Source organism: Salvia splendens, chromosome 8 (assembly GCF_004379255.2).
Source record: "Salvia splendens isolate huo1 chromosome 8, SspV2, whole genome shotgun sequence".
NCBI lineage: Eukaryota > Viridiplantae > Streptophyta > Magnoliopsida > Lamiales > Lamiaceae > Salvia > Salvia splendens.
In genome coordinates, this window is record NC_056039.1 from 16,185,844 (window position 1) to 16,257,932 (window position 72,089).

At 38.3% G+C, this 72,089-nt stretch overlaps 2 protein-coding genes, 1 long non-coding RNA gene and 1 other non-coding gene across 4 annotated transcripts in view; 2 read left to right on the plus strand and 2 right to left on the minus strand.

Annotated features, from left to right (window-relative positions):
* Positions 1–742, minus strand: part of LOC121745202 — a 3,909-nt gene extending 3,167 nt beyond the window's left edge. The window contains exons 1-2 of the long non-coding RNA XR_006038789.1: positions 402–742; positions 208–293 (exon numbers count right to left, since the gene is read on the minus strand). This is a non-coding gene — a long non-coding RNA (uncharacterized LOC121745202). The remainder of the gene's footprint in view (positions 1–207; positions 294–401) is intronic.
* Positions 743–43,087: 42,345 nt separating this feature from the next.
* On the plus strand, positions 43,088–43,159 carry TRNAH-GUG. The gene has a single exon. It is a non-coding gene; the product is annotated as a tRNA-His (tRNA).
* A 2,161-nt stretch (positions 43,160–45,320) lies between these two features.
* Positions 45,321–48,300, minus strand: LOC121743126. Its single transcript, XM_042136316.1, has 7 exons — positions 47,946–48,300; positions 47,782–47,872; positions 46,703–47,563; positions 46,477–46,539; positions 46,193–46,386; positions 45,685–45,788; positions 45,321–45,554 (listed from the first exon to the last, which is right to left on the minus strand). The coding sequence occupies exons 1-7, from the start codon at positions 48,000–48,002 to the stop codon at positions 45,443–45,445; spliced, it is 1,482 nt and encodes a 493-aa protein (XP_041992250.1). The 5' UTR covers positions 48,003–48,300; the 3' UTR covers positions 45,321–45,442.
* Positions 48,301–65,490: 17,190 nt separating this feature from the next.
* On the plus strand, positions 65,491–69,714 carry LOC121743041 (chalcone isomerase-like protein 2). Its single transcript, XM_042136219.1, has 5 exons — positions 65,491–65,636; positions 65,738–65,824; positions 67,591–67,746; positions 68,825–69,054; positions 69,359–69,714. Coding segments are annotated over exons 1-5 (636 nt in total). The 5' UTR covers positions 65,491–65,635; the 3' UTR covers positions 69,521–69,714.
* The last annotated feature ends 2,375 nt before the right edge of the window (positions 69,715–72,089 follow it).

The following is a 72,089-nucleotide window of genomic DNA, read 5'->3' on the forward strand; positions in this document are numbered from 1 at the left end:
CTAAACCAATGAAAAAGAACTAGACAGGAGAATTCACCGTTTAATATATTTGCACATCTGTTCAATAGCAGTTGATTAAGTTCTCTAATTTTGTCACTAGATAGTCACAGATTCGTTTTTTTCCATCTTTGTAGCGATTAAGTTGAATATTTAAACATGCAAAGAACACAACAACTGAGTACATGTCTGCGGTGAAGATATCTTTACCTTTTCATTTAGAAATTTGAACAGCTGCATGAATCCCTTCGATTTCTCAACCGTTTTCTCAATGTTTTGGGGCATTTGTCAAAAATCTGACGAGGAGAGAATTTTTGCCTCAGATCTTTTAGGGTTTTGACCAATTTTTGAGAATCCTGTAGAAAATTAATGAGAAAGAGAATTTTGAAAGGGATTCCGATTACCTTTTCGCTGTTGAAGGTCGTCGCTTATTGCGCGTTCCCACCGTAAGCTCCACTGACATTGCATCGGCGCTTTCCGGAGAAATGGTGGAGGGAGACGTCCACTCCGGCAGCGGATTCGTGAGGGCGGATCAGATAGATCTGAAGAGCCTCGACGAGCAGCTCCACCGGCATCTCATCCACCCAGAGAGAGATGACGAGGCTGAACAAGAAATGAGAAGTGGGCAGCGGCGACGTCTGGAATACGGCGGCGGCTTCTCGGCGTGGAGGTAGCCACCGTAAATGAAGAAAGATTGAGATGGTGGGTGAGGAGAGAGATTGAACTGGAGAAGTCACCCACCACTTTTTATTTTTGAGTGAACTACATAAAATGAGCTTGACGTTTCCATTTGTTTCACTCCAGACCCTTGACTAAAAAAAATATCGTCACATGCCTCTGACCTTTAGCATAATCACAAATGAGGTTTTTTCAGACTAAAAGGCCCTTCAGCTCTAAAAGGGCATTATTGTCATAACACCATGCATCTGCAGTGGCGGCCCTGCATGCTGCCTGCCAACCTGCGTGATTTGACGGGCCGCACGTCAGCTGTGGCAGTTATGATGGTGCTACAGCGGCGGTTCAGACGACCATTCTACACGAATACGCCACGTATCGAGGACTCCCTGCGTGAATTATCAAATAAGTTTCAAAAATTTCACATGCCTTATTTTCGGCCTTCTCTCCTCTACCCCGCCTAAAATTCTACCAAAAAGACCTTGTTATCCCACCCCGCCTAAAATTCTAACCATTGCGAAACATTGTTTTCACTCAACATTGCGAAACATTGTTTTCACTCTTCATTCTATCTGAACCCCCTCTGTGAAAAACTATCTTGCATGAATGACGCCTAAACGGAAGCGCGGTGGATCCTCAGGCGCATCGTCGTCACGCCGTAAAAGGAAACCAACACCCCCGCCATCGCCACCACACTGCCGACCACCACCGAGACATGCACCAGTGGTCATAGATGTGGAAGAAGAAACCTGGGATATCCGAGATCCTGAACTAGATTTTTCGTCCCAGAGGATGAATATAGTAAGTTAACTTTTAATCCTCGGTTTGTGATTTAGGATTTTTGATCATCCAGATATTGATTTTGTGATTCATGCTCCAAAAATTGATTTCGTTGTGAATTTTTTTTACTGTTTTGGTTTGATTTTTTATTGTGCGTTTATTGTCCTCCTTAATAGGGGAAGCACCTGGAAAGTTTTCAGTTGCTTTCCATCATGGAGGTTCATTCTTCTCTACGAAAGATGCGAAAAAGCATGTTGGTGGGCATTTGACATACTTCGATTTCTGTAACATAGACAAATTCCAGCTCATAGACCTCTCGAGCATGGTATTAAAGCTAAAGTATGATAGGAAGATGATATGTGAGTTCTATTACTCTGATCTAAAGTACAGTCATGACTACGCAGGGGTTTTAATCGGAGGCTCGTTGTTGCCCATTGTTGAGGAAACACATCTGAAGGATTTCCTCAAAGTGGCGTCTACAATGACAAAGTTAGTTCACATCTACGTTGTGGAGATAACCCGGGCTAAAGCCATACTGAAAAAAATGAAGGATGAAGCGCAAGAGCTTTTTAGTTTCAGGGCGTCTAAACCCCCAGGAGTCATTATTGAAGAGATTGAAGAAGCCACACCGAATGTGCCAAGGCAAAAGCCTAGACCAAAGAGGAGGCAACAGTGTGAGTTTAAAGGGCAACGGCATGAGCCTTTAATGATTGGCTGGTATGATAGGGATGTAGAGTTCGAGGAATATCTTACGAAAAGTTTAGAAGATGATCGTGCTCAGAGGAAGAGGGACGCGGAGGTAGGCAGGCAAAATTTGGCGAAAGCATTTGAAGCCGTATCCCCTGAAGCTCCAGTCTGTGAGATTGGAGAAGTATCAATACCTGACGTGGAATTTATAGCAGAAATATGTGTAGTAGACTATGTTGGAGAAGCAGAAGCTGGAGGTGGAGACTCCCATGCACACGTACAAGAGGTAATGACTTGTGTGATTTACATATTGATTTAGTACCTCATTTGTGATTTAGTTCTCGTTTGTAATTTAGTCCTGCATTTGTGATATTGCACTTTGCAGGATGTAGTTAGATCTTCATTAGTTGACGATTCCAATCCGATTGTCGATGTCGCTGAACCTGCGACTGAGTCTGAATCTGTAGTTCACCAACCAGATTCGGTCGGGCCAGGAGCATTTGCAGATGAAGATGTGTACCGACCGGTATTGGACGGTGGTAGTCAGCCACAGCCAGACATACGGGTAGACAATGATTTCTTTCCAATCATTGAGGACATTACCCATGAATTGTTCATGGCCACCGCTGACACCACCCAAGTGTAAGAGTCAGCTCCAGCTTGTGAAGAACCCGTACCAGTGGTAGGAGATGAACCCCATCAGGTGGCGGAAGATGTTTATTGTCCGTCGTTCGATTATGTTCCCGATGGATGTCATCTTCATAATGAGGGAAGTAATGACGATGATGATGGTGATGAGGTCGGCCATTTTATCTCGTTGGCCAACATGTATCGTGATGAACAAATGTTTAGCTCATACTACGATTCGTTATGTCAGCAACAACACCCGGAGGGGGTGGGACAACAAGGGAGTGCAGAGCCAGACACCGAAGCACAAGGGTCTGGCCAGCAGCCCGGTGAAGGCAGCGGTGGGTCCAACAAAAAGCGAAAGTTCTCCCCTGTTGTTGAGAAAGGGAACTTGTCATATACAAACCCCTTATACGAGCCAGATGCAGTTGATGAGCTACAAGATTTCCAAGATCTAGAGGATTTGGAAGGCTTGCGTAAAAAGGGTATCAAGTACACCCCCTTCAAGCTGACAAATGAGCTGCCAAATTGGAAGCCTGGTGATTTCTTTAAGGATCGAGATTTCTTCTATCAGGTCTTTCGCCAGTACGCGATAATAACCAGACGCCGTGTACATGTAGCCAAGAATGATGGCAAAAGGCTTCGTGCCATTTGTAAGGGAAAGTCATGTGAGTGGTATGTTTATGCAAGGAAGATCGAAGCCCACAACAATATTGATTTTGTGGTAGTGAATATGCAGAGAGACCATGCTCACACATGTTCTCAAGTGTTGGATCAGAGATGGCTGACGTCCAAGTGGCTAGCCGAGCGTTACATGGAGAAAATCAAAGCGAATCCCCACATTGATGAGGAGTTCAGACTCAAAGTTTGTAGGATGAAGGCGTACCGCGCAAGAGACAATGCATTAGAAGGTACTTTTGGCAAGGCAGGACTACAGTATCAGAGACTATTCGACTACAAAGCTGAATTGGAACGGACACACGCTGACTCTAGTGTTCATATACACTACGAGAACTTCAGGGATCCTGAAGTTGTGGGTCCGAGATTCTTGAGATTTTATAGTTGTCTCGGGCCGTTGAAAAAAGGTTGGATATGTTTTTGCCATCCGATTATATTCTTGGATGCCTGTTTCTTGCGAGGTATGTACAGAGGCCAACTTATGACGGCCATGGGAATTGATCCAAACAACGGTTGGTGGCCTATTGCGTAGGCGGTGACGGAGGCTGAGAGCTACGAACAGTGGAAATGGTTCCTCGGCTATCTGGCAGATGACCTCCACATACAGGAGAATGCCCCAAGATTTGTCTTCATGTCTGATCAGCAAAAGGTACGAGTAATGTGATTTCAGTAAAATGTGTATACTTCAACTGTGATTTTTGAAGTAATAATACTATAGTTGTGATTTGGCCTATAGAGTAGTAGTTTGAGTGTGATTATAGATTTTCTATCTGTGTTATGGCTTATACTTGTACTAATTTGTGGGAAACCACATTTGGTAGGGTCTTGCAAAAGCCATCCTCGAGGATTTCCCACAGAGCGAGCATCGCTTATGTGGGGGGATGGATGAATTGAGGTGAGAGAATAGAACATAGTTTCATATCCTTAAAATGTAGAGGGAATTACACCGATTAATTCGAACATCAACTTTAATTTGAAATGAAATCCCAAAAACAAACCTCGACCCAGCCAAACAAGCATAAACCCTACTTCGAATACAACCAAATTCCGCTGCAAATACGACCCAATAAAAATCCCCAAGCGACGGACGAATTTCAGTGCGAGAGAATAATTTACATAATTTGGGATCTTACAACAGATTATACGGTAGAGTTCAAACGACGAATGAATTGAATGTTGAATTACAGTGAGAGAAGGAAGTGAAGTGAGAAAAGGAAGAAGAGAAATTAATTAAAACACTCTAACTATAGAGGTATGAACACGACAGTATGTGGAACATCAAATTTGAGTTGACAAAGGTGTAGCCTATTGTCTGCAAAAGTGCAACATCAGAGCAGAGTAGGCCTGCAACAGGCCGCAAATTGACTGAAATGCCCTTCAAGGCATAAGGGCGTTTTAGTCCGAAAAATGGCTACAAATATCTGATTTGTGATTATGTTAAAGGTCAGAGGCATGTGGCGATATTTGTTTTAGTCAGGGGTCTGGAATGAAACAAATGGAAACGTCAGGGTCATTTTATGTAGTTCACTCTTTATTTTTTCTTTATTTACTTAATTAAAAAGAGTTTAGTTGGCAATATGAGGGGTAAATACAAAACTTATACAAAATGTATCACATTTGTTTCATATTAGTACAAAAAGTTTAAAGTTGGCATAAATCGTACAAAAGTTTCTTTCGTGTTTCAATTTAGTACATTCCGTTATATGTGTTTAAACGGTGTTAACTTTTTACATATATGACGTACAACCCACGAAACAATGATAAAAAAATTTTGTACCAATATGAAACAATCAAAAAACTTTTTGTACCAACATGAAACAATGATGAAACATTTTGTACTTCACATAGACAAATAGTTAACGCCGTTTAAACACATATAACAGAATGTACTAAATTGAAACACGAATAAAATTTTTTGTATGATTTATGTCAACTTCAAACTTTTTGTACTAATATGAAACAAATGTGATATATTTTGGATGAGTTATGTATTTACCCCGCAATATGATACTACTACTATATTGACACATATTATTTCTACTTTTAAAATGGACTTTCAGATTTTATTTCTTTACTTTTATTATTCCATATAAAACAAGTAAAAATTTGTTGATTTTTTCTTTACTTTTATTATTTTTTTATGCTTCAATCCTTTATAATCTTTAGTCGCACATTTTTCTATCCGTACTATATCTTATTGTAACTAACCCATACTCTTTCATCCTTATTTACACATCTCTTATTTGCCATTTGTTTTATTTTATTTTACTCCACTCATATTATAAACTAAATTGTATAAAATTCGTTTGTCGAACGTGAAATGTTTCATTTAGAATGAGTTAGGTGTTTATAATATTGTGAATACTTATTGTAATTAACACATTTTTAAATTTTACTTTACTTTATAATTTATCTTCATTATTTGAAAATTTTATGTCTCGTGCATAGCACGGGTGTTAACACTAGTTAAATTAATTTCTCAAAGAGTTATTCTAGTTTGAAACTTAATTTATTGTTCATGGAATAAAATTCCATCTGTGCAGATTTCTGAATAATAAATTCATTTCCAAACACCTCTTGGGGATAAAATCATACAACAATGGGCACGCGAATTCTATGAAATAATATTCTAATATTTTCATGCGAAAAACTCTCACATATTGATAAGTCAAAGTGATGTCTAATTAAATAAATAATATTAATATTATTTGCACAGATTAAGAAATACCTTCTTCGTCCCGCTTTAGGAGTCCCGGTTGAGTCGGGCATATGTTTTAAGAAAGTGTTTGAGTGTGTAATAAATAAATGTTGTAGTAGATATTAGGACTCACTTTTGGCACATGTCTTAAGATAGTATTTGAGTGTGTAATAAATAAATGTTGTAGTGGATATTGGGACCCACTTTTAACACTGTTTAAATTGAATTGTAAGCATTTTTTATTAGTTTACCCCAACCGGGACTCCTAAAGCTGGAAGCACGATTTTGATCAGCCGTGACTCCTAAAGCAGGACGGAGGGAGTACTAAAATTTCTGAAGTATATTCTTTCAGCAGATAGCAATAAAGAATATATTTCGGGTTGATCCTTTCAATGCTTTACCACCCAGTGTTACTAATCTCTTCTTAGGTAAGAGATATCACAAACACTGCAACCATACCAATAGGTAGCCAAGTTCTATTTAGGTTGTGAACTCGTTTTTATTTTTACTGGATCCGGTCAAGTCCCCTACTGAGAATCTATGATAACTCATCAGATTCCTTACTTTAACCTTTTTAGTAAGAAGTCTTAGACTTGTTTATACATAATTTGATAAATAAATCATTATATAATATTATTTATATGCCACATAGGCTGGGTTGATCACCATGGTTTCCTTTGTCAGATCTGGGGTCATTTGTGGTGGTGGGCTAGCTTCTCCGGTGAGAAATGCTTCAAGCCCGTAGCCACACACTTGTTGCTTCTACATCAGAAAACTCCCATCTGTGAGTTTCACATAAATGGGAGGAAGTTTTGAAAATATAGGTAATGTGGATAAAGGAATGGAGTTGGCATTTGAAACGTTTGATTCTGCCATTTCTTGCAAGGCTACAAGATTAAAAACAAAAGGCTAAGAGAAATAGGATCAAAGAGATCCTGCTCCTCTGATACTATGAATGGAAACTAAGTGAAACATGAAGAAGAAAGTTGGAAGAGATATGTAGCTCAAAATAGCAAATCTGATTTTTACTGTTTCATTCAATGCAGATGACAAAGACAACACAAGCAAATATAGCTAGGCTAGGAAAGATCTAAAATCATTTCCTAATCACTGTACTACAAGCTAATCATCCACTTTTATAATCTAAACATAATAGAATTGCAAATTACTCTTTTTTATGAATCCTTGTAATGGCACGACTCTCCAAGACCTTTTGTGGTCCTTCAATTCACATGCTCCTTTGCCAACAAAATCAGCAATGCCAGCTTGTGTAGTTTGTCCACATTCAACCAAGTCTCGTGCTCCACATGGTGCAGTACTACCACTATCCAGCTTGGCTTTGTATGCAACCTTAGTTTCAAGTGTCTTGTGTTCCCAAGGTTCTCTAACACGTCCCAATCAGACTATGTCGCACCCCTACATAGGCTCCCGCAAACTAGCTCCTCTTCGCCGAGCTCGGATCGACCGCCACTTCACAAGTATTGACCACCCGCGGTGTGCTTCGTCCGTTTTGAGCTCGAGCCCCATGTTGGACTAGGTGCCACTCCGCCACTTATCGATATCAGACACTATTCCAAGTATTGACATACTAGAAGGTCCTCTCGCATCATAGCCGCCCTCAGAGGGTTGTCGACATTCGTTTTGCTTTTCCAACGCAGTTTTTCATTGCAGAAATTTTTTATATCCTTGTCTATTTGATCGAAATGACTACGAAGCACCTTCAGACTAATGGGGACGTTTCTCTAGGGCGCACGTTGTTGTAGTTTGATGTCACCCTTGTTAATTATGGAGCCTAATTTATCTCCTACCATATTTAGGATTTGTTTCCTTGAAGTATTTTTTCCTTGTGATATATGTTTCCTAGTTTGACTAGAATTAGGGCGCTCTAGTTGCTTATAAATAGAGGTGCTCCCTTATTATTAAATTATGCTTATTCTGAAATTATATAGTGAAATCCATGGCTTGGCATCGCCCCCAGACGTAGATACACATTGTATCGAACTGGGTAAACAATTTCTGGTGTTCATTCTCTTTCATATTCGTGATTGCCTGTGTTTATTTCCCAACAACTAGTATCAAGAGACTAGGGTTTAAGAGGCAGAAATCACGAAGGGGATCGACGAGAAAATTGCTGTAGAGAAGTTTGACGGATCTGATTTCAGATTTTGGAAGATGCAGATTGAGGATTACCAGTACGGTAAAGATCTCTGGAAGCCTTTAAAAACCAAATCCGAAAAGATGGAACAGGAGGAGTGGGAGCTGCTGGACAGAAAAGCGATGAGCGCGATTAGGCTATCGTTGTCCAAGGATGTGGCTTATCACACGACTGCAGCAAAGTCGACAAAGGAGATGATGAAGATCTTGGAGGACATGTATCAGAAACCATCAACGGCAAACAAGGTACATCCGATTAGACGATTGTTTAATTTTAGAATGCAAGAGGGAAAGCTGGTGCAACAACATCTCAACGAGTTCAACATGATTACTTCGCAACTGAACTCGGTTGATATAAAATTCGATGATGAAATTCGTGCCCTGATTTTGCTATCGTCTCTGCCTGAGAGTTGGGCTGGCACCAGTGTTGTTAGGGTCGCGGGGCGCCCCGGGGCGATGAGGGGGGACCCCGGGTCGCGAGGCGATGGGGCGACGGGGCGAGAGACCCACGAATCGGGGCGCCAGAATAGCCGAATGAAAATTATATTTGTGTCTCTTTTATAAGTTTGTTGCTTGAATGTTTATCACATCAAATAAATCTACATGCATCATCACTCCATATTAAAAAGAGAATATTAGACGAAAAAATATAAATTTTTAAACAACATAACTAAATAACTAAATTTTATTATAAAAAATCATCAAAGTTCCAAAAAAATGCAAAATATAAAATAATTAAGTAAATAGTATGTGTAGGATTTTATGATCTTATCATTCAAGATAATTTGGATTTAAATTTTTTTATTTTTTGTTTGATGTATTAGATCAGGGCAATTTTTATAAAGAGGATATAATTTGTGTGTCAAGTTATATCTATGATGAGCCTCAAATTAACTATAGTATTAAAATATTTAGTTATCTTTTATTTAATCATTTCATTTTAATAGAATTAAAAAATTGAAGAGAAGAAGTAACCTATGACTTATTTCATTTTAATAGAATTAAAATTTGATAAGGCCACGTGCATTGCTCACTACTATTCAACTAAGTGGCGAATTTATTTTATGATAATGCCACGTGCAATAGCTCACTTCCCAAAGCATACCTACCCATCTTCTCCCCTTCCATTAACACAAATTCTGCAATTCCCAATTTAAACCTAAAAATGGAGCACCCATTTTCCCGACGACCACCACGAATCGGGGCGACCCAAACGACTCAGGCGCTCCACGGCGACCCAGACAACCCAGGCGCGCCCCACCGTCGCTCCACGGATCTCGCACGACCCCGCCGCATCGGAGCAATGTCGGTCTCGACCCTTGCGACCCGCGACCCAAGCGCGCTCGGGACGCGATTTTAACAACACTGGCTGGCACAGTGACAACAGTTACTGTTGCAGAGACAAACCTAATAGTTGACAGAGTAAGAGATCTGATGATTGGTGAGGAAGTTCGCCGGAGAGAATCAGGATCTTCTACTTCGGGATCAACACTGAATACAGAACAGAGAGGCAGATCGAAGGGAAAGCAAAATCGTGGAAGATCAAATTCCAGAGGAAGGAGCCAATCCAAGAAGGATTTGGATAAAGTTAAATGCTGGAATTGTGATGAGTTTGGGCATTTTAGAAATCAGTGTGAGGCACCGAAGAAGTATAAGAATAAGGATCAGAAGAACAAGAAGACAGCAAACGCTACCATGTCTAATGACGATGGCGAGGCGTTGGTCTTGAGTGTCAGTAGTCCGATGGAATCGTGGGTATTGGATTCTGGAGCGTCGTTCCACTCCTGCAGCAATGTGGAGATAATGGAAGACTACGTTTCTGGCGATTTTGGGAAGGTACATCTGGCTGATGACGAGCCCTTAAATATCGTGGGAAAGGGAAACGTGAAGGTAGTGACGTCCAATGGATCCGTGATAAAACTGAATGGAGTCAGACACATTCCTGGATTGCAGAGATGTTTGATTTCGATTGGGCAGCTTGATGCAGAAGGGTACACCGTGACGTTTGGCTGCAACAATTGGAAGATTACCAAGGGAGCTATGATAGTAGCTCGAGGTAAGAAGGAGGGTACGTTGTATACCGCAACTAACTCCAAAGATTGCATTTATATTGCAAGTGAGGCAAATAATGCAGATTTGTGGCACTGTCGTCTTGGCCACATGAGCGAGAAAGGGATGAAGATAATGTGCTCAAGAGGTTTACTGCCTGGCTTAAAAACTGTTGAAGTTGGCCTGTGCGAGGATTGCATGTTTGGGAAACAGAAAAGGGTAAGTTTCTCAAGAGGAAGCAGAAAATTGAAGACACAGAAGTTGGAGATGGTCCACACTGATCTATAGGGACCAACACCTGTGAAGTCCCTAGGAGGCTCTGAATATTATATGACTTTCATCGACGACTCTACTCGAAAGCTATGGGTTTATTTTCTGAAAAGTAAATCCGATGATTTTGACGTTTTTAGGAAGTGGAAAGCCCTTGTTGAAACTGAAATCGGGCTGAAGGTGAAGTGTCTAAGATCCGATAATGGAGGAGAATATGAACTTGCAAAGTTCAAGGAGTACTGCGCCAAGAATGGAATCCGCATGGAGAAAACTGTGAAAGAAACTCCACAGCAGAATGGAATCGCAGAGCGCATGAACAGAACGTTGAACGAGCGAGCAAGATGCATGAGATTGAAAAGTGGATTGCCAAAGAGTTTTTGGGCATATGCAGTCAACACAGCTGCATTCCTAATTAATAGAGGTCCATCAGTTCCCTTGGAGTTTCGGATACCCGAGGAGGTTTGGATAGGAAAAGAGGTAAATCTATCTTTCCTACGCATCTTTGGTTGTGTTGCTTATGCTCATGTTAGTTCCGTTGAGAGAAGTAAGTTGGATGCTAAATCTATTAAGTGTACGTTCATTGGTTATGGAGGCGATGAGTTCGGTTATAGACTCTGGGATGAGCAGAACCGTAAGGTTATTCACAGTAGAGATGTCATTTTCAATGAACAGGTATTGTACAAGGATAGATTGGAGGCGTCGAGTCCCAGCAGTTCTGAGCCACAAGTGGTCGAGCTAGACATCTCAAACTCGAGTGGGAGCAAGGAGAGTCAGAATGCTGAAGAGGTGCTTGAAGAAGAACCAAGCACTCCACCACCGACTATTCCGCTGCCTAAATCGACTAGAGAGCGACGTGCACCTGATAGGTACTCGCCCTCTAATTTCTATTTGTTACTTACTGATGGTGGTGAGCCCGAGTGTTATGCAGAGGCAGGAGAAGGCCCTGATAAACGAAGGTGGAAAATTGCCATGGATGATGAGTTTGCTTCTCTTCTCCTGAATGGCACATGGGAGCTTGTGGAACCTCCTAAAGGGAAAAAGGCATTGTATTGCAAGTAGGTCTATCGAATCAAATGTGAAGCTGATGGTAGCAAGCGCTACAAGGCTAGGCTGGTTGTCAAGGGATTTGAGCAACGATACGGTATTGATTATACAGATGTGTTCACTCCTGTTGTGAAACTAACTATTATTCGTTTAGTGTTGAGTATAGTAGTTGCAGAAAATCTATTGTTACATCAGATGGATGTAAAGACGGCATTCCTTCATGGTGATTTGGAGGATGAGTTGTACATGACACAGCCTGAAGGATTCGTAGTAAAAGGAATGGAAAATCTTGTGTGCAAGGTGAAGAAGAGCTTGTATGGTTTAAAGCAAGCTCCAAAGCAGTGGTACAAGAAGTTTGATGGATTCATGATGGAGATTGGCTATAAAAGATGCTACGCTGACCATTGTTGTTACTACAAGAGGTTTGACAAGAGCTATCTTATCCTGTTATTATATGTTGATGATATGTTGATCGCAGGAGGTGATCAAAAGGAGATGGATAAGTTGAAAAGGCAATTGTCTGAACGATTCTCCATGAAAGATCTTGGAGAGGCTAATCAAATTTTGGGCATGAGAATCGAGCGTGACAAGGCGGCAGGAAAATTGTATCTTTCGCAAGCTGCTTACATTGGTAAGGGTTTGGAAAGATTCAACATGGATAATTCGAAGCCAGTAAGTGTGCCTTTAGGCAGTCACTTTAAGCTGTCAAAGAAGGAGTCGCCGAGTACAAAAGAAGAACGTGCTGAAATGAAGAAAATGTCTTATGCTTCAGCAATTGGCAGTATTATGTATGCAATGGTGTGTACGAGGCCTGATATTGCACAAGCAGTGGGAGTAGTGAGCCGGTTCATGGGTGATCCGGGCAAGCAACATTGGGAAGCAGTTAAATGGATCCTTCGATACTTGAGAGGTACTACAGAAAGTGTCTTATGTTTCAATGGCAAGAATGTCGAGCTGGCAGGTTATGTGGATGCAGACTTGGCGTCCAATGATCTTGATGGTAAAAGAAGCACAACCGGGTATGTATTTACTTATGGTGGTACTGTTATTTCATGGACTTCTAAGTTGCAGAAGACCGTTGCTTTGTCTACTACGGAGGCTGAATATGTAGCTGCGACAGAGGCAAGCAAGGAGATGGTGTGGTTGCAGAGTTTCTTAGATGAACTTGGGAAGGAGAACAAGAGTAGCATACTCTACAGCGATAGTCAGAGTGCTATTTTCTTGGCGAAGAATCCAGCGTTTCATTCTAGGACAAAGCATGTGGAGTTGAAGTATCATTACATCCGACACCTAGTGGAGATGAAAATCCTGCAACTTGTGAAGATACTTGGAAGTGAGAATCCTGCATACATGTTTACTAAGGTGGTGACTTAGAGAAATTGAAGCTATGCATAGCTTCAATTGGCCTTGGAACTTGAAGAGAAGGTTAGGCGATGCTAAGCGGATGAAGGGATGAGATCACGAGGAAATGGTTGTTTAGGAGTTGTTAGTCTCCAAGTGGGAGATTGTTAATTATGGAGCCTAATTTATCACCTACCATGTTTAGGATTTGTTTCCTTGAAGTATTTTTTCCTTGTGATATATGTTTCCTAGTTTGACTAGAATTAGGGCGCTCTAGTTGCTTATAAATAGAGGTGCTCCCTCATTGTTAAATTATGCTTATTCTGAAATTATATAGTGAAATCCCTGGCTTAGCATCGCCCCCAGACGTAGATACACATTGTTGTAGTTTGATGTCACCCTTGCCAAAAAAATATTCCAAATTTGTTGGTTCTCGATGATTGTATTGGCCACCAACCTACGAACTTTCTTTCTCCCCAATTTGGGATAACGATTGCATAGACTAGTAAGGACCGTGCAGCAGGTGCGACATGGAGGGTCGGTAGACGTTCTAAGATGGAGGGTAGGCCTCTGGTAGACGGGCCTCGACGAACATTGGGTTATTCGACGATGACACATAGTCGTCGTTGAGATTGTTCAACCAATTATTCTATTTGTATGGTCCTTGGCCGACTATATTTGCACAATTAAGAATGAATATTTTGAGAGAAAAATGAGTTAGAAAAGATGTTGTGTGAAAAAAATGATGTGATTAATGAGTATTTATTGATGGTTTTAAAAAAAATTGATTAAAATGGTAATATTTGGGGAAGTAGGACAATATTAATAAAAACAATTTTCAGAATTTTAAAAAAAAATCTAACATAAGAATTAGAAGTTTTCTTCCACTTTTAATATTTATCAAAAATATTTAATTACTATAAATTAATTAATATGTCAACAAAATTTAAATTATGACCAAAAAATATGAGAAAATTATCATACTGTAGACACATTTCGTTTTGTATAATTACATTTATCAAAAAATTATTAGCTAAACACATCAATTCATACAGTCAACTTGCTAAGTTTAGAATGAAGAATTATTACATGAAATATTAAAATAATAATTAAATTACTAAGCTAATAAGAATATACTTAGTAGTATATTATTGCTCCCTCCATCTCCTAAAAATAAAAACTTTTCAAATATAACAGGTTTTAATACAAAATCGATAACTAAGAAAGAAATAGAAAAAAAAATTGTGTTAGTGGAAAATAGGTCTCGCCTTATTACAGAAAGAAATTTATACATATCTAATAAAGCAGTTGTAAAACTGCCTTGGAAATTACCACTGAACCCTTTTTGGCGGGAAACTGATGCTGACTGTATATTTATTTATTTAAATTTTTTTGTATTTTACATTGTTTATAATGGAATAGTCTGCGGTTGGAGTCTACAGTTGGAATCTGAGTTGTGCATGCCCATGTGTGATTATGATTACAATGCTACATTTTGTAAATTTAATCCATTTGTACCCGAAATAAATTTAATTTGGATAGTGCTTAAATTAATTTTTTAATTATCATAATCGAAATTTACTAAATTGATAAAAAAAAAATAAGTAATACTAAATCTTGAAGTATTTAGTCAGATTCATAGGGAACTAACGTAATTAATTCTTAAATACTCCATAATATAATCTACACTAGGGAAAGTGAAAAAATGGAGGATGTGAGTCATTCTGTTGTACTGCAATCTTTAGGGCACCCGCGACGCGTCTCGCGGCTGTCCCTTATCTCGTCCCTTCGAGACTAGATGGGCGCGGGACGCGTTGCAACGTCCCGTCTCGTCCCCAGTCCGCCGAGACGCTCGTCCCTCCGAGACGGCGCGCGAGTTGTCTCGCCACGCGCTTGCGCGACGTGGCGCGCTCCTGCGCCATGCGTGACGCCCACTCGCCGACCCACGAGTGGGCTTCGTCACGCTGACGCAACAAATCATTTTTTTTTAAATTCGAATTTAATAAAAAAATTAAAAACGGTCATATGACCGTTTAACGGTCATTTTCCTTTTTTATTATTTTTTATTTTTTTACTCTATAAATACTCTTATTTCATCCTCATTACACACAAACATACATCTATTCTTCTCAAATTACCTCCATTTCCTCTCCAATTTTCATCTCAAATCATCTCTTTTATTCTTCTACCAAAGTTAATACATTCATGGATCCATTTGAGCAAATGCGTCGAATAATGGAAGAATCACTTGAAGAAGATCGACGTAGGGAGGCGGAGGAAGCCACGCCGCCCCAAAGACGATCCCGGACTTACATCCATCGTAACCGGGAGGAAGCCGCCGCAAGGTTAGTACGCGACTACTTCTGTGATAACCCGGTATGGGGAGATACCTACTTCCGTCGCCGTTTCCGCATGCGGTGACCGCTATTTCTCCACATTGCAAAAACATTGGCAGCCCAGGAAGAGTTCTTCCAAGAAGGGTTCGACGCCATTGGTCGTCCCCGCCACACGACGCTGCAGAAATATACTGCAGCAATCCGTCAGCTTGCGACTGGACAAAGGAGGATTTGTTCGACGAATACCTCCACATTGGAGAAAGCACTGGGAGAATATGCTTGATGCAATTCTGCAAAGGCGTCCGTGCAGCATTCACCGACGAATTTCTCCGGAAGCCAGGTACGGCATATTGTCAGTTTCTGCTCCACCTTTACGAAGAAGTGCACGGATTCCCCGGAATATTTGGCAGCGTCGATTGCATGCATTGGCAATGGAAGAATTGCCCTGTGGCGTGGAGGGGGTCATACTCAAGGCCATTGCCGACTACCGGCTATGGATTTGGCATGCGTACTTCAGAGTCCCCGGATCGAACAACGACGTCAACGTGCTCAACCAATCCAACCTCTTCGCCGAAGTTTTGGATGGTAAAGCGTCGGTCATCAACTTCATCGCTAACAACCGGCGGTATAAAATGGGGTACTATCTTGCCGACGGCATCTACACGAAGTGCCCAACCTTCGTGAAGACGTTCAACAAACCGGTAAATGAAAAACAGGCTCTTTTTGCGCAGAAGCAGGAAGTTGCTCACAAGGATGTAGAGAGGGCGTTCGGCGTTCTCCAAGCGCACTTCAACATTATCAAAGCCCCGGCTCGTACGTGGTTCATGGAGAGTATGTTCGACATCATGTATACGTGCATAATCTTACACAACATGATTGTCGTCGACGAAAGACCTGATGCAGGCAATTGGTTATACCCTGAAACCCCCGGAAGCTCTACCGCAAGTAGTCCGCCTCGCAGTGGAGTGCATCTGTCATTGCAAGATCGGTTTTCTATTCGGGCAAGGACACGTGATTCTACCGCCCACGCCCAACTCCAAGATGATCTAATGGAGCACATTTGGGCAAAATTTGGCGGAAGAAATTAAATTATGTATTTTTAATTTTTTTAGGATTTTTAATTATTTTTTTTAAAATTTTTTAAGAATTTTAAGTTGTAATTTTATTTTATTTAATGAAATGTGTTTTTATTATTGAATTTGTTGGAAATAAAAATAAAAAAATGAAATTGAATGAATAGTAAGTTAAAAGAAGGTTAAGAGACGGATAAGAGATGGAGGGTTGCAGGTTCTATCTCTTAGTTAAGAGATGGAGTGAAAAGTACAGTGGAGCCCATAAATAGTTAAGGGATGAGACGGTTAAGAGACGACATATAAGGGACAACGTTGTGGATGGCCTTACAACGCAGATATGGGGGAAAGGATCCCCTGCTGTGCACAGCAGAGGCTGTGCTATTATGCACACACATCAAATTATTTGATAATAAAAAATGTTAATATTTTAATATTATAATTTTTAAATAAAACAATAGAATGGGCGGAACAGCAGTCCCTGCTGTGTTATCACCCACCGTAGGGGATCCAAACCCCAGATATGGCCATGCGTTATACCTTTAGAGCATCCACAATGGCGGCGAGCGGACCGGCTAGCCGATCTCCGGCGCTCGCCATTTCGGTGAAAAATTGGCGAGCGCACGCCGATCCGCGAGCACTGGCCGATACCCTTCCGGTCCGCTCGCCGCCATTGCAGGCTTCGGACCGGCGAGCAAAATTTTTTTTTCTAAACACTATATATACTCGCTTTGCACGTCATTTTCATTCGCACCACTTGTTTTAACGAGTACTCTCTCTATCTTAATTTCTGTATGAGATCAACAACGGGAAATGAGCAACGTTGGTGGTAGTAGTGGTGGTAGTGGTGGGGATGCTGAGGAGTACGAACGTCGAATGAACGAAGCGTTAGAGGCCTATACGAACCGTGAGATTGATCGGCTGATGCAGAGGGCCTTGCATCCGGTAGTACCTCGACCACGACCAGTTGTCCACCGCCGAACAGTGATTGATCGTGATCACGTAGCTGCATATCAGCGCCTATACGAAGACTACTTCGCACAGGAGCCGCGGTTCAACGATAACCTTTTCAGGCGCCGTTTTAGGATGAGCAGAGCCCTGTTTATGCGTATTGTTAACGCCTTGGAGAATCGATATCTGTATTTCCGCTTCAGGCACGAAGCGACTGGCAAACCCGGCCACACACCTATTCAAAAGTGCACTGCGGCAATCAGGCAGTTGGCCTACGGAGGCGCGGCAGACATGTGGGACGAGTACCTCCACATCGGTGAGACGACTGCCCTTGAATGTATGAAGTATTTCTGTCAGGGCGTGATTGAAATTTTCCGTGATCAGTACCTTCGAAGCCCTACCCCCGAAGACTGCCAGGATCTGATGCAGATGCACGGGGAGAAGCATGGGTTCCTGGGTATGTTAGGCAGCATAGATTGTATGCATTGGGAGTGGAAGAACTGTCCCGCTGCCTAGAAGGGGTTCTACACGACCGGCTACAAGGGAAAGAATCCCACGATGATCCTCGAGGCCGTATCTGACTACCGGTTGTAGATTTGGCATGCGTATTTTGGGATAGCCGGGTCGAACAACGACCTCAACGTCCTCAACTCGTCGCCCCTTTTCAACGAGTAGTGCCAGGGCGTCGGTCCGGCCATTAGTTTTGTCACCAACGGCAACCGGCATGATATGGTCTACTACTTGGCAGATGGGATATACCCTAGGTGGCCCATCTTTGTGAAGACGATCAGATGCGCATCAGATGAGAGGAAGGCCTACTTTGCAGAACGGCAGGAGTCGGCGCGCAAGGACGTGGAGCGCGCATTTGGTGTGCTCCAGTCTCGATGGGCGGCAATTAGGGGTCCAACGCGTTTGTGGCATATCGACTGCATTGCTGATATAATGTACGTCTATATTATCATGCACAACATGATTGTCGAAGATGAAGGTGTACAACTGACTAGTTGGGCCAACGACGATAATGAAGCCGGTCCAAGCCACAGCATGGCCGCCCCCAACGTACGAAGGGGGTCCCGCATGATGAATCCGGCCTCCTCCAAGCACATGCCGACATGCGCCAAACGGATGCTCATATTCGACTCCAAAAGGATTTAATTGAAGAGTTGTGGGCGCGGAAGAATGCACGGCTTTAGTTTTTTTTTAATTATGTAATTTTTTTAAATGTACTTTTTTTATTTTAAATAAAATTATTGGATTTTCCCGTATCTGTGTCGTAAATTTAATTCTGTATTTTGTGTGATTGTCAATTATTTGTTTTATATAATTTTGAGTGATGTGGCTAGGCTATTGCTAGGCTATTGCTGGGCTATTTGCTTGTCCTGATGATATGGCAGGAGGATTTTTAGTGCTGATGATGTGGCATGAGTAGTTTGTGGCTGTGGTATAACTGAGCGAAAACCATCTTGGATGCTCTTAGGTCTGCAAATATAGCAAGATCTATATTGATTATTCTGCAATGTGCAGTATTGGAAAAAACAAATGGCTCATCACCAAGAAGGCAAGTTAAAATTAACTACAAAAATATTGTAGCCCGTCCAAAAAAGTAGGAAGTGTACAAGACAATCATATTAGTAAAAAAATGTGTTGGAAGAAAATCACGTAATATCAGGGAGATTGGAGTGATTATATCTTGCTAAGTATAGAAGATATGGAATCAATTGTAATCAATATAGAATCTAGGTTTACCTTGTATAATTCTCGGTAGTCTCTATATAATAGAGCTTAATGTACAGTTTTGAATATCAATGAAAATACAGCCACTTCATCGACCCTTTTGACATGGCTTCAGAGCAGGAACGATTTTGGCTCAGAAAACTCTCATCATAGCCAAAAGAATACCTTTCTCGACCTGTTTTTAGCCTAGAATCAATACAGAAACCAGATCCAGAAATCAACCCTACACATCAGAAACATGTCAGACCCCGACGATACCAAAAACGATACAGAACAGACCACAAGTTTGAAGAATAGCAAGAATGTCACCGTGGCATTCAAACTGAATGGGAGGAATTACCCACTCTGGTCGAGACTAATGAAAGTCAAGATAGGAGGCAGGGGCGCGTATTCGTACATCAGGAAGGACCCTCCAGATTCGAAGAGTAAAGGATACGACGAATGGGAAGAGAATGATCTGATAGTATTCTCTTGGATTGTTGATAATATCGAGAACGATATCATCACGGACTTCGCCCATCATCAGACATCAAAGGTGTTGTGGGAGAGCCTTGCCATAACGTTCGAAAACAAGGCAGATAAGTATCTCATCTACGACCTGGAGGAAAAAGCAATCACAATCAGACAAGGAGATCTCGATTTAGAGACATATTACCGAAAGATCCACGGGTTGTGGATCAACATCGACCGTTGCCAAAAACAGCCCATCACGTGCTGCGACAAAGGAATCGGACAGTACAGGGTCCACTCGAATGAGAAACGCCTGTTCAAATTTCTGGCAGGATTGAATCCGGAGTATGATTCGATCAAACGGGATATCCTCAAAGAGGATCCCTACCCATCAGTCGAGGCTGCCTATGGTTGGATGAAGACGGAGGCGGCTCGACGTCGAATCATGCCACCGACATCGTCTCCGACCACCATGGAAGCCAGCGGCGGGAAAACCGGCGACTCATCATCTGGGGAGATCGGGAGTGGATTCGCAGCCCAGAATCAACGTCCGATGCATCGGAGCGGAAAGCCGCGCCTCGCAGCTACCGGCCCGACCGGGGAATCGCCAAGATACATCGAAGTTGTGGTGCTCCCACTGCGGAAAACAGAAGCACACATACGAAACGTGCTTCAAAAGATTGGGATATCCGGAGTGGTGGGAAGAAAGGCAGAAGCCGATGCCTGCTCAATATCAGGCGAAAATGGCGGTGGCGGTGGGAAGAAACGATGAAGGGCAGCCGCGACAAATTGCTACCGAAAACCATGGGGGAACGGTCGGACAGGCCGGCGGTGTACCAGGAGACTCCATCCGGCGGCGGCAGCGTGCGAGGAACCGGCAATTTCGCCGGACGCACAGGGATGGAAGACGGAGTGAAGGGCTGCGCCGAAGGAGGTAACGGGTTTGGTATTGTTATACCAAACCCTAACACTTTATGTTCATCTCAATTGCCACCCCAAACTTTTAAGTATTTGCAGAAGATACCCCATACCTTTAAGAATCGCCCCCAGACTGCTATAAATTAGGAATTGACCCCAACAGAAACCATAAATCCCTTACAGACCCTTATGTGTGCAATTTTATATCTGAAAATCCGTTTGCGCCTCTTGAAAAAATTTCCGCTGCATATATTGTTCATAATAGGACCGACACAACTAAGGGTTGGATTTTTTATTGCGGGGCGACTGATACTATGACCCCAAACAGAGATGATTTTGTGTACTTGAATGAAGTGAATAAGACCTACATTAAGACTGCAAGTGGGGAATTGATGACTGTTGAGGGATCGGGAACTATTGAAATTTCTCCTACTTTACGGCTCAGAAATTGCTTATATGTCCCAGTTTTATCTCAAAGATTGATGTCTATAAGTCATGTGACGAAGGAGTTAAACTGTACTCTTCTAATGCACCCCGATTCTTGTATATTACAGGATATTCGGACGAGGAGGATTCTTGGGCGTGGCACTGAGAAGCAAGGACTCTACTATGTGGACGAGATAGCTCAACATGGCAGTGCGATGCTGGCTCACGGATCCACGAAACAAGAAATTTGGCTGTGGCACCGAAGACTAGGACACCCATCTCCTGGTTACTTTAAACTTCTTTTTCCAAAACTTTCCATTCCTTCCGATTTTTTGTGTGAGACTTGTTTTTTGGCCAAGAGCCACAGACAATCATTTAAACTTACAAACACTCGAATGAATGCCATATTTTCTCTAGTACATGCTGATGTGTGGGGTCCCGCACCGATTGTGGGAGGGAGTGGTTTTCGATATTATGTTATATTTGTGGATGATTGTACTAGAATGACATAGATTTATTTCTTAAAAAATAAGTCTGAGGTGGTTGATAAATTTACCCTGTTCTACCAAATGATCCAAACTCAGTTCCAAACTACCATAAAAACCCTTCGTTCGGATAATGGGAGGGAATTTGTAAACAGTGCTATGACCCAATTTTGTAGAGAAAAAGGAATGATTCACCAAACATCTTGTGCTTACACACCCGAACAAAATGGGGTAGCAGAGAGGAAAAACAGGACAATCCTAGAAATAACCCGAGCCATAATGATTGAGTCCAAAGTTCCCAAACATTTCTGGCCGGAAGCCATAGCCACATCCGTCTATCTCATGAACCGACTCCCCACAAAAATCTTAAACAAAAAAACCCCTCTTGACATCCTATCCAAACAAACCAAAATACCCCAACACCTGAACCTTCAACCCAAAGTTTTTGGCTGCACCGTTTATGTACATATCCCAAAACACGAGAGAACGAAACTTTCCCCATGTGCGAACAAATGTGTCTTCGTTGGGTATGGGTTAAACCAGAAGGGATATAGATGCTTTGATCCAACCACAAAAAAAGTCGTCACCACCATGAACTGTAACTTCTTAGAGACAGAATTCTTTTACCACACCCACCTTAGTAGTCAGGGGGAGAGTGATCCAGGTAAATCTGAGGACTACCTAAGTTGGGTTGTGCCACTTCCAAATTCTTCGATTGAGGATCTAACAGAACCACCTGTTGTCACTGCCGCCGAGCAGGTCTCGCCAGAGTCCTCTCACCCACGACCCAACGATCATCCTCAAACGATATCCGAGGTAATTCCTGAACCGAGTCCCAGTGAAAATACAGTTTCTACTGACCCTGATACAGAATCTCCGGAAGAAGATGATGCAATTGATGGTGATACTGGGAGATATGTCCTCCCATTTCGGAGTACGAGAGGAGTTCCACCAAAACGATACTCTCCTGAGATAATTGGAAAGAAAAGCCGTTATGGGGTAGCAAACTTTGTGCAAGGAAATCTGACCAAAATGGCACGGGCATTCGAAGCTGCACTATATGAAGAAGAGGAGATTCCGCAGTCAGCAACGGAAGCAATGAAACACAAACATTGGAGAGATGCTATGTTCACAGAAATGAAGGCACTTATGAGGAATAGTACATGGATGAAAGGCAAGCTGCCAGAAGGGGCAAGAACTGTTGGATGTAGATGGGTGTTCACAATAAAGCGGAGGCCAGATGGCACCATAGAGAGATATAAGGCGAGACTCGTGGCGAAAGGGTACACCCAGACCTATGGAGTAGATTATGATGAGACCTTCTCACCCGTGGCAAAGATCAACACTGTCAGAGTATTATTCTCAATTGCTGCCAACAAGGATTGGTCACTACATCAGTTTGATGTGACTAATGCCTTCCTACACGGAGAGTTACCGAAACCTATCTTCATGGAACCCCCACCTGGGTTCACCGAAGACTTTCAAGAAGGGGAGGTATGTCAACTGAAGAAGACATTGTACGGGCTGAAGCAATCCCCGCGAGCCTGGTTCGGGAGATTCACGGAGGTCATGAAGAAGTACGAGTACAAACAAAGCAACTCTGATCATACACTGTTCATCAAGAAGAGGAATGGCAAAATCACATGCCTAATTATATATGTGGATGACATGATCATTACTGGAGATGATGAGAAGGAGATTGCTCAATTGAGGAAGAACTTGTTTAACGAGTTCGAGATGAAAGATTTGGGACCTCTCAAGTACTTCTTGGGCATAGAGGTATTGAGGTCTAAGAAGGGAATCTTCATAAATCAGAGGAAGTATATACTGGATTTATTGGCTGAAATTGGGATGCTTGATTGCAAACCAGCAGATACCCCAATGGTCCAAAATCATGGACTGCAAATGAAGGAAGAGCGAAACAGACAGACAGAGGAAGATACCAGAGATTGGTTGGGAAATTGATTTACTTATCCCACACCAGACCAGATATTGCTTACGCTGTGGGAATAGTGAGTCAGTTTATGCATGCACCGCAGGAAGAACACTGGGAGGCAGCCTTGCGAATTGTCCGATATTTGAAGGGAACGACAGAACATGGTCTGATGTTTGAAAGGCATGGACACTTGGAGATACACGGGTTCACAGATGCGGATTGGGCAGGAAACCCGAACGATAGGAAGTCCACTGCAGGATACTTCACCTTTGTAGGGGGTAACCTCGTGACATGGAGAAGTAAGAAACAAAAGGTAGTGTCCCTGTCAAGTGCAGAGGCAGAATTTCGAGGCATTAAAAGTGGGGTGACTGAACTACTTTGGCTAAGGAGGCTTATGAAGGAGCTAGACCTTTATTCATTTAAGACGTGCAAGTTGTTCTGTGATAACAAAGCAGCAATTAGCATATCGGAGAATCCAGTCCAACATGACCGGACGAAGCATGTAGAAGTTGACAGACACTTCATAAAGGAGAACATTGAGGCGAAGATTGTGGAGATGCCTTATGTCAAGTCCGAAGACCAGCTGGCTGATATCTTGACCAAGGCAGTGAACTCAAAATCCTTTCAAGAGGTATTATGCAAGTTAAGTATCGGCAATCCCGTTACTTAACTTGAGGGGGAGTGTTGGAAGAAAATCACGTAATATCAGGGAGATTGGAGTGATTATATCTTGCCAAGTATAGAAGATATGGAATCAATTGTAATCAATATAGAATCTAGGTTTACCTTGTATAATTCTCGGTAGTCTCTATATAATAGAGCTTAATGTACAGTTTTGAATATCAATGAAAATACAGCCACTTCATCGACCCTTTTGACAAAATGGAATGTTGTGCAAAAGCTTGCAACAATTAAAATGATTTATTGTAATTTAAAATTAAAGCCAATAAGAAAGCAGGCGTGCCATTTCAAGCGAACATATCAAAAAAAGAGAGAAATAGTCAAATGAAATCATACTATTACTTCTTAAAAGTTGTGTTTAAGCATATGAGGCTTCCCGAATAGATAATGAAAACAAATTTTTTAAGAAGAAGAAGCGGCGGACCTGTATTGTATAGTTAATCAATTCAATTGTGCTGAAGGGGATACATACTTGATGGTGTGGACTATGACTCTAGAAATTAAAAGTGCCAACCTAAAGTGAAGATATTTTTATAGAAGGCAAATAGAAATTTCCTTCCAACAAGGAACCGATTGTGACAACGCCAGGTGGAGGATTCGGAGGTCTGCCTGGTATGCAACTTTGAGACAGAAACTATTATCCATTGTCTTATTTCTTGTGGTCTTGCTCGTGATTGTTGGCAGAGGCTTGGAGTGCCGGTAATCTTGTCAGGTGAGAGGGAGTTTATTGAATGGTTGGAAAAATAGTATGTGGTGATTTAGAGGTGGAAGTTGAAGAAGCGGTTGTTGTGTTGTGGCATCTATGGTTTAACAGAAACAAAATTATTTGGCGGAATGAGAACGGGTCAGCTGCAGGAATTATTGGAGCTGCTCGTAGTTGTCTGACGGCTTGGAGAGAAGCTCAGGTTCAAAATGATATTGGTGGACGGGGTGGGAGATCTCACTTGGAGGAAAAATCGATGAAGCCGCAGAATGGTGTACTAATGCAATATAGATGATGTTGTGTTCCCAGGGTAAAGAAAAGTAGGTTGTGGGGCAGTTGTTCAAGATTCTAAAGGGACGGTGGTAGCGGCTATGTGCGAACAAGTGGGAAGGGGCTGACCCATCTATGGCTGTGTTAGGTTTAGTATACTGAAAAGCATATTTTGAGTAAGTTCGGGTGAATATAATCTTGCTTATATACGGAAAACTCTACAATCCACTTTTAACCCCGATTCAATATTATTCGAGTTGTTTGTACGAATAGAATCAGTATGTTATTACATTGTGTTTGTTTGTGCGTTTATAAGATGTTTATAAACATTTAAATACATAAGAAAAAAACAAAGCCTAAGTCTTTTGCTTAGTAGACTGGTTGTGGGCGTCGTCCACTTTAAGGTACTACTGTCGGTTCTATGCAATGTTTTGCACAAGAAAAAGAAGAATTTCACAACTTAGATACGCTTTGGCTAACTATCGCGAAAGGTTGCAATATCAGTCTGATTATTTCTAAGCCTTATTGAAATAAGATGACGTTGGTGTGGTATAGCACTGAAAGGATCTAACAGCAAGACATGTCTTTATGCTATCTACTGAAAGACTAGGTCTTGATAAAATACTATTTCTTAATCTACATACGTTAGCATTGAGCATACGGTATTGATTATGCACTACTTTGACCTATCAAAAGGTGCGGGTTTTTCGCAATCTAATAATCCTGATATATTGGGTAGTGGTGATTAATATCTAGCGGTGCTAGGATTGCTATTATGTTGAATCGTGCACGAGGTGAGTCTCGTTTGATAATGTCCTTAAAAGGAGCTTGAATGTAGCACCCCGAAATTTTGCGACTTCTATTTCTATTAATGTGGATGTTGAATAAGAATTTCTTTTGTGGAAATTGAGTCTCTATGTGTTTGAGTTAATTATGTGAAATTAGTTGTTGTGGGTTATGTGAGTTAATGTGATTAAGCTTCCAATGTGTGAATTAAATTAAATGGGATCATGCATAATCATTCTAGCCATTTTATTTGAAATTTTCGGCCCTCCTACTTATTGGAAATAATACTTTATTTCTTGGATTTAATTAATTGCTTTGGGATATTTATCCAAATTAAATCCTAACCCAATTATCCTTATGATATCTACATGATTTTCGACCCCTTAGCCATCCCTTGAGATTTTTGAAATCTCCTAGTAATTAGGAGAAGGAATTATTTTATGGATTTAATTGTATCTTGTTTGTCTCCTTCCTTGAATTAAAATCCAATTAAATCTTACCATACCTTACCCAATTTAAATCCTATTCCTATTTGATTTGAGGATTTAAGTATTTTTTTTCCTTGATCTCTCCCATTCCACACGCCTACTTTTATTTTTAATGGTGGGATTTTATTTTATTCCCCCACAATTTAATTATTTTATTTAAGTGTGGGATTAAACCTAGAGAATAAATAAGTCAAACCATAACCCTAGCCCCATTATTCACGTCGCTCTCTCCCTCTCCTCTCTCCCACACGATTTCTTCTCCCTCCCTCTCCTTCTCCACCAATTCTTCACCAATCCTTAGTTCTTGCATCAATTTGGAGTTAGAAATTCAAGATTCATCGAAGAATCGCATCAATTATCTTTCCTACCGATTGTTTTTGAACAAGAAAGGTATATTTGAATTCTCTTTCTCATCCTTTCCATTGAACCCATGTTTCTTGATTCCCTCATGCATATAGTGAGTGTAGAAATCATAGATCTAAAAATTAATCGGTTGGGATTGATGTTTTGCATGAGAAAGTATGTGGATATGCGTTTATGTATGTGTATGTGTGAGGTTGTGGATGATTCGTTGGTGAGTGATATGTGAATGTATGAGAACTTGGATGTGAGATATTTTTTAAGCATGATTATGTGTTGGAAGCATGAATATATGTGTTTGGATGAATGATAGATAAACCCTAATTCGAATTTGTGAAGCATAAAAACTGTGGTGTTCGGACAGTAGATTCTGACGTATGTTTGACCGACCAAACGATCTTATTTTGGCACTAATATTTAACTGAGTAAAATTTGAGATGTCTTCTGTGTTTTGTATAAATTTCAGCCTCTTTTGACGAAGGATGAATTTTAAATGAATTTTTAAAGTTAATTGCGCAGTTCTATCAGAATTTGTATTCTCGTCCAGTAAGTTTCGATTTTTATTTGACCGACCTAAAGATGTGATTTTGATGTTAAATTTTAACTGAATGATATTTGATGTGTCTACTGTGTTGTGATAAAACTTCAGCCCCAACGGAGGTCGGATGGATTTTTAATGATTTCTACAAAACGACTGCGCAGTTCTACAAGATTTCTGTCATGTTAAAATAATACTTGTTGTCAAGTGTAGAGTGAATCAATGATACATGTGTGAATAAGAAACTTATCCTATGATATGGCTATGTGTTACACGTTGATGTATGCTTAAGTGTTAGTTTCGTTTTTGTTGATGAACGTTTGGGAATGTCTAAGAAAACGATGAAAGGAACGATAGGGCATGCATGAGTAATGTGTTGATAGAAAACTGATTGTGTTGTATTATGTGGTTATGATGTTGATAAGGGTTGTTGTACGTACGAGGGTACCAAGAGCAAAAGGTTGCGTAAAGTTGTGAACCGTGTTTGTAAGCAATCGAGGTGGGCTTTCTTTACTAAAACTCTTTTACGTTTCAAAAGTATGATTGTGGAGCTATAAGGGTGGTTTAAAGTGTTATGTCATGCCGTGATTGTTTTGATGTTGAGATTGTTGTCTGATGCCTAGTTCGTTTGAGCTTGCTCCGTTAGGCTATAGGCTATGTTGAGATTGTGCTTGATGCCTAGTTTGTGAGTTCGCTCCATTAGGCTATAGGGCTATGATAAACGAATTCGGGTCTGAGTAGGGCCGCAAACCCTATCAGGCTGTGTACACAGAGGGGATCGTGAGCCGTCCTTGCTAGTCGACCGGTCTCTTGGGCGAATAGTGTGGTCACACTTTCGTCGCACTATGGTAAGAGGATGTGAATGATTGATTGTTGAGAAAGTGGGGAGATTGTTTTGCCTGGCCAGTCTATGAAACTGTTTTTGTGATACTCGATGATATTTCTTTTCTAAAATGTTAAAACTCGAGTTCACTATGGTATGGATGACATAACTTTTATCAATTATTTTGGCGTGTGTCCACTGAGTATATCAAATACTCAGCCCTGCATATGTTTTCTTTATGTGCAGGTTGAGCGGGGTGTTGCGATGGATGTTGAGTTGGCTTAGGAAATTTGGATGCGTTGTGTCTTCATACATAGGCGTCATCCTATGACTCTCTTTGATAACTTATTTCCGCTGCTACTTTTGAAAACTGATGTCACAAGAGTTTACTTTACTTCGTATGACTTTATTGTGTCAAATACTTTGAGACTTTATTCCGCTGCTTACTTTTGATAAACTAAAAGGTTTTTGTAGACTAAAGTATTTTCCCTTTTGGAAGTTAATCAAATTTTTGCATTAAGTGTCAACTTTTATTGTGTCCCCCATTTCTTCTCCACTCCTTAGTCATTCCCCTCGTCACGTTTTCCCCGTCTTCACTATCCTTAGTAAGGGCGGCCGTGACATTGAACAAGGTTTATAATTCGGAAACTGGCCAGTTGGAATTTAATTATTCCATGAATAATAAATAAGTGTTCCTTGCTAAGTCCACTCTTGGAATTGATAAGATGTTAATTAATTAAGTGCATAGCAGACTTTAATTAATTAATGGACATTTATATCTTAAGTGCGGGAAATAAATAATAAACAAAATGGAAACCCGGATTACTTGTAATTTCGGATTTGGATGGAGAGATCAATATTACTTCTGTAGAGGTTGCTCGTAATATTCCAATATAAGCTTGTATTAAATTGTGGGTTCAATTTAATTAGTAAAAAGCTAATTGGGGGAGCCCATATCCAAAACCTTCCATAGATTCTTGACTATGCCCAATATGAACTTAATATAAATATGAGAATAAATGAGACATAAAACACAATTTTTAAAGATGAAATTTTCGTCCCTTCTCTTTTTGAAGAAGGACGAAATTTTCTAATTTTCTCCTCCGTGAGTTTTTCAGCTCCTCCTCCGTGAGAAAGTTCTGTCTCTTTATTCGAGTCCTAGTATTTTGATAAGATCAGCCCACCCTGATATCGAGATACAGTTCGGGAACCAGTCAGAAGATCCGTGGTCTAGTATTGAAGATCATCGTGGAGAAGGCGCGAGTAATCGACGATTCTTTGGAGAATCAAATCAGTAATTCTAAACCGTAGAATTCATGTTTTAGGATTTATATTCTTTAAGCATGAATTATTTGCGTTCTAGCATGTAATTCTGTGTTAACATGTGAATAGATTAATCTCATAATCTGTCAAATAGATCATACGTCTGATTTATTTGTTTTGTACAAGTCTTCCGCTGTGCAAGGGGCTCCTAACCCCAACAGGCTGAGCTTCTTAGCTTGAGTGAGGTGCCGAGTTGGGTCAAAAGAGAGGGATGGAAGGAGATGGAGTTTGAGATGGATGCCCAAACGGTAGTTCTCGCGGTGACAGGGGTACAGAAGGATGAATCAATCTTTGGGGCAGTGGCAGAAGATTGTCGTAAGCTTTTGAAAGAGGTATCTGGATCCTCTTTTAGATTTGTAAGGCGATCAGCGAATCAGGTTGCTCACACGCTTGCTCGGGCATCGAGTTCTATAGCTAATAGCAAGTATTGGTTGCATTGCATCCCAGTTTTTATTCGCAGTGTAATTGTAATGGATTTGATTGAATAATATATTACATTTGGGGTAAAAAAATCAATTCAATTGTGCGTTTGTTCCTTTCTTATAACATTAAACACTATATTCATTTTTAATCAAAATTGTTAACTGCATTTTACTTCATCATTTTATTTATTTATCCATTTTATATTTTTACTTAATCGTTTTATTTCATTTATCCAGCTTTTACAACCGTATATAACATGCATTTAATTAAGTATATGCTATACTACTCTTTATGATGTGATTTAGTGATTTATATTTTAAATTCAACTAAAAGTAGTTAATAGTATTATATGTGTATGTAATTAAGTGCATATTATAGAGCTTATATAAATAGGTGTATAGATAATTGTATAAAATATATTTATATGTATACCAAATAATCATGTATTTATATGTTTTTGACTGATCTCCTCATATGAATGAAGCATTATTCATTATTGAATGTGATGTAACATGTACTACCTGCATATTTGAGAAATATAAGTATTTGAAATGACATGGGTTTTAATACACAATTGATAAAGTAAGAGAAAAATTAGTAAAGTAAGAAAGATAATGAGAAAAATGAATAAAATAAGAGAGGCGAAGAGAAAAAATAGTGAAAGTAGTGTTAATGGATTGTGAGGTCCACGTCCAAAAATAGAAATATTCTAACGTTTCTATTTTTAAGAGACAGCTCAAAATAGAAATGGTTTGTATTTTTAAAATTCAGAGTAGAGTAGTACTTAGTAATTAGAGCAGTCAAGTACTATATATATATATAGGGTTGCGTTATAATGATAACCCATATTTATGTAATAATCCTATAACTAAATCTGGACCACGCATATTTCTAATCATGTGGTTCAGATTCAAACTTAGTTTTTCTTCATAAAAAATATGCAGAGGGTAAAACTGTCATCTGTGTTATCCGCATTTGTAACTCCAGTCGCAGAATCCAAGTTTTAAAGCTAAGAGACACCAAATTCTGCTTCTGAACATAAAATAAAAAATAATCTCAATTTGCAATTTGTTATAGTAGTACCATTTTGTATAGGTGTAATCGCAGCAACGAAGTATTAATGTCGAGTCAGCTATTATAAGACGTCAAAATTAATCTTAAATAATTAACATAGGAAAAGGATGCTCTCCACGGGTACTATTACTTATTCATTGCAATTTGGAAGCAATAATATTTTATTAATTCTGTCTGCTTCTCAAATCTCAATAGTGGTCGTGTTAATAGTGGTGAGACTCACTTGTCAATTTTGTAAATCCACATGTGATATTTTTGTTTAATGATAGTGTAAGATTTTTGGCTGATAAAATGATACTTTTGTATTATAAAATGATAGTTTTAGGGAATAAAATGATAGTTTTAGGGGATAAAATGATAGTTTCAAATGATAAAATGATATTTTTGTATGATAAATTGATTGTTTGAGTTCTTTGGTTGGATAAAATGATAGTTTTGAGGAATAAAATGATAGGTTCAGTGATAAAATAATATTTTTGTTTCATAATGATAGTTTTAGATTTTTGGCTGATAAAATGATACTTTTGCATCATGAAATGATAGTTTGAGGGGATAAATTGATAGTTTGAGGGGATAAAATGATAGTTTCAAATGATAAAATGATACTTTTGCATGATAAATTGATTGTTTGAGTTCTTTGGTTGGATAAAATGATAGTTTCGGGGAATAAAATGATAGTTTCAGTGGGTAAAATAATAGTTTCAGTGATAAAATGATATTTTTGTTTCATAATGATAGTTTAAGATTTTTGGCTGATAAAATGATACTTTTGCATCATAAAATGATAGTTTGAGGGGATAAAATGATAGCTTCAAATGATAAAATGATACTCCCTCCGTCCCGGGCTACTCGCTCATTTCCTTTTCGGCTCGGAGATTAAGGAATGAGTGTATATGAAAGTCAAAAATGACGGCTGTAGGTGAAATTTTTTACTAAAAATGGAAAGAGTGCAAGTAACTTGGGACGTCCAAAAAGGAAATAAGTATGAGTAGTGTCGGACGGAGGGAGTACTTTTGTACGTTACTTGGGAATACAAAAGAAGCCACGAATCTTGAAACAATAAAATATTACTCGGAATGAACCAATTCCACATGCAGCTCGCGCAGCTTTAAGTTAAAGTCGAAAAATTGATATTTTATTACTCCTCCAACAATATTAAAGTCGACAATTAAAGTCGACAGAAGTAAACAAAAAGAAAAGGAGTCAGCAACATGTATTTACTCCCAACTTTATTTACTCCCATCCACCAACACGTAACTATCTCCACCTCTGTTTCTACATTCTACCCAAAACCAGTTCCCTCTCTCGGCTCCCTCACTCCTTTATTCTGCCATTTACAGAGCTGAAACATCAAGTAAAAGTAAATAGGGGTAAAACTATCATTCTATTCGCCAAAACTATCATTTTATGTACATACCTACAAATAAGTAAAAGTATCATTGTATCAACTCAGAGTATCATTCTATCCGGCAAAACTATCATTCTATCCGGCAAAACTATCATTTTATATACATACCTACAAATAAGTAAAAGTATCATTGTATCAACTCAGAGTATCATTCTATCCGGCAAAACTATCATTCTATCCGCCAAAACTATCATTTTATATACATACCTACAAATAAGTAAAAGTATTATTGTATCAACTCAGAGTATCATTCTATCCGACAAAACTATCATTCTATCCGCCAAAACTCTCATTTTATGTACATACCTACAAATAAGTAAAAGTATCATTGTATCAACTCAGAGTATCATTCTATCTGGCAAAACTATCATTCTATCCGCCAAAACTCTCATTTTATGTACATACCTACAAATAAGTAAAAGTATCATTGTATCAACTCAGAGTATCATTCTATCTGGCAAAACTATTATTTTATGCAGTGTGAGTGAAAGAATGGAGCGAAATTCATAAATTAAATGAGGGAAATGACATATTTACCCCCGTGTCTTTTTTATGAAGTTCTAAGTTTGTGTGGTCCAGATTTGGTTATAGGGTTATTACGATATTTAGGGGTTGTCATATGATCACAACTCTCTCTCTCTTCTCTCTCTCTATATATATATATAAATAGGGGTGCATTATAATGATAACCTCAATTTCCGTAATAACCCTATAACTAAATCTGGACCACACATTTACGTAGTCTAGATTCAAACTTAGCTTTCCTTCATAAAAAAGGCGCAGAGGGTAAATATGTCATTTCGCTCATTTAATTTCTGAATTTCGCTCATGATAAAATTTACGTATTCAAATTTCGCTCATTTAAATACGTAAAATCTTATTTCCCATGATATAAAGATGTATGAGGTTCAGTTACACGTATGTATGTATATGGCGTCCGAGTCTTTTATATTGATGTGGATTGGTTGTGGACTAGATTCAACATGGATAGAGTAAATTGAATTGTGTTTTGACAGTCTGCATAATCGTGTGGATGCATAATAAATTCTTGTCAGTTATCATTTTATCAGTCAAAAGTATCATTTTATCAACTCAGAGTATCATTCTATCCAGCAAAACTATCATTCTATGCAATAAACCTAACATATATCATTTTATCAGTCAAAAGTATCATTTTATCAGCTCAGAGTATCATTCTATCCGACAAAACTATCATTCTATGCAATAAACCTAACATATATCATTTTATCAGTCAAAAGTATCATTTTATCAGTCAAAAGTATCATTCTATCCGGCAAAATTATCATTCTATGCAATAAACCTAACATATATCATTTTATCATTTTATCAGTCAAAAGTATCATTTTATCAACTCAGAGTATCATTCTATCCGGCAAAACTATCATTCTATGCAATAAACCTAACATATATCATTTTATCATTTTATCATTTTATCAGTCAAAAGTATCATTTTATCAGTCAAAAGTATCATTCTATACAATAAACCTAAGATATATCATTTTATCAGTCAAAAGTATCATTTTATCAACTCAGAGTATTATTCTATCCGGCAAAACTATCATTCTATGCAATAAACCTAACATATATCATTTTATCATTTTATCAGTAAAAAATATCATTTTATCAACTCAGAGTATCATTCTATCCCGCAAAACTATCATTCTATGCAATAAACCTAACATATATCATTTTATCATTTTATCAGTCAAAAGTATCATTTTATCAGTCAAAAGTATCATTTTATCAACTCAGAGTATCATTCTATCTGGCAAAACTAGCATTCTATGCAATAAACCTAACATATATCATTTTATCATTTTATCAGTCAAAAGTATCATTTTATCAACTCAGAGTATCATTCTATCCGGCAAAACTATCATTCTATGCAATAAACCTAACATATATCATTTTATCATTTTATCAGTCAAAAGTATCATTTTATCAACTCAGAGTATCATTCTATCTGACAAAACTATCATTCTATGCAATAAACCTAACATATATCATTTTACCATTTTACGTGATATTTGGCGAAATTCAGAAATTAAATGAGGGAAATGACATATTTACCCCGTGCTTTTTTTTATGAAGTAAATCTAAGTTTGAATCTCAACCACAAGATTAGAAAATATGTGTGGTTCAGATTTGGTTATAGGATTATTACGATATTTAGGGGTTATCATGTGATCACAACTCTATATATATATATATATTGAATTAAAATATTAATCAATAATATCTTTTGTATATATTCCTGTTTATCAAACTATTTATGTTTTGATAAAAGAATAAAATGAAATATATGGATGCACAATATACCCTAGTAACCCTACAATGTTTTAAAAACAGTAGAGGATCTGCCGCCATATGGACTATGACGTAATAGAATAGTTCTATTACGCCCTTCATACCAGCTAAGATGACGTATTAAATTGATTGTCGTATAGGGGAATTGTTTGGGGGTTATTATGGAGTATTAATTATTTGCTGTACTGGGACTTGTATTATTCATCTTCTCCAAATTAATATTCAGCCTTCACGTGACACTATAGGTCGCCTCTTTCTAGACAAAAAAAAAATATAAGACAAAAGGTTAAAAGAAAAAGAGAAATAACAAGAAAAATAGGAATTCGAAAATTGTTTTTAACCCATTATCAATAGGTATATAACCGTTAATAAGACTGAAAGAGTCATTAATATAGTATACTCCCTCCGTCTCATAGAAATATGTCATTTAGGGTTTGTACGAGTTTTAATGTATAATTTGGTAAAGTAAAAGAGAATGAGAAAAAGTAGTTGAAATTGTGTAGTGGGTGGTGTAACCCATAAATGATAAAGTAAAAGAGAAGGAGAAAAGTGTTGCCATAAATGGATATGGACTACTTGTATAGGACGAACGAAAAAGGAAATATGGCATATTTCTATGGGACGAAGGGAGTATAATATTTTAATAGAGTAGTGATAAAATGCAAACTCTATATATTGTATAAACTCTACACAATTATCTGAACCGTTAGAAAATGTCAACAGATGACAAAATAACATTAATATAAAATATTAACACGGTGTCTACACAATGTTAACATAGTATCAACCGTTGACACTAAGTTGACATTTTTTGTTGTTATTATTTTATCATCTGTTCACATTTTTTAACGGTTCAATTATAATTTGAAATTTGTACAATATTTAGAATTTGTATTTATTACCTCACTTGTTTATAGCTTTACCAAGATATGTTTCTCAATTTAATATGATAGAGCTAATAAAAATTCTCAAATAAAAAATACAGGATATAACATGAGTGCATTAGCATGATAACTCTAATTAGGATGACAACCTTAATAACTTTTCCGAGATAATCAAATATATCATTTTCAATAAAATATTATTGTATGTCGGACCTAATAAGGTCGTTTTTATTTTGTGTGAAAAATTTAATGGGTCGTGCAACTCGTACTAGTTTTATATAAACTGCGGCCACTTATAGAGTATTTAATTTTTCTCTTTCAAATCGCCAGTATTCATCCCAACGTAATCCTATTAATTTGAATGATTTATCCATGACATCCTATCAAAACACTACCTGTTATTTATTTATTTTTTATATCTGAAAGGTTAAAGAATTAACTGTATTACAAACCTAATGGTTAGGAATTTATGGAGCTTCTTGCTACGATAAAATGAAATAAAAAGGGAATGAAATAGAGATATGAATGGAATGAGGATGAGAATGCAATGGGGATTCCATTCTATTATTGTGCTTGATGAATGTAAGGAATACAAGTGGAATTGTATTGCTATTCCTTATCGATTTCTTTCCTATGCTTGGTAACACCAATAATATAGGAATGAAATGAAATATAAACAAATAATTATATTAAAATTTAATTTTAGTTTTTAATTAATCATTATTAGTGACCTATTACGTTGTAAATAATCAAATCTTAAAAATAAATATTAATCACAATTAACCTAAACAGTCTGTTATGGATATAGATTCACTATCAAAATTAGACATGCCCACCGGTTCCGGTTCCGGCGGTTAACCGCCGAACCGGAACCGGCGGTTCCGGTTCCGGAACCGGAACCGGCGCAATATTCCCGAACCGGAACCGTCGCAATTCGGTTCGCGGTCCGGTTCAGGTTCAAGATATTTCGAACCGGAACCGTCACCGAACCGGCGGTTCGGGACGGTTCGGAACCGGCGGTTAACCGTGGAACCGCCGGTTCCGGCGCTTAAATCGAGGCAGAGGGATGGGGGCCGGTGCTGATCTGCCAAACCGGTCGGAACCGCCGGTTTTTCGGCGGTTAACCGGCGGTTAACCGGAAAAACCGGCGGTTAACCGGCGGTTTTATTTCGGAAACCGGCGGTTTTGGCCCGGAAACCGGCGGTTCCGGCGGTTTTTTCCGCCAAAACCGCCGGTTTTGTGAAATTTCAAATTTTTTTTTTTTTTAAATTTCAAATTCGAATTCTTCCATTTTCCCCCTCATTTTTTTCTATAAATACCCCCCTCTATCCTCATTTACATTCACCCCACTCTTGTGTTAATAAGAGTTTCTCTCTTCAATCTCCCAATTCTCTCTCTTTGTCTCCAATTTCTCATTTGTGCTATTGTGATTCCATTTAATTACGCAAGTGCTACTCTTATTACGCATTGTTATACACTTATACAGTTATACTTGTTCCCGTAGTTCTATAAGTTGTCTTTCTTTCTCAATTACTAAAACAAAAAAAAATATATTATTCCATATTTCTACATTTCTACATACCATTCCAATATGTCTTCATCCCGAGAAGGTCGTGTTGATAAGGGAAAGGGAAAGGCCAAGAGGCCATCTCGGAGATCCGTTATTGATGAAATTTCTCAAATGAACATGGATGAGTGGCAGGTTAATATTTATTATCTACTAATTTCATTAATTTTGAGTTACATTTCATTATTGTTCATAATTTTATTTTGTATTTACAATACAAATATTATTTTGTAGGCTCGAGAAGAGCAAGATGTGGCACATGCTATTGCTCTCTCTCGCTCTCAATACCAAGGCGATGCTTATGTTGGTACCGGTAGTGGTGCTCCCGGTCGCGGTGCCTATTCCCAACAAAGTCCAAGTCCAACCCCTGTGAATGTTGATGAAGACGATGATGATGATGACGACGAGGAGGAGGGGGAGGAGGTAGAAGAGGTTCAAGAAATGCCACCCCCACCACCACCAAGGAGTCGGCGTGGTCGTAGTCGTGGACGTGGACAACCTCCTCAACCTCCTAGACCAGCTGAAAGGTCTTTAACCTCAAACATCTTCGTGAAACATTTCAAGAGGGTACAAGATAGTAACGATCCAAACACTTATAATGTGTATTGCAACTATTGCGAAAACGTATACACATTCCGAAAGGGTGGAGGGTACGGTACATTTACCAGTCACCTGGAGAAAGCGCATCCGGTCGAGTTTGGTATCGCTCCAACCCAAACTCAACTCAACTTTCAACATGGAGTCGGAAGTGGGACGACGGGTTCATCCCAAACATCAGGTATGTGTAGCAATACTCTTTTGAAATATGATCACAAAAATGCTCTTAATGTGATGTCTAGATTTGCCGTTATGAAACATTTTCCATTCAATGCTTTTGATAACGATGCTTTTGAGTCGAGTATGCGGCAAGTATATAATGCCGCTGCAAGAAAATTGAGTCGAACTTCAATGACGCGAGCCGTTGTTCGACAATGCATGGAAAAGAAGGCGCAATTAGGTACGTTTATTATTAACTTAGGGCATAAAGTTTCTATTTGTTCTGATGTGTGGACTGATTGTTTTTGTAAAAATTCGTATATGGGCATCACGGTGCATTTCGTTGATCACAGTTGGACTTTAAACAAACGTTTGATTGCATTTCGGGAATTTCCCGCACCACACACTGCACAAGCAATTGCTCAATTGATCATTCAAGTTTTGAATGAATTTCAATTGATCAATAAAATTTTTTCTATTGGTTTTGACAATGCTAGCGCTAACACTGCTAGCATAGATGATTTAATCCTAGCATGTTCTCCTGTTATTGATGGTAAATATTTCCATGTGCGATGTATTGCCCATATTTTGAATTTGTGTGTTCAAGATACCATCGATTTGTGGCAAAAGTATGTTGATCCTATTAGAACTGCTGTGAAGTTGATTCATAACAAAGCTCCTATTGGTAGAGCTTGGAAGAGATATTGTCATGGTAAGCAATGCAGGTACACCAACTTTCGTTTGGATGTTTCAACTCGGTGGAACTCGACATATGATATGTTGGAGTCGACTTTGAACCACATTGAGTATTTATGTGATTTTTTTAGAAGTTGTCCTCATGTTCCTTCTGATTTGATTTTGATACCCGCTTGTTGGGACCACAGCATGGATTTATTTCGATTATTCCGCGCTTTCAAAAATGCCACTGTTGAGTTATCCGGTGTTTATTATCCTACTTCTGTGCGCGTTTTGGAGCATTGCATGTATGTGGCAATTGGTTTTAAAACTTGTGTGAAAAATACTCAATTCGTTGAGTTGAAGGCTATTTTGTTTTACATGGTTGAAAAATGGTTAAAATATTTTTCACGTATTCCAAATGTGTTTTTGATTGCAAAATGCTTGGATCCAAAGTGGAAGTTGCATGGTGTTTATAAAATTTTAGACATGTACTATGGTTGTTTGCACGCTTTGGATTTTTCTCAACTCCGCGAAATGGGCTTGACAAGAGGAGAATGCTTCGAACTAAGTATTCCGGATGTTGATGAAATCAAACATAGGTTAGATAGTGCACTTCGTTCTCTCTACGCGGAATATGAAATGCGGTATAACACCGCTCACCAGGTACGTGCTCCTCCTAGTCCTTCTACATTTGATTTTGGTGGAGGGGATTTTTCCAATGTCATGATCGATCCCGACGTAGTATCACAATTGCAAGATCTATACGGTACTACAACCAATAGGACTAGAGCGACTAGTGAATTAGATATATATTTGGAATCGCGCTCTATTTTTCAAGATGCAGGTCTTCCTACTCAACAAATTGACGTCCTTAATTGGTGGGGAACACATGACAAAGAGTTTCCGATACTCTCCATCATGGCTAAGGAGATATTCGCCGTTCCCGCTTCCACCGTCGCCGTTGAACAAGCTTTTAGTGTCGGCGGTTGTGTCCTAGACGACAAAAGGAGCAATCTCTCCGCCAAGAACATGGAAGCCACTATGTTACTTGACGATTGGGCAAAGGCGGACATGAGAGCACAAGAGCCGGATTTCGACTTCCGTGTAGAGAGTGATGGTGAAGAATTTTCTTCCGATGGCGATGACGAGGTCAGAAGCGATAGCACTCAATATTAGCAATGAGTCGACGGGGGCGGTGAACGGTGAGCACTGCCGACCAAAAAGGTAAGCAAGGTAAGAGAACTACGTGGGCTTTGATTCCTCAATAAAATTGTGGATACGTAGGCACCTCAACTTAAATTTGAAAAGTTTAACTTCGAAAGTTTAAGTTGAGCTCAAGCCCTTTTCAAATTTTTTTTTTCCCCCCTATTTCATAGATCATTCAGGATGCGACTAAGTTGTACTTGAAGATCATTAAAATATATTCCCCATTTGATAAATATCAAATGCGGAATATATTTTAATGATCTTCAAGTACAACTTAGCCGCATCCTGAATGATCTATGAAATTTTTTCTCGGAATCAACCTTTTTTTCTTGCAAAATGTTGCCCATTTTCTAAGCAAACACATATCAGCACGCTATATACACATTGCTGCATTTCTAATAGGGGCAATTTGATCTTCCAAAGCAATCAATGCATCTCGAACACACATAGTCAGAACATTATTCAAGCATCTAGCATGGAAAAAATCAGAACAAACTATCTATTATTAGTACTAATTTTTTCCATGCTAGATGCTTGAATAATATTCTGACTATGTGTGTTCGAGATGCATTGATTGCTTTGGAAGATCAAATTGCCCCTATTAGAAATGCAGCAATGTGTATATAGCGTGCTGATATGTGTTTGCTTAGAAAATGGGCAACATTTTGCAAGAAAAAAGGGTTGATCCCAAGGTAAGAGAACTACGTGGGCTTTGATTCCTCAATAAAATTGTGGATACGTAGGCAACTCAACTTAAATTTGAAAAGTTTAACTTTGAAAGTTTAAGTTGATCTCAAGCCCTTTTCAATTTTTCCTTTTTCCCCCCCATTTCATTTTTTTTTAATTTACCTTCCGAGTCCGACGAGGCGACGAGCCGACGACACTTGTAAATTATATTACATTGTTGTATGTTGTTGTATTGTATACTTATGTATTGTAAATTGTAATGTATCGTTGTCCGTTACAACTCAAAATCAATAAAATTTATTTCATTTTCTCCTTATTCGTCTTATTTGTGCTTGAATTATGCATTGTCTTGTTCCGATTTGTTGTATAAAGCCAAATTTCAAATTTTTAAAAAAATAAAAATAAAATAATTGAACCGGCGAAACCGCCGGTTCAAAAACCGGAACCGCCAAAACCGCCGGAAAACCGGCGGTTCCGAACCGGAACCGGAACCGCCCGGTTTTCGAACCGGAACCGGAACCGTGAAATAGCCTCACGGTCCGGTTCCGGTTCCGCTTCCGCCAAAACCGGAACCGGCGGTTCCGAACCGGAACCGCCGGTTTTCGAACCGTGGGCAAGTCTAATCAAAATACAGAACTTTGTAGACAAAAAACAGAAATTCATAGGCACATCATTAAATCACCATAACCTAAAACGATTGAAAGAATTAGGTTTGTACGTGAAGTGACTTGGGCTCGATTATTTAACTGGCTAATATCTTTCTTTTTTTTGTATTAGTAGGAGCAATATTTTGAGCTTTAATATATTTTGCCTAAATTTCAAATTTTAAAATTTTTAATTAGGTCATATGATTTTTTGTGCTATAATTTGGTACTATATAAATATTGAAATACTTTGAATTACTTTCTAAAAATTAAAAAAAATGTCTCGTATCAATAAATATTGTGTATAGTGAGTGTAGTATTTGGATTTTTTTTCAATAATTTAAAATTCCAAAATTATCATAAAAATTAAAAATGGTAAATTAAGATGATATTGAAAGGAAATATAATATAATATAATATAATATAATATAATATAATATAATATAATATAATATAATATAATATAATATAATATAATATAATATAATATAATATAATATAATATAATATAATAATCTAATATAATATAATATAATATAATATATCTATGTAGTAGAATTTTGTTAAGATTTAAATTTAAAAAAAAAGTATTTCTTAGCTAAATGGATGGAATGGTTGTTTCCATGTAGAATGAAATGGTGATTCCTAAGAAAAATATACACCAATCAAAGAATGGAATGGAGGTAGGAATGTCATTCCATTCCAGTTCATACCAAGTAGTGCCTTGTGATGGAATGGAATGGGGGAATGGAATGACATTCCTACCTCCATTCCTTTGCTTGGTAAGTTTTTTTCTTAGGAATCACCATTCCATTTGGAATGGCCATTCCATTCTACATGGGAATAGCCATTCCATCCATTTAGCTAAGGAAATGGTCATTCCATTCCATTTCATATTCCTTTCTTCTTATTTTTAATTTTAACAAAATTATATAAATATTATTTTATATTATATTTAAATTTAATATCATCACAATTTTATAATAAAATTTTAAATTTTTTAATAATTGAAAAATCCACACACACACTACACATATTTCACACACTACACACATTTCATATATTTCACAACTACACACACTTCACACATTTCACACACTACACACATTTCACACACTACACACAGTTTACACACTACACGCAGTTCACACACTACACGCACTTCACATACTACACACACACTATACATAAAAAATACACACACTGCACAAGAAATAAACACACTACACAAAATATACACATACACATTGTACACACATTACACACACTTACAAATTTTACACGAAATACACACTTCACATAATCTAAAATTTCAAATTTAGTTCAGTTTTTTTGTTTGATTCAGTTTAAACTTTTGAAAAATTTCAGTTTTTCGATTCAGTTCGGTTTGGATAAAAAAAAAATCTAAAAACTGAAAAAAAAATATTCAAAAACAGGATGCTTGAAATGTGAGTAGTGTTTGTAGTGTGTGAAATGTGTAGTGTGTGTATAGTGTGTGAAATGTGTAGTGTGCGTGAAGTGTGTGTAGTGTGTGAACTGTGTGAAGTGTGTGTAGTGTATGTAGTGTGTGAAATGTGTGAAGTGTATGAAATGCGTGAAGTGTGAGGAATGTGTGAAATGTGCATAGTGTGTGAAGTTTTAAACATATTTCTATATTGATTTGTAGTTATTAAACATATGAATGAAATCAATCAAAGAATAATAATTTCATTCCTTTTGCATTCCTTTTGCATTAATTGTGTTTACCAAATGATTTGTCGATCAAAACCAATGATAATACGTGACAATGTTTAAGTTACCAACTGGAGTACTTACTAAGATTGTCTCGCAATTTTTTTTTAATTGATGGAGTATTGTTTACAATAAAAAAATCATAAGTGATTTGTCGATCAAAACCAATGATGATACGTGACAATGTTTAAGTTACCAACTGGAGTACTTACTAAGATTGTCTCGCAATTTTTTTTTTAATTGATGGAGTATTGTTTACAATAAAAAAAATCATAATTTAATCGATCGTGAACTTATTTCATTTTTAAAAAAATAGGCGTCATCTATTTCACTTTTTAGATAGAGAGAGTTGTAAACAGAACACAAACCGTCACCAGTTTCGACCTGTATAATTACATAATGGTAGAAGGATTGAACAATCATGTGGCTGTAGTTTAGTGGTAAGAATTCCACGTTGTGGCCGTGGAGACCTGGGCTCGAATCCCAGCAGCCACATATATATTCCTTTTTAATTGACATTTTTGAGAAATAATTGTTCATTTTTTATTAGAGTTTTTGCAATTTAAAAGAATAAAACCTCGTTCTGGTGAGGTTAATATGAGATTTCATGTTACATATAAAATCTCAAAATTTACTGTACAGCATAGTCTATACGAATTGAACAAATGAAGTGACATATATAAGCTGAAAATGTGATTCAGTAATTACACCGATTTCAACCTCTTCCAAAATGTCAAATCAAATGGTTGAATAGGCTTGTAACTCGGAACTTGGTTAAATAAACCTCGATGACCAAATTTTATACGACCAAAAATTAGTTTACTTAAGAAAAAATCGATTTATTTATGCATTTAATTAAAATATATGGGCGCATATATTGTACATGGAACGTGCATAATATTGTGATTATATATAATTAAAATAGTATAACCTTTTTTAGTTGTATAAAATTTGGTTGTTTATTCTCACTCAACTTGATTACTAGGAAATTATTTCGAACCAATTGCATGATTACAATAATGATGGCGATAATTAAATACTACAAAATCAGGAAAAGTGATGATGGTGATTATGATATTGTAAGTCATAATATTGTCTTTCTCGTGTAAGTTCCATTTAACAAAATTCCATTCAAAGCAGTTTTATACTACATGCTCTGGAATATTTTGATGTATGCAAGATTTAATCTGGATTTTACATGAAGATAAAATTTAGTAATGGGAGAAATAGCTGTAAATCAACATTATGTTTAGGCTATTTGATGTTTCCCGGTTCAAAATAAGACAAAAATGGGGTTGAATTAGGACAATAGTACTATTGTGAAATTTCACACGGTTAGGTTTGTAAAATTATATCTCAAAATTAAATATATATTATGTTTGGTTCATGAGATTGAATCTTACAACTTAATCCTACATAAATAATAATAATGTGATAATTAGTCATAATTACTCACTCCAATTAAAATAATTTCACAAATTAATACTAGATAGATAGTCATATGATAATTAGTCATGACTGTTAGGGATCGGTGGTGTACACCCGAACTCCACATTAGTATGATATCGTCCGCTTTGGGCAAAGCCCTCACGGTTTTGCTTTTGGGGTACTCCCCAAAATGCCTTATACTAATGGAGTTGGGATAGCCCTTATATATACTTGCAACTCTTATTTATGCTCCAATGTGGGAATTGTTTGCTCTCACAATCCTCCCCTCAAACCAAGACTACCAGACCAAGACCACATGTACACCCCATGTTACACGTCACAACATGTCTTGGTCGAGCTCACATAGAGACATTGGAGAACTTGCAAGCGCAATTCACCGAACCCGAGCCACACGGGCCCAGCCCTGAACCAGGGCTCTGATACCACTGTTGGGGATCGGTGGTGCACACCCGAACTCCACATTAGTATGATATTGTCCCATTTAGGCAAAGCCCTCACGGTTTTGCTCTAGGGGTACTCCCCAAAAGGCCTCACTAGTGTCGAGTTCGAGTGTGCACCACCGATCCCCAACAGTGGTATCAGAGTCCAGGTTCAGGGGCTTGGCCTGTGTGGCTCGGGGTTCGATGGATTGCGCTTGCAAGTTCTCCGATGTCTCTGTGTGGGCTCGACCAAGACCTAGGACGTGACATGTGACCTGTGTATGATCTTGGTCTGGTGGCCTTGGGTTGGGCTGTGACATGTGCGTGATCTTGGTCTTGGTCTGGTGGTCTTGGTTTGAGGGGAGGATTGTGGGAGCAAACAATTCGCACATTAGAGAATGAACAAGAGTTGCAAACATATATAAAAGGGCTACCCCAACTTCATTAGTATGAGGCCTTTTGGGGAGTACCCCAAGAGCAAAACCGTGAGGGTTTTGCCCAAAGTGGACAATATCATACTAACGTGGAGTTCGGGTGTGCACCACCGATCCCCACAATAACAACCTTATAACAGCTAAACGAATCTAATACACTGAACAAGTAACACACGAAGATTATTTAGCTAATTTCAAAGCAATATCAGGACTGATAAAAAGAGATTTCTAATAATCTATCCATCCCAAGCTACTTTCTCTTTATTTCATTTGCTACTTGCATCATTTACTTTATTCTTTCTCATATTCTATTCTCTCTTTACTGTTGTTAGTTTGACTTCAAAACAACCCACAAACCAAACTCCATATTATTGTATGGTAGTAATACTAAAAGAAATTCAACAGGACTGCATATAACATATTCATCCAAGTCCAGTCAAGAATATATCATCGTCAGTTAGCAAGCTCATGAGTAGCTAGCAACAAGGCAAGTTTTCCCTTGACAACAAGAAGTTGCAAGTCGAATATATCGAAGCAGCAGCAGCCCTCACAGCTAAATCCTTGTCCGAATCTTCCACAGCTCCCGATCTGCATTTTCAAGAGTTTAGCGAATAACTGCTTCTGGCTTTGATTTAACATGAAAGATACCATTGCTCGGTCACACGGATGTCATGCTAAATCTACCTAAGTACACATATTGCAGATTGTTAAAACTTACCTGTTGTGAGGAAGTGCCTGCTCCGAAGGGCAATGCAAAGCATTTGCGCTCAGACCGATTTCACAATGTGACTGCATTTCCTTCACTTGGTTCAACCAATTCTCCTGATAATATTCGAAGGGAGACTAATAAGTGATCATATATAGCTCTTATGACGAGGATATAACACAGTAACTTTATACACGAATGGTCAAAAGCCGTGCATTTGTGAAGAACATAATCGATCCAAAGAAATAAAGCAATGATTCAGATCACACATGCTAGGAGGAAAATAACTATAATTCATCAATTATTGATAGCATAGCATAAGTGCAGAGAAGGAATCCACGATAACTAGGCAATGTTCAAATATACATCCAATCAGACAGAACGACAAATATGTTAAATCACCGAAATACAAACAAGATAGCCGAGTAAGATGGGAATGCCTGAAAGCAGTTGTAAATATAGATCCCAAACATGTATGCGGTCTATGCATGATTATTCTAGTACATATACGAAATCTCACCAGATGGCCCTCTTCTTCAGAAAGTGCTTTATCCATTTTCCCAAATAGAGTGCTCCATCTATCAGAGTGAGCATCAGCAGTAGAATTTATCATTTGTAAATCATTTTCTTTTTCAGACGAAAACTCTCTGGATATTAGGAGGGGCAATTCTGTGGTAATAACCGCACGAACTCTTTTTTTACTCCGTCTTAGTGCTGCATGTAGAACCAATCTCGATTAGAACATATATCGAAAACCTAAACAGCCACTATGAAACTTAATTTTATTGAAAAGAAAAACCCTGCCTGCAAGACGCCCTCTTATATCTTGATGTAGAAGTTCCAACCATTGTAAAGCTATATTCGCAGCTGAAAACAAAACAAAATCCACATCAGCTATAGAGTATTGAAATGTTTAACTAGCTAAGACTGAAGGTGTGATGCAAGCTCGTGCTAAAAGCATCACCTCATTGAGCCTCGAAACTAACATATCTCAAACCACGGAATCAAAGGAAGAACATACGTAAACAACCTTTTAGAGAAAGTGAAGTAACGCTGCTAATGTTTGCAGATTCATCACTCGACAAGCAACTGGCATTCTCCATGCCAATTGCTACAGATGACGTCCTTGCGTACCCCATATGTGATTCACCATCGCCTCTTGTGATCCCCATATTTGGATATACTGATTTCGAGAAAAAAGCATAATCACTCATCTGCCTTCTTCCTAGTAAAGCATCTCCACGATCAAACCCAGAGATCTGCTCTCCTGAACCACGCACATTTATAGCTTCTCTTCTATCAGAGAGTTCATTAATTTGATTACGTCTCTTGCTTCCTGAAAGTAGACTTTCGTCCTTTTCTGATCTCACTAACGCCTCGATAATAGAGTGAACCTGTTTACTGTTTCTCACATGGTTAATGATCCCGGGATTAAGCCCATTAAGCAAACCACTCGGTGCAGCAACTCTTGCAAATCTATCAACCTGTTCTTTCATTGCACGTTCAATTTTCTTCTTCATTACATCGTTGCTAGATTTCTTCCTCCCACGCGTCTTCGACAGGGTACCCGGTGGAGCTCCATAAGGCGCAGACAAGTAATTATTTTGTTTCAAGCCCTTCCAGACTCTCATTGGATCCTTTGTATCCATCGGGCCTACTGAACTGACACAGTCCGAGTCCTCCCTTGACATCAAATGCTTGTTCATTTTACAAGGATAGATGGACTCATTGATAGAACTCGAAACAGCCGCAGCATTTAGGTCCAAATCAAACCCTCTAGCCTTAGTTATGACATCTTCCTTCTCCGACACAACCACATAACTGGTGGAGCCAACATGAACATTCAGATCAAGCACTCTCGAATCCGGAATTGCTGAATTGTTTGGTCTTCCTGTTTGAGCTCAATCATTTTCATGTTTTAGTACTAATTTAATCTAACAAATGGCAAAGAGTTCAATAAATTGTTCACTTAAATCATAACAAACAAACAAAAGAGGGGAAGTAATTGATTCTATCAAATGCAAAAGGTTAATCTTAATCAGTAAATACAATATCCAAATCCAAATAAAACAGTAAAATTAGTTGAAGAAAATACAGCAACAAATATACCTTCGGCCTGAAAAACTGGTTCAAGATCGCTCATTTTAACACTCTTTTGAGAAGTTTCGGATGTTTCTTGAATTTCAATGCTACCCCTTTTCTGTTCCAATCAAATCATAACCAAAAGCTCGATTAAAACAAATATCAATTTTGAAGAAAAAGAAAAATCCAACCTTTGATTCAGATCTGTGGTTTGGAGACTGATTATGAACGCAACCCTCACCATCCATGAAATGGTTAACTTAATTGAAAAGATCTGTCAGTTTAATTGCTAGATTTTGATAGCCGCCTCTTTTTGAGAAAAACCTCAAATTCAAACTGAAAGGTTTCAGCTTTAATCAGCCGGAAAAGGGAAATGACTGCAAAATTGAAAAAAGGAGTGAGAGGAAAAGAAGGCGGATGGATTAAAAGGTTTGTTGATTAAGGTATTCAGTGGCAAAATTTGAAAATAAGTCAACAGGGTTACGACTGTATCTCTCTTCTTCAGGAGATGTGTATTGGATTTGAATTGCAGAGGAAGCGCGCTGAGAAAAAAAATAAGCGCTTTGCAAACTGCATTTGGATCTAATTGTTTAATTATGATTTTTTTGTTTTATTTGTTTTTGCTAATAAAAAATATTCCCTTGCAACATAAAGTTTGTCACATTTTTTCATTTCCATCTGTCCCATCAAAATTTTCACATTTCACTTTTTCCCATTTTTAGTAGTAGACCTCATATTTTGCTAAATCATTACTGTTCACATTTTATTATAAAACTAGTATATAAAAGTAATACTCACATTTTACCAACTTTTTCAACTCGCCTTCCATTACATTTCCATAGTCTAAGTGTGAGAAGTTAAGGGTTTGTTTCTTTGGAGCATGTTTTCTTTGTTTTGTTTGTTTTGTTTTCTATGTCGCATGCATGTTAGCTCACACTTAGCCCATTGCATGGTCTAAGTGTGAGGAGTTTGTATATATGTGTTTGTGGTTATGTTTTGTTGATCTCTGTATAGGTGATAAAACCTCTCTCACTTAGCCTATTCCATAGTCTAAGTGTGAGAAGTTTTTGTTTTAGTTTTGCTGTTTGTTGTCTGTGTGCCATCGTACTGGCCATTACCTTTTCCACTTCACAGCCTTATCTGAGGGCAGACACTTGTGAAGTGAGAGGGGGGACGCAATGGCCAGTAGGATGTATGTATATATGTGTAGTCTTTGTGTTTGTGCTTTTGTTTTGTTTTGTTAGGTCTAGTTTTATGTTGTGTGTGATTGGGCTTAAAACTCAACCGTCTTGAGCTGAAGGTGAGGGGAATTGAGGGAGATAGGACATGCTGGAAAACCTCAACCATCCCCGTTAGTACCTCCTAGTCAGGATAGATGAGGTGAGTATGAGAGAAAAGCCCATACTTAGAGCCAAACACGAAAGCCCTCTAAAAATGTGAGTTATAAGCCTTAAAGTGGAACCACTTTCCACATATATTGGAAAGAAAAGAGAGGCTGCCACAATTCGCCTAGGGTGAAGTGATCACGGGTAGCAAATACTGAAGGCAGTAGGAACCCCCCCCCCCCGTTTAAAAAAAAAAAAAAAAAAAAAAAAAAAACCGCCTTTAGAACCCTTTCTTCTTAACCTTTTATATACCCAGATAAACACCCCAGCCGACTGGGACTGTGTAAGGCATGAAACAAATGGAGCTTACTGGCCAGGAAGAAGTGCGGAAAAGCAGAAACTAGCTGGGCGAAAAAGTTAGAAGAAAATCGACCAGGGAGTCATTCCCAGTCCAAAAAAGAGAAGAAGGAATAAGGGTGGCGAAGCCACGAAGGAACGAAAAAAAAAAAGAGGGAACCGAGAAAATGAAGAAAATGGTCAGAAAGATTTGACCACAAAAAAGAGATGAATGAAGGAATAAGGGTGGCGAAGCCACAAGATGCTACTGACCAGTGGAGACCAAAGCCAGAAGCGCCAACTAAAGAAACATCCACCGAAAACATTACAAGCCAACAACCCTGTTACAAGCCTATAAGTCCTTCAGTAGCCGCTCGTGGAATCTAAGTCCGAAGCAATTGTGGTGAGCATAATGAGAGAATGCAGTCCTAACATTCCTGGTGAGGTATGAGTGACTGAGCGAACCTAGTGTTGGGCCGAGAGTGTGGGCGATCTTGACAAACAGATATACTGACTGGAAGAGAAAAGGGGGGTGGCAGAAGTTCAAGGCTGTCTAAGGCCGGACTGCACCTGATCCAGAGGGGAGGGATGGTTGAAAATATAGCCCGATCTATGTGTTTTCAGTCTTTTCTGTGTTTATGTTTCTCTGTGTTTGTTTGTGTTTTTCTTTGCGTCATAGTTTAGAGTCTAAGTTAAGTAGAGTCGGTCAGGGGAGTAACCAGGCTAGAATTCGACTTATTCTTTTCTTTGTTTGTTCTTCACGCTTGAGGACAAGCCTGTGGTAAGTGTGAGCAGTTTGATAAGTCGTATTCTAGGCCTTGGTTACGGGTCAGTATGATGTGCTTAATTGATTATATTTGCAAAACAGTTGTTTAAAGTGTGCAGGTTAAGCATTCTAGCCAGTAGGGAAGTTTCGGAATGTTCAGGTGAAGGAGGCGCCAGCATGATCTCATACTGATCAGTATTCGTGCTAAAACGGCTTGAGATGGAGAAGACGGATAGCTGGGACGGATTACCCACAATTAAGGGCAAAGAAGTCAAATTGCAACGAGGATTTACCCTAAAATCAAGGGTAGCCTCCCTATAAAAAGAAGCCAAATTGGAGAGAGAAATATACACATTCACTCATTCACCACCATCTTTAGGTAGAAAGTTTTCTCGGTAGTTGCAGTCTTTCAGCCGTGTCCCGCTTCTTGCCTCGCCGTAGCCATGATCACTTGACGTTCAGATGTTCCCAGAATTCCAGTCATCGTCCATTCCAGCCAGCAAGATCGTAGTTTAGAGTCTCATCGCCCGGAGTGGCAAACCACTTTTACATTGCTTTCGTAGTTTTAAATTTCTCGCTTTCCTTACGTTGGATCTTGTTTGCCTTTGGATATTTTCTGCTTTTGAAGTACTTTGTTGAAGATCCGAACGTGTTTATGCTATGAAGTTGATTTCCGTTTCGTTTATTGTGGTGTTTCTTTATTCCCTTGCCTAGTTAGCTTAGATCTAAAGTTTCTCGGTGTTTAAAGTGCTGAATCTCTCAATTCCGTTTACGTAACAAATTTCTTTAGGATAGATAAACAAGTACTGTTTGATCGGAAAGTAGATCGTTGCATGCAAAGCTTAGTTTTAATTTCTGAATCGTTCTTTCATGTTGACCAGTATGCAGAAGTCCAGTTTCAGTGTTTGATTTCAGATTTGATTTCTTAGTTTTGGATCTGTGTTTGTGAGTTGTTAATCTGAGTTTTCCGTGTTGAATCTGGAATTGTTATCTGAATTTTGGAAGTGTTTGTTGAAGAAGATGATGTCTATTTCAATTGGAGGGGACCACTTACTTTTCGAGATGCTTTTGCTTTTGTCCTTCACTTTTAGTTAAGCCCTGTCAGCCTAGTCATCAAACTTCCACTACACTCTGAATATTCTGTTTAGCCCAAAATAGAAACCCGTACCTTCCAAATATTTTCTGTTACAAAATTGTCTCCCCATTCCACGTACACAGTTACACTCCAAATGTTTTCCTTACCGTCTGACCAGTAGAACACCTCCTTTAAGTTCCAGCCTAGGTAGAAACTCAACCCAAGCGTGGTAGCTAACCAAATCTTCCAATTGTCACCGCGGTAGTTTAAGAACGCACCATCTCTGTGGGATTCGACCCTTACCACCACTATACTGATCAGTAGAAGTGGGTTGAGGAATCTTTGAAACCAAGGTCTAGGTTAGTTAGGATCTCTATCCTGATCAGTAGGATATATCCTTGCTTGAACGACACCTACGCACCCAGGTCCTTTCAAAGGTGTTAGACAGCGGGTTTTACTGGCCTACATTGCATAAGGATGCGTTCGAATTCTGTCAGAATTGTGAAAGGTGTCAACAGACTGGGAGAATCTCCAAAAGAGATGAAATGTCGCAGGTCCATGTGATCGTTTGTGAGATTTTCGACGTCTGGGGAATGGACTTCATGGGTCCATTTCCATCTTCATATGGGAAGGCATACATACTTGTGGCGGTGGATTATGTTTCGAAATGGATAGATGCCAAGGCTACTACCTCTTGCGAAGTCGGTGAGGTGGCCAAATTTCTTAAGTCTAATATTTTTGGTAGGTATGGAGTGCCTAGGGCTGTTATTTCAGATCAAGGAACTCACTTCCGGAACCGAACAATTGAAGCTTTGATGAAAAAATATGGAGTCCACCACAGGTTGTCCACACCATATCATCCTCAGACTAACGGCCAGGCGGAAATATCAAATAGGGAGATCAAAGCAATACTAGAGAAGACGGTGAATCCGTCAAGGAAAGACTGGAGTAAGAGGCTCGATGAAGCATTATGGGCTTACAGGACAGCATATAAGACGCCGATTGGGATGTCTCCGTACAGGTTAGTGTTCGGAAAGATGTGCCACTTACCAGTGGGACTGGAGCACAAGGCATACTGGGCGGTCAATGAGATTAACATGAATCCTCGAGCTTGTGAGGAAGAGAGGAAATTGCAGCTCCAGGAGTTGGAAGAATTGAGGCTCGAGTCTTACGAGTCCGCGATGTGGTACAAGGAAAAGACTAAGCTCTGGCATGATAAGAATCTCCGGACCAAGGAACTACGAGTTGGGCAGAAAGTTCTCCTGTTCCAATCCAGGCTGAAGCTAATGCCTGGAAAGCTAAAGTCCAAGTGGATCGGACCATATACTGTCATTGGCCTTCGCGCAAATGGAGCAGTAGAGATCCAAGGAGGCTCCTCGAATTCTGTACCTTTCCTCGTCAATGGTCATCGTGTGAAGGTATTTCGGGATAACTCGGAGCTGTGTGTAGTGGATGAAGTGCCTCTACGCGCACTCTCTGATATCGCCTAACCAGTCTAGGAAGGAAGTGTTCTTGAAGAAGTCTTGGGTCAAGTAAACTGAGAAGTTTTTTTTACCCATGCCCTGACCCAGGGAATCTCAAGAATACTTGACAGAAAGTGTAAATATTTAATTGCTTTCCTTAAATCAAGAAAACCCAAACAAATCAGAAAAAAATAATCTCCCAAAAATATTTTCGAAATCCCAGACTCCTTAAGGAATTTATCTTCATACTATCATATCCTTGACCTGGGAGTCTGGCGTTTTATTTTTTTTTCAATTTCACGTTTTTCTAAGTGTGATATTGCATAGAGTATTCACATGGGGCATGGAGTTGAGAAGTAGAATTTTGGAGGGAGTTGACACCGGTTCGAATTTCAAAAGGAAACTTAATGAGGAGACGTACGGACGCTCGCGTCACGCCTGCAACCGCTTGCAAAACCGTCCTCTCCCATACCTACAGGCTATAACCGTGTTTTCTCTTTTATTTTCCATATCATACTCACTCTCTCCACACAAAAAATTCCCAAATTTCTTCTCGCAAAATTCTCTCTCTCTAACCCTAATCAACAAATTTTTTTTCTTCCAAGTTCTTACGAATTCTACAGATTTCGCCATGGAGAACACACAAAACACAGGAAGCACCTCTGGATCCGCCGAATCCAACGCAACATCGTTCATGGCCGATCTATTGCAGAAACTTGGGGGGCCATAGGAGGCGATGAAGGCGATCGCCATGTTCACCACTATGATGGGAACCGCAAACACTGCTTTGACCACGGCCGACCTCTACTTCACTTGGTGTATGGCCAAGGGAGTCCGTGTACACCTGGGCTACTGGCTGGCCTAGGCTTGCCATCAAATGGTCGCCAACCCTTCCAGACACATGTATACATGCCATCTCCTAGGGGCCTATCTGCAACGCAACGTGATTCTAAAGATAGCCAAATCTTGCCGTGATGTGGAGATGTGCTTGCCCACAGAAGTTTTTAATGTCGATTACTTTTTTAACAAGGGGCTTTTATATATGCATGGGAAGGAGGTTTGTTTTTATGAGGTCGGCAGGTCGGAAATCCAGGTGAAGCAGGACCCAGGAAGTGTGGAGGCAGGAGCCCAGGTTGGAGTCGACGAGATGCGAACGGAGGTGGGATGGATGAGATCGAAGATCAAGATGGTTCGAGAGGAGATTGTGGCCCTACGGGGTATTGGAAAGGACAGTGTCGAGGTTGAGGACGTACGGAAAGATGTTGCAGGAGTAAAGAAGGAAGTCACAGGAGTAAGGAAGAAGGTAACCGAGGTAAGAGTGGAAGTCAGGAAAGTCAGAGAGGAAATTGTGGCCCTCAAGGGGCGTATTACTGATCTTGTGGCAACGTCGTCTAAGCACACTGAGAGGATAGCAGAGGGCGTCTCGCTGATGATGATGATGGCGAAGTGGTTTAGGGAGAGGTTCCCCGAGGCACCTAAGTTGCTTCCTGGCCCTGGTAGCGCTTCTAAATCGCTAGAGTGAGGAAGTCTATCTCTCCAGAAGCCTCCCCAGCCAACGAAGCCTCTGACTACCCCGTCCGCGACTAAACCCTTGGCTGTGAAGAGACCAATCCTCGGACCTAGTGAGACAGAGAAAGTGGTGCCGGATTCACCGGCGAAGAAGAAAGCTAGAGTGACCCAACCATCCTCCCGCCCAAGTCTGGCTCCTGGCCCCCGAATTGATTCCCCCTAAACCAAGTAACTTTTCAATTACTGTTTTTCTTTTCTTTTTTTTTTTCTGTTTGCGTTTGTCTGTGACTAGCATGCTCTAATTTGTACATATGTGTTGCACTTTCCAACACTTAGCCCAATCCTTGGTCTAAGTGTGAGAAGGGGTTGTTCTGTTTTTGCATGCTTTGGTTTGTTTGGTGCGCCTTCTCCCACTTAGCCCGTTGTACGGTCTAAGTGTGAGAAGTTTGTTTTGTTTTATGCGCATTTTTAGTTTCTTGTATTGTCTGGTCTGTGTTGTACTGTTCGTATTTCCCTATTTCCCCACTTCACTAGGACAGCTTGGGGACAAGCTTGAGTGAAGTGGGAGGGGGAGGAAGTAAGTGCAGTATTTATCTTTGTAAATAGGACTCTTAGAGTCTCTAGTTCTAGCCTTTTTGTGTGTTGCATGAGCTAGCAAGATAATAAGGCAAGATTATCATAGCAAGGGCGATTGAAGATAGGATACATGTCAACTTTGATGCCTTTTTTCCTTAATGAACTAAAAACGGTCTGAATGAAGTAAGGACGATAGAGGACGCCTTAGCTGACCTAGTTGTGAAGCCCCACTATATAAATGTGAGTTATAAGCCTATACACTTTGAGCTAACATGTAAAAAATGGGCTGTCACTTAATGCTTAGGGAGTAGAGTATAAAAGAGGAAAAAATGGGTTATGGAGGTATAAGCTGGACGAAGTCCAGGAACAGGAGGTATAAGCTGGACGAAGTCCAGGGAAAAAATATTAAAAGGGGAGAAATAAAAGAAAAAGATACCTAAGGGCAAGAAGCAATAGTAACCCGACCTAGGAATTAAAAAGCAAGGAGGACTATTGGAAGGAGAAACTCTCATAACCCGACGCATCAGTGGTGTAACTTTAACTTTGGAGCGTTTTGATCCTAACATCCCTGGTAAGGAATGAGTGATCGAGCGAACCTAACGGCTGGGAAATCAATAGGCTATCTTGACGAACTGACAGATCGTTTAGGTCAAAGAGGGAAGGGGGAGGATTTGAAGACTGTAGACGATCGGATAGAACTTAAGCTTGTGGGGACGGTCGCCTAAAAATTGAAACTAGTTCATGCTTATCTGTTGTGTTTTGTTTTTCTTTGAGTGTTGTTTTCTTTTGTGAGTCTGTAGTGTCTAGGTCTAGGAGTCGGTGCTTTATTTGTGTTTTGTTTGTAAGAGTCGTTCTTGGGAACCGTGCATTGAAATTCGCCTTATTTCTTTTCTTATCTTTTATGCTTGAGGACAAGCATGGTTTAAGTGTGAGCAGTTTGATAAGGACAATTTCATGCATAGGTCTAGGGGATAAATTCACGGATTTACTGGGTCTAACACACGTTTTAAGCCAGGTGTGTAGAAGAATTCCACCAGGTCCAGGAAAAGAAGATGACAATCACATGTCCGAGGAAACTGGCGAAGAAGTGAGCATTATGGAGGAAAATTGCAAGACGGAGGAAGTCTCGGAGCCGAAGGGTAGAATAGAGATTTCTACGAAGGTTCTAGAAGATTAAGTCCGCGCCTATATAAAGAAGGAAGCATGCATTCTGGAAGAATCTTCTCGGTGGAGACCTCACTAACAATCTGAGGCTCGTAGCTCATTTTCTTCTATACACTTGGGTTATTTAGAGGGAAATTGGGGTGGTTCGCGTGTTGGGTTCACTTTTCACTTTCTAACATTTCAGTTGGGTTGTAGCACCGTCCTGTCGAGGGCGAAGAAACAAGTTCCATTTTATTTCTCGTATTTTGTGGAATTCACCGAGCTTCGCTGTTCGGAGCTCGGCTTTCTACTTTTTCACCGCATATTTCTGTGTTAAATGCAAGTTTAATTTTCTGTCATGTCGTTGATGTTGATTTCTGATTTCGCTTATGTGATTTTCTGGAGTTTGAGTTAGTTTACTTGTGTTGGATGCGTTTCGCAATTGTTCACGGAATCTGTGCAGAGTATTGGCTGGATCGGGTCGATCAGAGTTGTTGGTGGTTGAATCGGAGTTTTAAATTTGGTGTTGTAGCTGAGTTGAGTGGAATCGTTTGAATTCGGAGTTGACAGGAGTAGATCTGTTAGATCGGAAGTTATGGAGTTGATTGAGGTTGTCATTTGGTTCGGATCGCTTGGATCCGGAGTGGATTAAGTATCCGACGTGAATCTGAGCAGAGTTGACTTCGTGTTTTCATTTCATTCCGTCTAGTGTATGTAGATCATTGTTATTTCCGGTTTGTTGCAAGCTTCCGACGACCTAACTTTTACATTTTGTTCGAATTTAGGTACGTGCTCGGTTTTCTTCACCTTCGTTTCGGATTAAGTTAAAAAGGGCATGTCGTAGTTAGTTAGAGTTTCAGTTTGTTGTTGCAGCTTTTCTGCCGTACTTGCTAATTCTGGAATTATGGTCCCCACTGTTACATGCTTTCTGTCTGCTTTTATTAGGTAGCCATTTACACGGTCTAGGAAGTAGGTTTAATATCCCGTAGCCTTGATGATGTTTGATCTCAGCATGTTTACAGTTTCCTAGGTCTAGTATTTACATTTCTTGCCTAGGTCTAGTCGTAGTTAAACCTCAACCCAGTTTGCGTGGCAGCAGCCGTCCTTGTCCAGAGTTTCTAAATGCTTTCTTACGTGTCCATCTTCGTGGGATCGACCCCTGCTTCTCTATACTAATCCATAGTATTCTGGTTGAGGGATCTTTGAAGGGGAGTGTAGTGTGCCCAACGACAGAGCATTCCATGTTCTCTTGAGTTCCTAGACCAAGTGATCTAGTGGATTCATAGGACTTGGCATCTCGGCCTAGCATCTTGACACATTAAACAGCGCACTAACCGCAATCCTTTCTTCAAATATCAAAAGCCTACGATCTGATCTTGGAGGCGAATACCTCAGTGCCGAATTTTTGGACTACTTATCGGAGTCGGGAATTGAATCCCAACTGACTGCGCCGGGCACGCCCTAGCAGAACGGCGTGGCTGAAAGGAGGAACAGGACCTTGTTAAATATGGTTGGATCGATGATGAGTTATGCACGTCTGCCTATTTCGTTTTGGGGACATGCCTTGCTTTCTGCAAGCCATATTTTAGATAATTTACCATCAAAATCCGTACCTACTACTCCTTATGAGTTGTGGACTGGGCGCAATCCCAATCTAGCACATCTCAGGATTTGGGGTTTCCCGGCTCATGTATTGGAAAAGGATCCAACTAAGCTAGGATCAAGGACGGAGGTATGTTTGTTTATAGGATACCCCAAAGGGACGAAAGGTTATGAATTCTTTAGTCTCCGAGACAAGAAAGTCATTGTGAGTACTCACGCGACATTCTTAGAGGAAGACTATGTAATGAATCATAAACCCAACAGTGAAGTGGCTCTTGATGAGCTAACTTCTGTCACAAGTTCCATTAACCAAGAACAAGTACCAAGTGTACAAACAATTCCCGAAACTTCAACTTCTACTCAAAATATTGTAATGCTGTGCCGCAGTGGGAGGGTCTCGCATGAGCCCGACAGATACATTGGTTTGGGAGAATCTATGGATCACTCCTCGGACAGCAATGTATTAGATCCCTGGAACTTTGCGGAGGTGCTGGCAGATGTCGATCACTGCGAATGGGTGAAAGCAATGGATTCAGAACTACAATCTATGATAGACAAAGACGTCTACGATTTGTCCGTCCTACCCGAAGGTTGTACTGCCATTGGGTGCAAGTGGATATATAAACGTAAACGTGGACCCGATGGACGAGTTAAAGTCTTTAAGGCAAGACTAGTGGCCAAGGGGTATACCCAAAAGGAAGGCGTCGATTATGACGACACCTTCTCCCCAGTAGTCATGCTCAAATCGATCCGGATACTATTATCTATTGCAGCTTATATGGATTGGGATGTATGGCAGATGGACGTTAAGACTGCGTTTCTAAACGGCGGTCTTGAGGAGACCATCTACATGGAACAACCCGAAGGATATGCTATAAAGGGCAAAGAACACATGGTTTGGAAGCTTAAGAAGGCCATTTATGGCCTTAAGCAAGCATCTAGATCATGGAACCAGTGTTTCGATCAAAATATTTGCAAGTTTGGATTCAAAATATGCCCAAGTAAAAGCTGTGTGTACAAGAAGGTTGAAAAGGGGAATGTAGTGTTCTTAGTTTTATATGTAGATGACATTCTTCTAATTGGAAACAATAAAAAGATGTTGTCATCAGTACGAACATGGTTGTCGAACCAGTTCGAGATGAAGGATATGGGAGACGCGGGACACATCCTCGGGATCAAGGTTCTTCGGAATCGAGAAAAGAAGATGTTGTGCTTATCTCAAGAACCTTACATCAACACAATACTTAGTCGTTTTAGCATGCAGGACGTCAAGAAAGGTTTCTTACCTTTTAGGCATGGCATCCATTTATCTCAAGAGATGTGCCCTAAAACGCCGTCTGAGATACAAGCAATGAGAAGGATTCCATATGCTTTGGCAGTTGGAAGTCTCATGTATGCTATGCTTTGTACTAGACCTGATATTTGCTTTGCTGTTCGCATGATGGCAAGATATCAGTCGAACCCGGGCCTAGGACATTGGACTGCCGTAAAGAACATACTCAAGTACCTTAAACGAACTAAGGACTATGCTCTAGTTTACAATGCAGCCGAGCTCTGTCCTTTGGGATATACTGACTCAGACTTTCAAGCTGATCAGGACTCGAGAAAATCTACTTCAGGATATGTGTTCACCTTAGGTGGTGGAGCCGTAATTTGGAAGAGTGCGAAGCAGAAATGCATCGCGGACTTGACCATGGAAGCCGAGTATGTGGCCGCTTCGGAGGCTGCAAAAGAGGTTGTATGGTTCAAGAACTTCCTTATGAATTTAGGTGTAGTTTCGAATCTGCCCAAGAGCATCACCATTTATTGTGACAATTCTGGTGCTGTAGCAAACTCGAAAGAACCAAGAGCTCACAAAGCGAGCAAACACAAAGAGTGGAAGTATCATATCATCAAGGATATAGTGCAGAGAGGAGACATACAAGTGGTCAAGATTGCGTCAGAGAACAACCTGGCAGATCATTTTACAAAGGCTTTGGCGGTGAAACCGTTCGAGTGCCACGTTGAAGGGATGGGAGTTCGACTCATTCAAGACCTCAACTCGCTTTCAGTATATGGGGGAGAAATTTAGACGTGTGCACTACCATTTTGTATACTCGAAAGCTGTTTTGAGTATAAGTGGGAGATTGTTAGGGTTTTGTATACTAGAAATCACCCTTCGAGTGATTGAATACTGTAAAACTCTAATTGTTATTTTCCAATAAATGCAACAGATTATTTTTTAGCATAATGTTGTTATGTTTTACATTTAATGGTTGTTTATTGCATATTTAAATGTATAAGCAAACGTAACAAAGTCTAAGTCTTTGTTTAGTAGACCGGTTGTGGGCGTCGTCCAATTTAAGGTAACACGGTCAGTTCTAAACAAAGAAAAATAAGAATTTCACAACCTAGATAGCCCTAGACTACATATCGCGAAAGGTTGCAATGTCAGTCCAATTATTTCTAAGCCTTATTTAAATAAGATGACGTTGGTGTGGTATAGCACTGAATGGATCTAACAGCAATACGAGTCTTTATGCTATCTACTGAAAGACGAGGTCTTGATAATTAATTTCTTAATCAATGTACGTTAGCATTGAGCATACGATATTGAGCATCTACTACTTTGACATACCAAAGGTGCATGCTTTTTTTCGTCACCCAAAGATCCAGTTATATTGGGTAGTGGTGATCATTATCTAGCGGTGCTAGGATTGCTATTACGTTGAATCGTGCACGAGGAGAGTCTCGTTTGATAACATCCACAAGAGGAGCTCGAAACAAGGTTTTATTATTCTGAACCTAGCTAGTTAGAGTTTAATTACTCTATGAATAATAAATAAGAGTTTCTTGATAAGTCCACTCTTGGAAATTAAAATATGTTAATTAATTAAGTCCATAGCAGACAATAATTAATTAATGGATGTTTCTATCTTAAGCGCGGGAAATAAATTAAATGCAATTAAAGGAAACCCGGAATACTAGTAATTTCGGATTTGGAAGGCAGTGCAATATTACTTCTGTAGTGGCTGCTTGTAATATTCCAATATAAGCTTATATTAAATTGTGGGTTCAATTTAATTAGTAAAAATCTGATTGGGTGAGGCCTGATCCAAATTCTTCCTTAGATCCCTGACTAGGCCCAATATGTGACTTATATAAATAGGAGAATAAAGGAGACAGAAAACATAATTTTTTCTATCAAAAATTTTCATCCCCCTCTAGAGAGAGAGAGTTTGAAATTTGTGCTTCCTCCGTGAGCAATTTCTGTCTTCGTTATTCAAGTCCTAGTACGTTGGTGAGATTTGCCCACACAAATATCAGCGTATAGTCCGGGACACCAGTCAGAAGGTCCGAGGTCATGTACTGAAGATCTTCACGTGGAGAAGACGCAAGCTATCTTCGATTCTTGATCAAATCAACGAGGTAATTTGGCTAACTCTGTAGTATGCATGTTTTAGGGATTTTATATTCTAAAGAATGATTTTAATTCAAGTTATGAGCATGATACATGTGATAATTACGCGAATAGAATTTGTCTAAATAATCTGCTAAATAGATCAAATTTATGTGATCGGTACTTTATGCACGCTTCCGCTGCCAACCCCTTCACCCGGTACCTCGAGAAGATGATCGATGATCTCTAACGCCATTTGGGAATAGCCTAGACTAGGTCTCCTGCTTTATCATTAGTGCGCTTGTTATTTTTTTCACTCTTCCTATGATTGTGAATTTTTTTAAAAATTAAGTAAATGTAGGGTTTGTCTTTAATTTGTGGTGTTTTGCTATTTATTTTGCTAATATACATATTTGCAAGCATAAAAATTAAATAAAAACTAGTTGTTAAAAAGATAGGGCGGGGTATAGGGCGCCCACTGCAGGTGAATGGGTAGGACTATATAATACTGACGTCGAGAACTATAAATTGGTATAGGTCGAGCAATAGTCCGTCCCATTGTGGATGCTCTAAGGCCTCGACAATGTTAACTATACACTTAGCATAGATCAATGATAAGACAAATTACTTTTAAAGCTAGATTTAGCTCGTTTTGAATGTCAGGCATGAAAAATATATTCTTTAATTGCTTATTTTATAAAATAGACTTAGAAAATGACAGAAAAATGTTGGAATTGAAAATCAAAGGAAACAGACCAAGCCAACGGCTGCTCGAATGTGTCAGCCGTCGGTGGAGATCCAACGATCCGTTGCGAAAATCGCCTGAGCTAAAACCTCTCGCCCAACGGTCTGCTAAGTCACAGTCAGCTTCTCCTCGAGTTCGATGCCAAGAGCCTACAAGTAGATGTTTGTATATCTTTGATTTGAGATTTTAGCCACTCTTTTAGCTAAATTTTCTCCATCATACCAAAGATCTTACATTACAGCCAAAATGAAAGACCTTTTTTATTTTTTATTCTTAATCACAATAAGTAGAGGAAGATTTAGATTACCACATTGCATGATGCGTGATTTAAGACCATGTTCTTTACCATATACATTATGATAGTGAACGATAAACACACTTTCAAAAAAACTTGTAAGGGTGAGTGCATGCTTTCAAGGTGATCAACGAGCTAGTAATGAAAGTGCACCAATAGCCTTGCTTGATATGATTTTTGTTTTGTTTTCGTGAATATTATTTAGGGATGTTTATGAGACAATAAGGAATTCTAGTTCTTTTAAGGCCTAGATGTATCTCGTTTTTTAATGTTATGCATGTGAAACATGTTTTGTGAGAAATGTGTAAAATAGACGTGGAAAAAGGCAGAAAAAGATCGAATATGAATATTGGAGAGATTGGAAAATGTCAGTGGTCATCGAGCGCCAGCGGTCGACGAAGAGATGACTGTCCGCTGCGGAAATGTCTGAGCCAGGACCTCTCGGCCAGCGGTCTATCGAGGTTGCCATGAAAAATCCCAAGAGCAGCCAGCGACCTACTGACACCCAACCAACGGGACCACTGAGTTTGTTGTTAGTATACTCCAAAGCATGTCTTTGAGTATAAGTTGGAGATTGTTATAGTTTAGTATTAGTATACTATAAAGCATCTTTCGAGTGTTTGCATATTATAAAAACTATTTGCATACCAATCAATGAGAAAGAAAATTTTGTATTATGTTTGTACATTTATAAGATGTTATTTACTGCATTTAAATGTATAACAAACAAACAAATCTAATTCTTATGGTTAGTAGACTAGTTGTAATCGTCGTTCACAGTAGGTAACACAGTCGGTTTTTTGCAAAAGAGAAATACTATTTCACAACCTAGATATGTTTTAGTAACCTATCATTGTCAATTTTTATGTTTCCTTACCTTAGAAAATAAATTAAGTATGTATTTATAAGATAAGTATTTTATGTTATTTACTGAAAGTCAAGGTCTCGGTGATTATGTTTCTTAATCAATGTACTCTCTCTTTCCCTTATATTTATCGCAGTTTGATCAGACATGAGTTTTAAGAAATGTAATTGAAAGTGAGTTGAAAAAGTTAGTGGAATGTAGGTCCTACTTTTATATATTAGTTTTATAGTAAAATGTGAGTGAAAATGAGTTAGTGGAATGTGAGGTCAGCTATAAAAAGGTAAAAAATGAAATGTGACAAATTTTGTGGGACAGACGGAAATGAAAATATGTGACAAAATTCAGGGACGGATGGAGTATTTAACATTGAGCATGCACTACTATGAACTATCATATGATGCGGATTTTTCATATCCCAAGAATCCTAATATCTTTGGTTTGTGGTGATCAAAATCTAGCGATGCTAGGATTGTTATTATATTGAATCGTACACCAGTTGAGTCTGGATTGATAATATTCATAAATATATTCATAAATACATTGAAATAGTGTACAGAATGAAGTTTAGTTATTAAAAAAAACTGGCCAATTAAAATTTATTCTATAAATCATAAATATTGGTTCTGAACTTAAAAACTATTAGAAAATGTGTTAATTAATTAAGTTAAGTAGTAGAGTGGAATTAATTAAATAATATTTATATCTTAAGTACGAGAAATAATTAAGGTCTCATAACTGAAATTTCCGTCCCCCTATAGAGCTAGGCGATATATTTCTCATACTCCTAGTAGGAATTTTGTCTCTTCTCTGTTTAAGACCTAGATAATTTTGATAAGTTTAGTCCACTCTAATATCAAAATTTAAGTTTGGAAAACAGTCAAAAGATCTTTGATCGAGTTCTGAAGATTATGATATGGAAAATTGGCAAGCAACTTCGATTCTTTGGAGAATCTTGAAGATATAACTTTCTCTCCGTAGAATTTATGTTCTAGGGTTTCATAAGCCTGTTACGTTTATTAATTTGACGTTCCTAGCATGCAACATGTTTAAATTCTATGAATGAATTTTGTCTAAATAATCACCTAAATAGATCATATATTCTGATTTGCTTGAATCATAAAATCTTCTACTAAGGGTAAATGTGTCAAAGTTTACGATTTCATGTGTTTTAATACTCGGAAGTCCCGAAAATTTGGGATTACTTACCGAAAAATTATCCATGATTCAATACAATAAACAGAAGATGTCAAAATAAATTTGAGAGATTTATGGAATTTAATACTATGATAAATTGATCGTATGAAAAGATCGAGGGGATCTAATTATTGTCCTATAATGAATCAATGATTAGAACTTGAAAATGAATAAAATTAGTGTTTTTTTTTGTGTACCATCACATTGGAACGATTTTAATGGTGTTGATCTTGGCTGTATATTCGCGTTGTGATAAATTTCGGTTAAATTTTAGTATTTTATATAAATTTTAAAATTGGTCTATAATATCACGAATTTTACATTTTGTTTGTTATTTTCCAACTCAGTCCAAATAAGATATCTTTGGCAAAAATCTTAACTGTGAAACATTTATGATATTTTAGATTACTTTTTAAGTTCGTGACAAATAAGATAAAAAGCTACATAGAAAACCACGTTGATTTAGTCGTGCTAAGTAGGATAAAAATGCATGGAAGTTAATCGGATATGGTGATGTCATGCCATGAAAAATATGAAATAAAATGTAAAACTTAGTGTTATTTTAGATCGATTTTAATCAAAGTTATTGACTTTGTTTATTAACTGAATTGGCATTAACAAGATTGAATTATGGGCGAGCTTTTGGAAACTAATCCCATTGTTTGGGATTTCTATATTGTTATTCCTAGTTTTTTATTGGCATCAACCATTCCAATAAAAGTACAGCATAATTCATAAAACATTAATTATATCACCAACCATTTCAACAAAAAAGAGCAGCATAAATTCATAAATCGTTGATTTTCGAACCAACTAGGGGCAGGTTCTTGTTTGGTAAATCTAACGGTGTTCATGCAGCCATGTCATCCAACGAACCTTCCCTTCCATACAATCTGATTAATTATTATTCCTTGTCTTTTCCTACCTAGTCTTTTAATTAATTTATTGCATATAAATAAATTTTACGGTGTGTGATCCATTGTTAACTTTCTTAAATTCTTAATTATATTAACTCATCAATACAGTTTATTAAAAATATCAACACGATGACATTGAAATGCCAACATTAACTTAGTCGATATTTTAATACATTGTGTTGACATTTATATATAAAATGTCAACACGGTATATTAAAATGACAACACAAATTTGTATTGACATTTTAACGTGATCGTATTTATATTTTTTATACATTACATTGATAAATTAGCAAGTTAGCAATTTAATAAAAATTAACATTATAAGACACCCCTAAGTTTCACACCATTCCTACTAGAGTAAAAAAAACACCTCATACCAATTAAGAGCGATTTAGTTGCTATAAAATTAATTACAACAAACGTCAATAAACATATGCACTATGATAAACTTTAAAATGATTATAGCAATATAGATATAGGGTACTAAAAACTAAATTAATTCATTAGTTTTATTTAAATTACTCAACTACCTATCTACCCTTAAAGTCAAGTTGGAAGGTAGCTTAAATGCTTTGCTCCTCTACATGCTATAAAGAATACAAAATCTTTATTTTGATCACACAATTTCTTGCTCTCTCTCCATCTAATCAATTAGAAATCTCTCCCAAAATCCGAGCCGATATCACAGAGTAGGAACTCTCTCCAACATTTGTTAATTTATTTTAATTACTATTAACATTTGATATATACTTTGTGATGAGTTGATAATAGTTATGAGTTGTTTATGCAGTGGGTAGTAATGATGCTGTGATGGTGGATGAAGTTTCATTTCCTGCACAAATATCCATCACCAAGCCATTGCCTTTAGTGGCTCATGGTAAGTAAATCTTAGTACATATCCATTCTTACATTTTTTTCTTAATTCTTACTATAATCTATGAGATCTTTTTTCACAATCTGTTTACTTTGGTGTTAGGTTTAATAAGTATTTTAGAGCATATACTATAAAAAAATTTATAGGTTGTTTGGTTCGCAATTTTATTCTAAAAAAGCTTAGGCTCGAGGTCATTTCGAGGGGTCTATCAAAATTTATAACTTGCAAAATAAACATATGTAATATCAATGTAAAACTTCTTTTTCTTGACATAACTTGATAAACCCATATTTTCTGAGGGGCGAGAGTAACCAATCTGATCTGATCAAGTTTATTTTCATTCTCGAAGCCCCTATAATTTTAACTTTTTAAGAATAGTTGATTACTTATCATGTGAAGATCATTACTTTTTGGATGGAAATGTTTGCATTTGTGAAGTGCATAGGAAATGACAAAGTAAAACAAAACATTAAATTTGCGATATTTAAATTTGATTGCATTTCATGGAATACAATTATGCGGATGTAATTAGTTTCTTGATTTTGATGTGATAAGTTTAAAGAGATAATGGTGATCTGGAAATGTGTTTGAATGGGCCGTTGAAGCACTCCTTTAAACTTGACCCAATCGGTGCCTTCGTATTAATTGAATAGTACCGATCCCCATTAAATGTTTTATATTTGATCGATGCGAATTTTGAGAAATTGTTTGATTTTGTAAGTAAAATGGATGGAAAAAGTTAGTGAAGTGTGAGTCCTATTTTTATATATTAATTTTATAATAAAATAAAATACGAGGGGATGGGTTAGTTGAGCATGAGGTCCATTTACTAAAAGTAGTAAAAGTTAAATAAAATATTTAATAGAGACTGTTCAAATAAAAAAAAATATGAGACGTGGGGGGACCAGACAGGATTGAATAAGAAAATAACGTTTATTTTGTTGAATAATCAAAAAGAACAATAAAATATTTATACAACTGCATTTCCACCTCCAAATAAATTCCATTAATGGAGCATGGTAGGCGGTAGCTACAACAACACATAGTATACTATTACTCCTCTCTCCGTCCCAACTAAGTTGAGTCATACTCAACAAAGTTGAGTCATTTTCTTTTTTGATAAAAAATAAAACATACAATCATTCTTACTTTATTTCATCATCTACTTTACTCTCTCTTTATCTCTCATACTTTTTTATTTTACTTTCATTTTATCTATTTTCAACACAATTTCTTAATCTCCGTTTCCAAAAGTTTTGTACCAACTTAGTTGGGACGAAGAAAGTACTAATCTTCAAAATTTATTGTAACTTCTATTTGTATTAAATTAATATTATACTCCCTCTGTCCTTGAAAGTTTGTCCCATTTTTCCATTTCCATTCGTTCCACAAAATTTGTCTGATTTCATTTTTTTACTATTTTTAGTAGTGGACCATATATTCCACTAATTCATTCATACTCTCATTTTATTATAAAACTAATATATAAATGTAGGACTCACATTTCACTAATTTTTCAACTCATTTTTCATTACATTTCTTAAAACTCGTGCCGGGTCAAAGTGGGACAATATTTGGGTGACGGAGGAAGTACGTAATAGTAATAATAATAATAATAATAATAATAATAATAATAATAATAATAATAATAATGATGCTACATATTTTATGTAATTATATTTATATTTTTATTTAATGTATGTTATAATTGCTTCGTATTTTATTGAATTATGAATAAGTAATAAATTGAATTTGTTTGACGTAATTAGGAATTACGGACATTGAGATACACTTCCTACAGATAAAGTTTACAGCAATTGGAGTTTACATTGACCCAGAAATTGGGGCCCACCTCCAAAAATGGAAAGGCAAGTCACCCGCCGACTTAGCCGAAGACGATGACTTCTTCGACGCCCTAGTTTCCGGTAACCATCTCTCCTTTTTCAACTTAAATTCCAAATGGATCAAATCAATCAACAGTCAACACTCCCTTCGTCTCTATGCAGTAAATACATTTTTTTGGGCATTTTAAGAAACTTGTGCTAAAACTTAGATTTGAAAATGGTATAAAGTAAATTGAATACGAAGGGACTCTATTTTACTGTACTATTACACTGATGCAAATACGTGTGTAAAATTGGTAATATGAATCTTAGGGATTCAGGACACATATGATATGATTCCTCGAACTTATTCTTTCAAATATTTTAACTAATCCAACAAATCATACAAGAAATAGAACACTAAAAATGGTGTAAAAGAAGAAGGAAGTGTAATGATTCAGGCTAATGAACAATGAAGATAATCCAATGGCTACTTTCACTAAATAATAACATAATGGCTCCACAAAACTAGCAACACAAGAACTAGTAAAGCATATCTTAACATTCAACCTTGCCCAGCAAAAGATTGGAGTGAAACCACAAGGAATTTTGATAAATCTTCAAAGATGAATATGAGTGCTAAAATTTGAGTCTTTGCCCTACAATATCATTCAAAGCTGCCGTGGAAAAACTGTAATACATGTATATATATACTACAAGTATAAAAAGAGCAAAATAAAACAAATTTGGTCAAAAAAGCTACCCGGAAAATCTCCCGCCCCGCGCAAACTTTCTGGACGAATTTGTAATTGTTACATGAGATAAATTTTACAGTAATAACAATGTAATATTGCTATGAAAGATCAACATCATTTGCTAATTAATACAAACATTAGTGCTGAAGATAGATCACAAACAAAACTCAATATTATTTTTAATTGGATATAGTATTACTGTTAATGAAGATCACATCAATTTTTCTTTTTTATTCAAAACCAATCTTTGTACTGAGTATTAACTTTCATTTGATATGATATCATCATTAATTGCTTAAACATTTTTCCTTTTCAATGTATCATTGGGATAGTTATTAGTTATCACGAAATATTGAATTATTATTTGATTACTATTCTTTGTAGACATATCTTAAATAAATTTTGATATGGCCAAAATTTGGCAGCTCCGGTGGAGAAATTAGTGCGTGTGGTTGTGATTAAGGAGATAAAAGGGTCACAATACGGAGTGCAGTTGGAGAATTCTGTTAGGGACCGTTTGTCTGAAGAGGATAAGTTCGAGGAAGAAGAGGAAGAAGCTTTGGAGCAAGTTGTTCATTTCTTCCAATCTAAATATTTCAATCACCATTCAGTTATAACATTTTATTTCCCACCTACTGCCGCTCAAACTGTTGAGGTAACAATTCTCACGAATACAACAATAATTGTCACTATTTTCTATTTCAGTCCGTCCCACAGTACTTGTTACACTTCATTTTTTATCATAAATAGTAAATAGGTCTCACGTTCTACTAACTCACTTCACTCACAATTTTATTATAAAACCAATATAAAAAAGTGGGTCTCACATTCCACTGACTTTTCCAATCAACTTTTCTTTACTTTTCTTAAAACTCATACCCATAATCATAAGAGTGACAATTATTGTGGGACCGAGTGAATATTACTAAATCGAAAATTGATGTTTGGATTATACATAGATTGTATTTACAACGGATGGAAATGAAGAGTCGAAGATGGAGGTGAAGAACGCAAACGTGGCGGAGATGATACAGAAATGGTACTTGGGTGGAAGCCGCGGAGTGTCTCCGACCACCGTCACCTCCTTGGCCGCGGCTCTCTCCGCCGAGTTATCCAAATGAACTTGGACTTTAATTTATTAGTTGGTTTTGTTTCTAATAATGTTATTAGACAATTAAGTACGATGTTAAATAAAATTTGAACTTGTTAATGAACTTGCTAAATTTTTAAAGTCAATCATGTCACTAAGTGCTCTGTGGACTATCTGACAATGTGAAAAATGTTTAATTTATTTTTAAGAGTTTTTGTCTTGCTATGTTTTTAGCATGTTTAGTGATATTTACATTTATTTCTTCCCAAATGACTTTAAATTTACTATTTTGACTATCAATAATGCATCAAAATGCTGTTAAAGTTTCATATAACAAGTGGGGTAAAGCCAATAAGATGATAAAGTGTTACAATTTAGCTTCAATGTCAAATCTACTTGAACATCAGCATCAAGCTATGTAGACTGCCACAAACATTATACAGAATCTTGATTAGCTATTTGGAACGCAAAATCGTGATGCTAAGTCAATAGCTATACGAAATCTCATAAAAGGCGACCATGAAAGAAGGAATATATGTACGTAACCATGTCCTTAGACTTGGTTATGCTAATTGATACACTTTTTATTAATACTAAATAATCATACAAGTATACATGGTCTATATAGTATAGCTAAAGGTTAGTACCAGATATCGAACACATGGAAAATGATCACAAATTGTCTATCTTCTAATAAGCTTCTTCTACTATTTGGAAAAACAAAAGGTTTAGGATTTTTGAAAATAAAAACTTGTAGAAACGAAAGTAAACAACGATTGCAGATAAATCACATAGAGAAAACAATTGAGATAAGGGAATTCCAGGAATTTTCTTTCACAGTTATGATTATACAAATTTGATAAGGCTAATTTCATGCATAGATATAGAGGTGAAACTCATTCATTTGCGGGGTCTAACACATGTTTTAAGCCAGGTATGTAGAAGGTTTTCGCCAGATCCAGGAATAAAGAAGGACATTTGCATGGTCCAAGGAAACTGGCGAATAAGTGAGCAATTTGAAGAAAAATTACATGACGGAGGAAATCAAGGGGCTGAAGGGTAGAATGGAGATTTCTACGAAGGCTTCTAGAAGATTATGTTCGGACCTTTATAAAGAAGGAAGCATGCAATCAGAGAAAACCTTCTCGGTGGAGGCCTGATGACCAGATTGTTGCTCTAGCTCAATCTCTTCTACATACTTTTGGGTTTTATCGGGAAATTGTAGGGGTCTGGGTTTTACTTTGCTAGTCCGTAGTTGGGCAAAACCGTCCTCGCGGAGGGCGAAGATACACTTTACTCGCTTTCATTTTACTTTACCGTCGCGAATTTCACCGAGCTTCGCCGTTCGAAGCTCAGCACTGTTTGCTGTTGAATTTCCGTCGTTTATGCAATTTCTATTTTCTGTGTTTGAGCTGCTGTTGATTTCGATTATGGAAGTTTATCATTTTGAGTTTGTTGCGATCGCTAAGTTGGATGTCTGAATTTCATGTTGGTTGCTGAGTTTGAGTAAGATCGTTGGAATCTAGCGTTGATCGGAGCAGATTTGTTGAATCTGAGACTATGGAGTTGAATCAGGTTGTTGATGGGTTCGGATTGCTTGGATCCGGAGTGAGTTAAGCATCCAACGTTTGGATCTGAAACAGAGTGATCGAGATTTATGCCTAGCTTTCGTGTTTTCTTTTCATTCCGTCTAGTATATCTAGATCTGTTTTATTTCCGGCTGTTTGCAAGTTTCCGACGTCCGAATTTCTATATTCTGTTCGAATCTAGATACATGCTCTGTTTTCTTCATGTTCGTGTTTAATTCAGTTGATGAGATGCGTGTTGTTGTTAGTAAAATCCTTAGTTAGTGAGTTGCAGCTTGCCTTCCATACTTGATATTTCTGGAAGTTGGTCCCCACTTTTATTCGCTTTCTGTTTAGTTGAATTAGGAAGTTGGTTGCTAAGTCTAGAAAGGTAGTTGGTTATTTTGTAGTCATGAGAATGTTCGATGTCAGCATGATGTTTACAGTTTCCTAGGTTTAGTGTTTGATTTTGTGCCTAGGTCTAATAGTAGTCAACCTCAACCCAATTTGCGTGGCAGCAGCCGCTTTTTAAACTAAGGTCTCTAGATGCTTTCTTACGCGTCCATCTTCGTGGGATCGACCCCTGCTTCTCTATACTAATCTATAGTATAACGGGTTGAGGGATCTTTGAAACACGAGCTTGTGTGTCCAACGACTGAGTCTTCTATATTCCCTTGAGTTCCTAGATCAAGTGATCTAGTGGATTCATTGGACTTAGTAGCTCGACCTAGAACAGTAGAACACACCGTACACACTTTAGCTCCAAGTGGCTTTTCAAATGGCGCCGTTGCCGGGGATGGATGGCGTAATTTGTGATTGTGTTTAGAGGATTTTGGCGTACATAGTTTTAATTTCTCTTTTCTTTTTCTTTATTTTTAGTTTATGAGCAGAGGCTCACGGTTTGGACACTGGGGTGACTCATCTGAGTGGAGGAACAGGCAGTTTATTTGGCAAGTCAAGGACACAGCATCTACAGTTACCACCAGATCAGGGTTATCAACGGGAGATCCATTTCAGTTCGGTTCAGAAAGTGAA

Coding starts and splice junctions, on each gene's coding strand:
- LOC121743126 (XM_042136316.1), bottom strand. CDS start 48,002: ATGGATGGTGAGGGTTGCGTTCATAATCAGTCTCCAAACCACAGATCT. Junction 47,564..47,781: donor ACCAGTTTTTCAGGCCGAAG/GTATATTTGTTG, acceptor GAGCTCAAACAG/GAAGACCAAACAATTCAGCA. Junction 45,789..46,192: donor CTGAAGAAGAGGGCCATCTG/GTGAGATTTCGT, acceptor GAATATTATCAG/GAGAATTGGTTGAACCAAGT.
- LOC121743041 (XM_042136219.1), top strand. Junction 67,747..68,824: donor CTTCGACGCCCTAGTTTCCG/GTAACCATCTCT, acceptor AAAATTTGGCAG/CTCCGGTGGAGAAATTAGTG. Junction 69,055..69,358: donor CTGCCGCTCAAACTGTTGAG/GTAACAATTCTC, acceptor GATTATACATAG/ATTGTATTTACAACGGATGG.